Source organism: Lithobates pipiens, unplaced genomic scaffold, assembly GCF_037356315.1.
Source record: "Lithobates pipiens isolate NorthernLeopardFrog02 unplaced genomic scaffold, aLitPip1_a1.2 Scaffold_8, whole genome shotgun sequence".
Classification (NCBI taxonomy): Eukaryota; Metazoa; Chordata; class Amphibia; order Anura; family Ranidae; genus Lithobates; species Lithobates pipiens.
The window spans coordinates 456007863-456074923 of NW_027507903.1; the positions used below are offsets into that span (position 1 = coordinate 456007863).

The 67061-nt window shown below is 42.5% G+C and overlaps 2 protein-coding genes across 2 annotated transcripts; both read left to right on the forward strand.

Annotated features, from left to right (window-relative positions):
- Positions 1-27374: 27374 nt before the first annotated feature.
- Positions 27375-40533, forward strand: LOC143960143 (gastrotropin-like). The gene is made up of 4 exons (XM_077468442.1): positions 27375-27530; positions 34818-34990; positions 38350-38439; positions 40424-40533. The coding sequence occupies exons 1-4, from the start codon at positions 27464-27466 to the stop codon at positions 40475-40477; spliced, it is 384 nt and encodes a 127-aa protein (XP_077324568.1). The 5' UTR covers positions 27375-27463; the 3' UTR covers positions 40478-40533.
- Positions 40534-47188: 6655 nt separating this feature from the next.
- Positions 47189-60150, forward strand: LOC143960144 (gastrotropin-like). The gene is made up of 4 exons (XM_077468443.1): positions 47189-47346; positions 52859-53031; positions 56601-56690; positions 60032-60150. Exons 1-4 carry the CDS (start codon positions 47280-47282, stop codon positions 60083-60085), a joined length of 384 nt encoding a protein of 127 aa, XP_077324569.1. The 5' UTR covers positions 47189-47279; the 3' UTR covers positions 60086-60150.
- The last annotated feature ends 6911 nt before the right edge of the window (positions 60151-67061 follow it).

Sequence of the window (67061 nt, forward strand, 5' to 3'; positions counted from 1 at the left end):
GATACCTCACATGTGTGGTTTGAACACCGTTTTCATATGTGGGTAGGGCTTACATATGCAATCGCTTCTGCATGTGAGCACACGGGGACAGGGGCGCTTTAAAAAAATGTTTTATTTTTTATTGTTGATTTTACTTTTAGTTTGACATTTTTTTCCCCCCAAAAATTTTTTTGATCACTTTTATTCCTATTACAAGGAATGTAAACATCCTTTGTAATAGGAATATGGCATGACAGGTCCTCTTTACAGTGATATATGGGGTCAATCTCACCTCTAGGCTGGGAAGCCTGAAATAAATAAAAAAATAGAAAAAAAAAAATGGCAGGGTTTTGCAGAGTATTGGCAGGGTATTGGGTATTGCAGAGTATTGGCAGGGTATTGGCAGGGTATGGCAGAGTATTGGAAGGGTATTGCAGAGTATTGGCAGGGTATGGCAGAGTATTGGCAGGGTATTGGCAGGGTATGGCAGAGTATTGGCATGGTATTGGGTAATGCAGAGTATTGGCAGGGTATTGCAGAGTATTGCCAGGGTATTGTGGGGCCCCCCCGGCCCTATATACTCAGAACACTAGTATACAGGCGGTGTAAACAAAACAGGGACTGTGTAGGTTTGTTGTGTTAAGTAGAATCTGTGTTGTAATTTTGTACTGGTACATTTTTAAAGTGTAGCTCCAGTCAAAAAATCTATTTTTAAGCTTTTTGGAAAATATAGGGAAGGGTTATCACCTCTGTATAATTTTTGTTGGCCGTCCGTCTTTTTTCATCTCAATTCCTGTTGTCTCCTTCCGTTTGCAAGTAGGAGACGTTTGTAAGTTGGATGTTTAAAAGTAGGGGTTTGCCCTATATGCTCTGCAGAAATTTGCACCTAAGGTGTTGGTGTTGCTGGAGGCACACAACACCCACTAACTCCTGCAGATGCCTTTATTATAGAACACCAACAATAAAGGGTAGATACAGGTGTAAATTGTACTGTGCTGGAGGCACACAACACCCACTAACTCCTGCAGATGCCTTTAATATAGAAAACCAGCAATTAAAGGGTAGATACCGGTGTATACTGTGCTGTGCTGGAGGCACACAAGACCAACTAACTCCTACAGATGCCTTTATTATAGAACACCAGCAATAAAGGGTAGATACAGGTGTATATTGTGATGTGCTGGAGGCACACAACACCCACTATCTCCTGCAGATGGCAGATGGCTCAATTAGAGAAGAGCAATATAGGTAGATACAGGGGTATACTGCACTGAAGGCACACAAACAACACCCACTAACTCCTGCAGATGGCAGATGGCTCAATTAGAGAAGAGAAATATAGGTAGCTACAGGTGTATACTGCGCTGGAGGTACACAACACCAACTAACTCCTGCAGATGGCAGATGGCTCAATTAGAGTAGAGCAATATAGGAAGATACAGGTGTATACTGCGCTGGAGGCACACAACACCAACTAACTCCTGCAGATGGCAGATGGCTCAATTAGAGAAGAGCAATATAGATAGATACAGGTGTATACTGCGCTGGAGGCACACAACACCAACTAACTTCTGCAGATGACAGATGGCTCAATTAGAGAAGAGAAATATAGGTAGATACAGGTGTATACTGCGCTGAAGGCACACAGACTACACCCACTAACTCCTGCAGATGGCAGATGGCTCAATTAGAGAAGAGCAATATAGGTAGATACAGGTGTATACTGTGCTGGAGGCACAGAACAACAACTAACTCCTGCAGGTGGCAGATGGCTCAATTAGAGATGAGCAATATAGGTAGATACAGGTGTATACTGCGCTGAAGGCACACAGACAACACCCACTAACTCCTGCAGATGGCAGATGGCTCAATTAGAGAAGAGCAATATAGGTAGATACAGGTGTATACTGTGCTGGAGGCACACAACACCAACTACCTCCTGCAGATGGCAGATGGCTCAATTAGAGAAGAGCAATAAAGGGTAGATACAGGTGTATACTGTGCTGAAGGCACACAGACAACACCCACTAACTCCTGCAGATGGCTGATGGCTCAATTAGAGAAGAGCAATATATGTAGATACAGGTGTATACTACACCCACTAACTCCTGCTGATCTCGGAACACTACACAAGGCCACCGCGCTGGCAGCCTTATATAGTGTGGGGCGTGTACTACACAGCCTGAGCTATAATTGGCCACAGGCATCCTGCCTGTGGCCAATCATGGCTCTCCTCGCTGCCTGCACTGTGATTGGCCAAGCATGCGGGGTCACAGTGCATGCTTGGCCAATCATGAGCCAGCAATTCACTGCGATGGCACAGTGCATTGTGGGCCGTGAGCGCCACATGAATTTGGAGCGAACGCCCCATAACGTTCGGTATTCGCCGAACGTGCGAACAGCCGATGTTCGAGTCAAATATACGTTCGACTCGAACACCAAGCTCATCCCTAGTCCTGATGTAGAAGCGGAAGGAATTATGGATTTCTAAATTCCCCGGGCTGTGATTGTTAGGAAGGCTGGAGACTAAACACAGTCCAGGTACTTTTGAAGGTCATATAAAAAATTCTTTTTTTTCATGTAATATTATATGGTATAAGCTTACATAGATTTTGTAAATGAAAAAATTTCCCTTTGATAACAAAATTATGATAAGATTACAATCTCAATCAATGTGTCACTTTACAGTACATTGATTTATATCTGTTTTATCATTAGTGTAATGCTTTTATAAAGTCTAAAGTCCAAAGGTGTTTTTTTTTTTTTTAGCTATTTATAAGTTAAAGCATATATAGTACTGTAGTAATGACTATCACAATTGTTGGAGAAGATATCTTCCTATTATACTATACAGTATAAGTAAGTCCCTAGCTATCTTCAGTTTTCAACACTCCACTAGGAAGCCCGATACATTACAAGGCTGTTCAGTGGCCTAATTCTTTAACACACACCTGAATCACAGCCCATAGAGACCATGTCGTCTGCTGCTTTGTGTGAGCTGAAAACCCAACATAGTATGACCCTTAAGTGGCTTGGAGTACTCACATCACAAGGCCTTATGTTTCTCTGTTTGACCAGATCAGGGCTGCAGATAGTCTAGCCGAATACCTAAGGCCCACGTCACATGGGAGCCCAAGTCACCTGATGCATGTTTCATAGAGGGATCTGTTTTTTACCTCCAGGAGGACAACTTCTTCCCCTGCTCACCACCACTCCCAAACCAATCAGGTTTACACTGTGCACCCAGGACCATGTGCACCCACCTTTCACACTTCCACTCAGGTGTCAGGCATCCTCTTGAATAGCAGCACTCCAGAAGATTAGTCCAATATATTTACTTGAGTAAAACTTCCAGACATTTGGCAATGGAAATAAGGCACTTCAGGTTTCAATCCAAATAACTAGTATCATCTGTAACAGCTTTAAAGTCCTTTTCCCTTTAGATCAGTGCTGATATTTCAAAGCCCAAAGCCAGGAAAGCCAACATGGGGAAAAATTAGGGTTCCACTTAGTTCTCTGCTACATTCTTCCTGTTCAAGGTACACCTTCCTTCCTCCAAGGTTGCACCCACCTTATATCAGGGATCCTGCCAGAGCTAAGGGGAAAACAGGTCACTTCATGTGAAGAAGGGTCTTTTAAATTTTAAGTCATAGCCTACCTATAGTTAAAATGTAAAATAATATATTCATTTTGAAATTGTATTTCAATAATTTCTAGTCTACTTCTATTAATCTAAAAGATCTTTAAAGTAGATGTAAACCCTCACATATACCCAGTGAAGTGAACAGCCTCGGATGATACAAAGGGATGAAACAAATCTCCCTACATAAGTTTTACATGTGTACAAGCTGTCTTCATCTTTATATATTCTTTAGAAAGTTCACATTGTGTTACAGATTTTCTCTTTCTGTTCAGCACTGGAAGTGGATTACTGGCATACAGCCAAGACAGCTGATTGGAAGAAAGGCACACCCCCCACTCCACATTGGCAAAGGAAGGAAGTAATGTGCCAAGCTCTGCTCTGAATCGAGCAGTACTCTGCTAAACTATTTATAGCAACCTCCCACAACACAAACTTTAGGTTTCTTTTATCTCCTGTGTTGGAAAACTTGTCAGAAGTTATCAGGCTGATAACAGAGCTCCAGGACAGAAGAAACACATGGGACTCAGTGCTTTGGAGAGAGATAAGAAAACACTACAGATATATGTGTCTAGCTCAAGTTTCATGAATTGGGTTTACATCCACTTTATGTTTGTAAACTTACTTTGTCAAGATCTCCACACATTTAGGCCGGGTCCACACTATAGTGATGTCAGACATCGCATGTGATTCACACCACAGTTTTTATGGCTGAATTTGCATTGTATTCAGACCAAAATGGTGCAGGACCCTTTTTTGGTCCGCACTGGAATCGGATGGCATGGGTGTTCACATCCAATTCTGGCACCATTTCACAGTTTTCACTGTGACCTGCGAACTGATCTGAGGGTGTCATTAACTTTGTATTGACACCTGCAGCGGTTCGCAGAGGGCAGTGTGAACCGCCGGCGATTCAGGTGCGATGCAGGAACCCACACTTGATTTGCAGGGTTTCCCGCATCGCAAAAGTGTGAACCCAGCCTTACTTCCTTCAATTCTGCGATACTTATTTACCTTGCTGATAGGCACTGCTGTGTCACAGAATTCACAGAGCCTGCCTTCTGGAAAAAAAGAGGTGCTAAGAGGCGGAGTTACAGGAAGCAGAGTTAGTACAGGAATCCCTGCAGGAATATAGGGAATTCAGGAAGTTGGGGAAAGAGATGGCAGGCAGACAGGCAGAACTCACAACATGAAAGGAGTTTTTTCAAGTAAGCTTACATTGGACTGTCAAAACTATCTATTGTTCGCATTGTTATAACATTGTTAGTGTTTTAAAATTAAAGTGTATGCTGTGACCATAGATTTCCCCTTCTTACATACCGTCTTGCCCGCGGTGCCAGATATGAGATCCCAGCTCTTTACCTGTGCGCCCAGAACAACCTTGAACTTCACTCTGAGAGATGCAGTCACAGAGGCTAAGCACTCATAGCTGTTTATGTACAGCTACAAATTAAAAAAGAATTGCTGCGCCATTTCCTAACCTCAGGTGTAAACTCCATACGCTACCTGTGTCTGAGTGGGCATGGATTCTATATGAAAAAATGCTGTCATTTAAGAATGCTTTCAGAAATAGAAGTGTTTAATAGTTTATTTTTATCAATTAAAAAATAGAAAGTAAATGAACGGAAGAGAAATACAAATCAGCATAAAGAAAAACAAGGAATCTTGGAAGCGATGGTTTGGCCCCCACAGAGCCCTGACCTCAACATCATCGAGTCTGGCTGGGATTACATGAAGAGACAGAAAGATCTGAGACAGCCTACATCCAAAGAAGATCTGTGGTTAGTTCTCCAAGATATTTGCAACAACCTACCTGCTGGGTTCCTTCAAAAAATGTGTGCAAGTGTACCTAGAATTACTGATACTGTGTTGAAGGGATCATGCTTTGCTTCAGTATGTCACAGTACATGTTGGCATTCATGGTTCCCTCAATGAACTGTAGCTCCCCAGTGCCGGCAGCACTCATGCAGCCCCAGACCATGACACTCCCACCACCATGCTTGACTGTAGACAAGACACACTTGTCTTTGTACTCCTCATCTGGTTGCCGCCTCACACGCTTGACACCATCTGAACCAAATACGTTTATCTTGGTCTCATCAGACCACAGGACATGGTTCCAGTAATCCATGTCCTTAGTCTGCTTGTCTTCAGCAAACTGCAAGCTTTCTTGTGCATGATCTTTAGAAAAGGCTTTCTTCTGGGACGACAGCCATGCCGACCAATTTGATGCAGCGTGCGGCATATGTTCTTTGCATTGACAGGCTGACCCCCCACCCCTTCAACCTCTGCAGCAATGCTGGCAGCACTCATACGTCTATTTCCCAAAAATAACCTTTGGATATGACGGTGAGCCTAAGAGCGAGAAGGCCTGTTTTCAGTGGAACCTGTCCTGTTAAACCGCTGTATGGTCTTGGCCACCATGCTAAAGCTCAGTTTTAGGGTCTTGGCAATCTTCTTATAGCCTAGCTGCAGTGTAGTTGAGCATCATGGGAAATGTAGTTGCAAAACATCTGGGGTGCCAAGGTTCGCCATCACTGGCCTAGGTCATCTTTATGTAGAGCAACAATTCTTTGCTCTGCAATTCTTTTTTTCAGGTCCTCAGAGAGTTCTTTGCCATGAGGTGCCATGTTGAACTTCCAGTGACCAGTATGAGAGAGTGAGAGCGATAACACTAAATTTAACACACCCACTCCCCATTCACACCTGAGACCTTGTAATACTAATGAGTCACATGACACCGGGGAGGGAAAATGGCTAACTAGGCCCAATTTGGACATTTTGACTTAGGGGTGTACTCACTTTTGTTGTCAGGGGTTTAGACATTAATGGCTGTGTGTTGAGTTATTTTGAGGGGACAGCAAATTTGCACTGTTATACAAGCTGTACACTCACTACTTTACTGTAGCAAACTGTAATTTCTTCAGTGTTGTCAAATGAAAAGATATAATAAAATATTTACAAAAATGTGAGGGGTGTACTCACTTTTGTGAGATACTGTATATTTTTTTAAAAGCACTTTAACTTTCTTCTTCTTATTATTATTATTATTATAATACAGGATTTATATAGCACTGACAGTTTACGCAGAGCTTTACAACATGAAAAAACAATTACAATACAATTTAATATAGTAGGAATCGGAGAGCCCAGCTCCTTAGAGCTTACAAGCTAAGAGGGAACTTTACAGCATTTCTTCACACCTGCCTAAAACGTTTGCACAGTACTGTATAGGTGACTTTCTTATTTTTATTTTTTTATTTTTTTTAATGTTATGCTTTCTACAGTTTAATCTACAGATTTGTGCATTATACATTGTGTCATTATGACTCTGAAGTATGACTGTACATGTTCTCTTTTTTTTTACTGGTAAAACAGATTAAACATAAATAAAGGGAAAAAACAAGCAAAATTCTTCTTCTTGGTACTAAAACCCCTGACCTACAAAACCTTTTCTCCACACTAAAATCTCTAACTTCTACAACCCCTCCACCTTTCACAGTACTTGCCCAAGAGGATGATGATTGGAAGAGTTCTGATATGGGTAGGTCGGCCCTATGAGCCCCCCATATACTGGGTGCTTGTTGCAATTGCAACACCTGCTACATCTGTGCCTATGGTTTAGTTGCAATGTACCCTTAATAGGTACAAAATAATGTAGGCCTGCTGATTTTTATGAAAGTCAGCTCATCTCAACCAACCAATGAATCAATGAATGCCCATCAATCCATCAAAAATCAGGGGCTACCTTTCAAAATATATTCTATGATCTTTAAGACTATTTTATGGTATATACTGCAAACATAGCCCTTTTCTTATGTTTAAAAAATGCAAACCAACATAAAAGTAAACCAGACATCAATTTTAGTCACAGTCTGTCTTATAATGCTACAACACAGGCTATTACTCGATAATAGGTCATAGGCCTTGTAAAATGATAAAGAACTGAGACACAGACAAAAACTTCAAGCCTGAAGTTTTTCAAATTTAATGAGTTCATTCACTTTCTTGGCACAATCCCAGCAGTGACAGATAGACAAAAGGTTATTGGCAGCCCTGCCCATTGTCTTATCTGATTTTCAGTCATTGAACTATCAGTCAAGAAAAAAGTGCTAACTCTGCTTGGATTGTGCAAGCCAGTGTATTATTTTATTCTCATTGTTTTATCAGATTTAGCTAAAGGTTTCCAGATAGTTATGATGTATTTCAATCAATCATACAGTATCTTTATATAGTAATAAGACAGCAGATTGCAGCACCCAAAGGGTATAGTAATTTGCTATTTTGTTATTACTGGTTATTGTGGACAATTAGGCCTGTGCTTTTGACATGCACCACAATGTTGCCTGATTGTGCCCAATTGTGTCCATGACAATTGTGTGTTACATAATGTGGCAAACAGCCCCAGGATCTAGGATGGCAATTATTTTCTGCTCTGCTGAGGTAATCTGTGAAGTAAATGGCTCCAGAGGAAGTTTTGTCTTTGACGGGAGTCCAGATTCTTGTGAATTCAGGGCTCTAGAGGCCAGGGAAAGAGTGGGTGATTCTCTGCCCAACAAACTGCACTGGTCCACTCCTGGGTGTCCTGTCCCAGATGAAGCCACAGGTGGAGTGCAATAAGGGAAGAGTTGTGGGCTAAAACTTAGTAGGTGAGCTTTAACGGACTGGGGAGTTTGTGTTCAGGTGGAGGGGCTCTCTGTACTGGTGGAACATTTCTGTTATCATTGTGGAGTTGTGCCAAACATATCTCCAGTGCAGGAAGAAACTATCTGACTTTGCTGGATAACTAAAAGTGCTTATGACATCCCTGAAACCAACATCCTGTATTGTGCAGCAATTTTACTTTACTACATAGATAGCAGACAAATACCACATTTATTCAGAGCTGCTGGCAACTGAAACACAACTTATAATCAAGGGCATTGACAACCCATCCCTGATGCAGGAATAAACACGCAGCAGTATAGCTAAAAGGTCAGAATCCCCTTTTCGGAAACACTAGAGACAGTGATTGCTGCAAATGAGTAAAGGATGAGCTGTACAGTGTTTTCATTTAGAGAAGGGGGTCTCCAAACTACGGCCCATGGGGCAAATGCAGTGTCAGGGAAGGAGGACTGTGCTCAGGCATACATTTATGCACACACGTAGAGTTCCTGTTAGCCAGACCCATGCTTGTGCGCTTGCATGCACAACACGCACATCAGCGCACATGCCCGCCACTAAGGCACATGCCAATCAGGCTATTTAAACAACAGGGATGCACTAGGGCCATGCCTTATGGTCTACAGTGTTTCCTGCATATCTGCTACCTGTTCCTGTACCTGATCACCAGGGTTGCCAACCTCTCGCAATTTTTTTACTGACAGAACATGGCAAATTTACTGACCTAAAAAAAATGACAGAACTAATATTAAAAATGGAAACACTATTTAAACAGTATAAACACAATCTGTAAACTCTGACAATAATTTACATATAATAATTTACTTATAATAATTCAATACAGGATGACAAATTATTAGCCAATACAGTTGAAAAACAAGTTCTGTAATGCATGCCAAAGAGAGCAATGGGCATAATACGATTGCATCTAATAGTGGGAGTGGCCTTAAAGAGGATGATCAGACAGAACCGCTTCTGACCATCTACCTCTAAATGAACATAGCAGCTGCTTGGGTGAGTACACATTGCCATGGCCTTGATGCTTAGCTTCATAGTGCAGCAATTTTAATTTGGCATGTCAAGTTTCACAGACAGGATCGCCTGTCAAGCTTACCCTTTGAGCTCAATGCTTGGCTTGCAGTTGTGATACAGTATTTCAATGAAAAATTCCCATTGGACTGGAAAAAATATATACATTCAGGAGGTAGCAGTATCACCTCCTGCGCTAACTGTGGGAGGGTCTTAAAACAGTATTAAATACCAGGAGTGTGCATTAAATACAGAGTGCAGGGTTCAAGTGTGCCCTACATACAGAGTGCAGGGGTCAAATGTGTGCTACACACAGAGTGCATGGTTTGGGGTGCACTGCACTATTGCTGACTCTGGTATGGACTCTGACTACCCTTCTGCTGCTGTTTTGCTTCTGATCTGCCTGTTACTGACCAGGCTTGCCTGGTTCTGCTCTGTGCCCTGAACCCATGGCTATCATCTGTTCACCTGCTTCCTGCCAAGTACCTGTTGTCTGTCTGCCAGTGACCTGCCAGCCTTCCATCTCTGCTGCCCTGCATCCACGATCCAGCCTGCATCTGGGTGCACACAGACCATCATCATAATCTATCCTCACAAGAACTGTCATTGGCCGGGCTCTCATGCCCCCTGTTAATTTACCAAGGGTACTGAGCCAGAGGTGTAAGAGATGTCTACCTTTCCACATTAGGCCTTTACCACTTACATGACATCCAGCCTGCTAAAAGTCTTGATAGGGGCTGTCATGTGAAGGTGGCTCTAACATTATATGGCTTTGATGTGACAGGGAGACTCATGTGAAAGAGGGAGGATCTGATGGGGAAGGGGACTCTGATTTTAAAGGGGTCTGATGTGAAGGAAGGCTCTCGTGTTAAGAGGGTACTCTGCTGTAAAAGGGGAGCTTTAAAGTGAAGGGGGGGAGGGGGGGTCTGATGTAAAGTTATTCCTTGGAGAATTGTCATTAAATTGTATTCATTCATTTATAAAACTCTTTTTTTCGCCCCATCAATATTTGTAAAATATACGATCTGGAGCTCACACTGAAGCAACTCCTAATTTAGAGAATTGCATATGCAGTGAGAAAAACAGAATTGACACATTGGACACTCTTGGCACTGGCCAATCTCCTGAAGTCGGGCCAGTACTTTATGAACTCCAATTTTACGTAAGGTTTAACAGTTAAAATGAATCCCAGATAAAAATAGAAAACACGCAGCAAAAAGTTTTAGGTAAGTGTGAAAAAATGCTGTGTATTAAGAATGCTTTCAGAAATAGAAGTGTTTAATTTTTTTTTTTTTATCAATTAACAAAATGGAAAGTAAATGAACAGAAGAGAAATCCAAATCAAATCACTATTTGGTGTGATCGCCCTTTGCCTTGAAAACAGCATCAATTCTCCTAGGTACACTTGCACATAGTTTTTGAAGGAACTCGGCAGGTAGGTTGTTCCAAACATGTTGAAGAACTAACCACAGATCTTCTGTGGGTGTAGGCTGTCCCAAATCCTTCAGTCTCTTCATGTAATCCCAGAGACAGGCTTGATAGTGTTTGGGGGCCAAACCATCACTTCCAGGACTCCTTGTTCTTCTTTATGCTGAAGATAGTTCCTAATTACATTGGCTGTATATTTGGTGTCGTCCTGCTGTAGAATACATTTGGGGACAATCACACGCATCCCTGATGGTATGATAAATAAGTATCTGCCTGTACTTCTCAGCATCGAGAACATCATTGATCCTGACCAAATCTCCAACTCCATTTGCAGAAATGCAGCCCCAAACTTGCAAGGAACCATGCTTCACTGTTTTATCCAGACACTCATTAGTGTACTGCTCTTTGGTGAACAAACTGCCTCCTGCTACAACCAAATATTTCAAATTTTGACTCATCAGTCCCATGCACCTGTTGCCAGTTCCTGTTTTCTTACATAGTTGAGTCGCTTAGCCTTGTTTCTACGTCAGAGGCGTGGATTTTTGGCCACAATTCTTCCATGAAGACCACTTCTGGTAAGACTTTCCCAGACTGTAGATGGGTCCCACTGGTTTCTGCCAGTTCTGTACTGTTGGCACTTCTAGACATCTTCCAATGTCACAGGAAAGCAAGCATGATGTGTCTTTCATCTGCTGTATTAAGTTTCCTTGGCTGACTATTGGGTCTACAGTCCCCAACTTTACCTGTTTCTTTGTGCTTCTACAAAAGAGCTTGAACAGCACATCTTGAAACTCCCTTCTGCTTTGAAATCTTTGCCTGGGAGAGACTTTGCTGATGCAGTATATCTACCTTGTGTCTTGTTGCTTTGCTCAGTCTTCCCATGGTGACACTGTGACCTGTGACACAAAGCTGTCTTCCACAACCTCACCTCACCGTAGTAGCAGATTTTGGCTTTGGCTTTGGCGTTTCTCACCCAGTTTTAGGCCTCCTACACAGCTGTTTCTTATTCAGTTAAAGTGGTTGTGAACCCTTACAAATGACTTTGACTTACAGGTAAGCCTAGATTAAGGCTTACCTGTAGGTCCAAGAAATATCTCCTAAACCTACACGGTTTAGGAGATATTTACTAAAAGACAGTCACAGCTGTCTGCGGCGCATGCGCCATAGACAGCGGCGCGCAGGTGCACTATCGCCGTTAGCAGCATGCCGCTGCTAACGGCGATATGCCGTTAGTGGCGGCTCCTGTGCACATGCACGGGAGTGACGTCATTGCTGCTCCGGCGCTGTGAGTGGCCGGAGCAGCGACACCCGGAAGAAGAGGGATGCTCTGAACTACAGGGGACAACGGTGACATCGCTGGCTCCTGTGTCAGGTAAGTGACACATAATGGGCTACTATGCGATGCATAGTAGCCCATTATGCTTTACCTTTGCAGGGAGACAAAGAGGAGGTAAAACCATCAGGGTTTACTTCCTATTTAAAGTGGTAGTAAATTCTATTCTATAGTAAGGCTTACCTCTAGGTACTGTGAATATCTCCTCCGCAGCCACTCATATAGCCGGAGGATGCAAACCCAGAAGGAAAACCGGGGGAAGATGTCAGCCCTTTTAGCGGTGACAGTGTGACGCTGGAGGGATTTGTTCTAAAGTAAGTGCATTAAGGTGAAAAAGCTTCTGAGAGTGATCAGCCCCCCCAGCCCCCCCCCCCCCTTTACTCACCTGAGCCCTTTGTTCCCTCAGTGGAGACACGCTCTTCCTCTCTGCCCAGGGTTCAGTGCAGCCATTGGCTCCCACTGCTGTCAATCAAATCCAATGACGTGGGCGCCGGGGGGCAGGGGCCGAGTCTGGCATTCTGTTTCTATAGACGCAAATGCTGGACTCAGGAGCATGCCCACAAGGTAACCCCCCAGGAGAGCGCTTCTCCCAGGGAGTTTACCAATGAGAGGAGGAGACGTGAGAGCCGTCGGGGAATCCCAGAAGACAATGATCGGGCCACTCTGTGCAAAATGAACTGCACAGTGGAGGTAAGTATGATATGTTATTTTATTTATTTTTTAAATTAGGGTTTACAAACCCTTTAATGACTGTGTTTCAACTTACATATGGAATTAATAATCATTAGCACCTTTGTGGTATAGTTACTTAACCACTTAACAACCGCGCTATAGCCAAATGATGGCTACAGCGCGGCTCGATAACTCTGGGAGAGCGTACTATAACATCCTCCCAGAATCGTGCCCCCTGGGGCACACACACGGGAGTATCTGTGACCGAGGCCGAGGTTGTTTACCACGTGATCACTCTGACAAATGACAGAGCGATCATTTGTAAACAAACCGGCATCATGTACGGTTCCTCTCTCGGATCGAGTGCAGCAGCGCTGGGGGCTGGATCTGTAGTGCCCACAACGCTGCTCTGTGCCCATTGCATCCTCATCCATCCATGCTCAGCCATCCATACTCAGCAATACTCATCCATCCATCCATGCTCAGTCATCCCTCTGTCATACTCATTCATCCATCCATGCTCAGCCATGCCATCCATACTCAGCCATGCCATCCATACTCAACCATCTATACTCAGCCATGCCATCCATACTCAGTCATCCAAACCACCCTCTTCCATACTCAGCCATACTCAGCCATACTCTGCAATACCCAGCCATACTCAGCAATAACCAGCCATGCTTAGCCATATTCAGCTATACCCAGCCATACCTAGAAATACCCAGCTATAACCAGCCATACTCAGCCATACGTAGCAATACCCAGCCATACCCAGCAATACCCAGCTATGCTCAGCCATACTCAGCTATACCCAGTCATACCTAGCAATACCCAGCTATACCCAGCCAAACTCAGCCATACGTAGCAATACCCAGCCATACCCATCAATACCCAGACATACTCAGCAATACCATCCATACTCAGCCATACCCAGCAATAGTCAGCCATACCCAGCAATACCCAGTCATACTCAGCTAACCTCAGCCATGCCCAGTCATACTCAGCAATACCCAGCCATACTCAGCAATACCCAGCCATACTCAGCCATACTCCATACAACGTAGTCAAATTAGATTTGACATTTATGCCTCTAGAACACCTTATGGTGCTCCCTGCATGTTGGGCCTCTGTATGTGGCCAGGCTGTGGAAAAGTTTCCCACGTGTGGTATTGCTGTACTCAGGAGGAGCAGGAGAATCTATTTTGGGGTGTAATTTTTGGTATGTACATGCTATGTGTTAGAAATATTGTATAAATGGACAACTTTGTGTAAAAAAAAATGCATTTTCATTTTCTTTCCACATTTTCCAAAAACTTGTAGAAAAAAATGGTGAGTTCAAAAGACTTATTATGCCTCAAAGATTATACGTTGTGGTGTTTTCTTTCCAAAATGGGGTATTGTTGGGGGCTTTTCCACTGTTCTGGTGCTCCAGGGCCTTCAAAAGGGCTAGAGGTAATCAAGAAACTATATGTGTCATTTATGCTCCTAGAACGCATGGAGGTGCTCCCTGCATGTTGGGCCTCTGTATGTGGTCAGGCTGTATAAAAGTGTCACTCTTGTGGTATTGCCATACTCAGGAGAAGTATTAGAATGTGTTTTGGGGTGTAGTTTGTGGTATGCATATGCTGTGTGTGAGGAATAACCTGCTAATATGACAATTTTGTAAAATAAAAATCTTGATTTTGCAAAGAATTGTGGAAAAAAATTACGACTTCAAAAAACTCACCATGCCTCCTACTAAATACCTTGGAATGTCTACTTTCCAGAAAGGGGTAATTTGGGGGGTATTTGTACTTTCCTGGCTTGTTAGGGTCTCAAGAAATGAGATGGCACCATAGCTTGAGGACTCTATAACTTTTAAACAGACCAAATAATATACACCAATGTGGGTTATTTTTACCAAAGACATGTAGCAGTATAAATTTTGGCCAAAATTTATGAAGAAAAATTACTAATTTGCAAAATGTTATAACAGAAACAAAGAAAAATTAATTTTTTTTACAGAATTTGTGATTAAATGCCACCAAAAGAAAGCTCTATTTGTGTGAAAAAAAAGTACAACAATTTCATATGGGTACAATGTTGCATGACTGAGTAATTGTCATTCAAAATGTGAGAGCACAGAAAGCTGAAAATTGGTCTGGTTAGAAAGGGGGTTTAAGTGCCCAGTGGGCAAGTGGTTAATCGTATACCCGACTCTAATCCTACAAAATGCCTGACTTTGTGCCAGTGTATGAATTGATGCTGGTTTGAAGCCAAAGGGTAGTCACACCAAATAATGATTTGATTTATATTTTTCTTCCGTTCGCTCACTTTGAATTGATGAAAATAAACAAATAAAATATATATTTTTGAAAGTTTTCTTACTTTACAGCATTTCTTCACACCTGCCTAAAAGTTTGCACAGTATTGTACTTTTAAATACAACCAGCGTCGACAACTGAAACAATCTTAATATAAGTCCCCTGTATATCCCTATACAGTAGCATTTAGACTGGACGAGAAAAAAAGCAGTATTCTAAATAGGAATGGTATCGGGCGTGTTCGGGTTCCCACCTGCCCAATCCCAGAAGCCGACACTGCACACGGCTAATCACAGGCAGTGAGACATTTCTGGGGCCACAGCTACTCAGATCGAGAGATGTCTCGCTGCCTGTGATTAGCCATGAGCAGTATCGGCTTCCTGGTGGGCTCTGGCAGATGGAATCCCGAACACGCCCGAGTCCATCCCTAATTCGGACCCAGTCATTTCTAGTGGGGCTCTTGTATGTGCTAATAGGGAGCATGCTAACAGGAGCAGTGATCAAAAGAGTGAGTGTGCTGCTTCACCTTTATTGTCCAATCAGCACACTTTTATGCAAAGTACACACGATCAGACATCCCGACAACAAAATCCATGTTTTTTTCCCGAGAATGTTGGCTCAAACTTGTCTTGCATACACACGGTTGGTCGGAAATTCCGAACGTCAAGAACGTGGTAACGTACAACACATACGACGGCACTAGAAAGAGGAAGTTCAATACCAAGTGGAGCACCCTTTGGGCTGCTTCCGCTAATCTTGTGTTAGTAGAAGTTTGGTGACAGATGATTCGTGCTTTTCAGCCTCCTGCTTTTCCGATCCTTACTGCTCTTCGGTTTGTGCTTGCGGGTTCGTATTTCAAAGCCCCCATGAAGTAAGACAGACGTATGTTGAGTACTTAGCAGGTAGGGGGGCCATTGATATGGCAGAAACTGTTTAAGAAACATTTTATCAACAATTTTTGAACTTAAACTGAAAGAAGATTTCCTTTGATTTACTGCCTGGGTTTCTTTTAGCTGTCTCTTAGGTTCTCCAATGGGATTTTCTTTTTGGACATTTTCTTCAATAGTGCAAATGTAATTTATTTGATACACGAGGTGACAATCTCTTCTTCAGCAAACTATTATTATGCTATGGGTCTGCTACACACACCTTGTTTTTGTTTTTAATGTATGTAATACATTACTGACAAAAATATTCATCATTTTCAGCACCATGAATGAGTTTTGTGGAGTCATGAAAATGGCGTGATTGTGGCAAATAAGAAAGCACTGTGGGAGTTATTTAATAAAGGAAAATCCATTTTGCACTCCAACACTTAAAAGTGCACATGAAACTGCACTGAAACTGCACTTGTAGTGCAAAGTGGATTTTCCTTTAGTAAATAACCCCCATTGGCACCGTAAACACCAACTTACTACAAAAATTGCTATTGAGCATTGAAAGAAGTAGCCACACATTGTTGAGTAGAAAACATTTTACTCAAGCACATTCACATGTGCATTAGAAAATGTTTTTTTAACAAACCAACATCTTTGCTGTATATTTTTTGACACATTGTAAAGATCCTTTCCTGAAAGGCTCCATGGCAGCATACGTGTGGGTAGCCCCGCCTCCACGATTACCCAATAGGACCCAACTCCCATAAATCTTTGCTCCTGGCCACTATCAGTGTTCCTTTTTTGTCCTCCCCAGTAGGACCAGATGGTTTCTTTCCTGGAAATAAAACTTCACGACGATCGATTGGCTGATTGACTGAGAAATTTTCCTCCGATAGGCCCTGACTGTTAAGCAGGGTATGGAGAGTATTTGCAGAGTAGCGCTGAAGAAAGGATTTCCTACCTGAGTGCGCACGGTCTGTGTCCCGTTGCTATGGGTGACCATTATCTGCTGGAGGTATGGCGTGTGTGTTCCAGTCCGTTCGGCCAGGTGATCGTTGGTGGAGTGGTGAGCCTTTTATCTATCCATGGCAGCATTGTATTTGTGTGTATTTCTTTTGTTTGTCTTGCGGTCTCCTCCATGCCATTTGCGTTCGCTTCCGCGTTCCAGCAAACCTCTCTCCTACTTCCGGGTTATGCAGGCGTTCTGCGCATGTGCGAACCCGGTATGAGACCGAGGCTTGGTTCCCGCGCATGCGCGCGAGCGCCTCGCGTCTGACGTCGGCGATGACGTCACGGGCGCCAAATTTAAAAGGCTTTGGAAGCTGTCAGAACCCTGGGAATGTTTGCAGTGGTCGCAGCGACTTCCCGGGGCTGTCAGCGCGGCGGTTTAAGGTAAGAGCATGTCCCTTAGGCTGGGGAAATGCTTTTAAAAAAAAAAAAAAAAAAAAAAAATGTGTGTTTTATTTTTCTCTTTGGTTGCAGTGTTTCTTAAACTGTGGGTTTATTGTGAATATGGACGCCTTACTGCCTCCTAGTGGCCAGCCCGCTCATGTTAGGTAGGTCTTTAGTATTTATGCTTTTTATATATTGGAGAGAGTGTTTGGCATAGGTAGGATTGACTGTTTATCCTTTTCTCTCTCTGTCTGTTTTACCCTTACAGCCCTTCTGGGTCTGATCCACAACCTATCACTTCTAGACGCAGTGGATCATCAAGATCACACCGCCATAAATCCTCCTCAAGATCTAGCCAGCATAGGTCAAGATCTGAACAGCATAATAAGAATTATTCTCACCCCCCTGCTGCTCACTCCAGCAAGCGTACGGAAAAATCATGCTGGGGGTGCAGGATGCCTGTTCCTTCGGACGTATCCTTATGCGATCATTGCTTCTCCAAAGCTGCAGATGAAAGGGATGATGCAGACCAGCGTTTGGAGTCAATAGTAAGACGGGTTGTGAAGGAGTCTCTGCAGGAGAGGGATGCTCTACAGCTGTGTGAATCCCCGTCAGAATTATTGGCTCCTCCACCTGGAGAGAACCCATTGCAGGAGACATGGGAATCCTCTCAGCCAAGCCGCCTATCTGCTCCCATCTCAGATAGTGAATCTGACTGTGAGGATCCTGGTTTAGGTTTTGACTATGGACTGGTGCCTTCATTGGTCAAAGCAGTGAGAGAGGCTCTGAAGTGGGAAGACCCTATTACTTCCCCACCAAAGCAGAGAAAGTTCTTTAAACAGCTCAATAAGGAGCGACAATTTTTTCCCTTCCTTTCAGAGTTGGGTGACATTATTACCGAGGAATGGAGCAAGGTGGATAAAAAGGGTTCTATGCAGTCAAAAATCCTGAAATTATATCCCTTTAAAGAAGAGGATGTGAAGCACCTGGAGTCAGCACCACTGGTGGATGCAGCACTCATGCGTTTGGTGAGATATGTAACCCTACCCTTAGAGGATACGGTATCCTTTAAAGATCCTTTGGAAAGGCGGATCGATTCAGACCTTAAGAGGATATATCTGACTTCTGGAATGGCTTGCAAACCAGTGCTTGCAATGGCAGCGGTATCCAAGGCCATAGAATCATGGGCTGACTCTGTAGAGGAATTCCTGAGGGGTATTTCTATTGAGTCAGCAAAAGACTCCCCTATTCAAGAAATCAGGATGGCGTCTGCCTTTTTGGGGGAGGCATCTATTGATGTTATCCGCCTGATATCTCGGGATATGTTAGCAGCAGTCTCAGCTCGCCGTGCGTTATGGCTCCGTCCATGGCTGGCGGATCCAGCATCCAAACAGGCCTGGTGCCGTATTCCCTTTGAGGGGTCATCTTTGTTTGGTAACAAGCTGGATACTGCCATATCCCGGGCTACAGGTGGGAAATCTGGGTTTCTTCCCCAGGACAGACGTCTTCAAAATCAAAGGCGTCCATTTCCTAGAAGACAAGGCCCTGATCGTGCCAGGGAGGCGCGGAGCTATAGACCTGGTCGAGAATTCTCAAGGTCATGGAGATCCAGGCAATCTTCTTTCAAAAATACCTCAAAAGGGGGTTCGTCCGGCAAGCAGGATTCCGCGAAATCCTTTTGAAATTGGGCCCGCTCAAACTTGTCAGGTGGGGGCTCGTCTTCTCCACTTCAGGCATGTTTGGGCGGCCTCAATTCGGGATTTTTGGACTGTAAAAACAATTTCCTCAGGTCACAAGTGGGGTTTTATCAGCACCCCAAAGCTAAGATTTATTCCCACAAATCTTCCAGAATCAAAAGAGAAGAAACAAGTCCTATTGACCTACGTGAACTCTTTACTGGATCAAGGCGCAGCCGTTCCCGTTCCAGAAGAAGAACGTGGAGAGGGCATGTATTCCCCTTTGTTTCTGGTTCAAAAGAAAAACGGCACATGGAGGCCGGTAATAGATTTGACCCATCTCAATTCCTTCACTCGCAAAGAGAAGTTCAAGATGGAATCTCTGCTTACCATCCAGCAGTCCGTGTATCTGGGGGACTGGATGATATCAGTCGATTTGAAGGACGCTTACTTCCATGTTCCCGTGGCAAAGGAGTTTCAACAATACCTACGCTTTGCAGTAGGCAATCAACATCTGCAATTTACATGTCTTCCCTTTGGGTTAACAACGTCCCCACGGGTCTTCTCCAAAGTTCTTTTGGCAGTTGTGGCCTTTCTCAGAGTCAAAGGTGTTCGTCTCCATCACTATCTCGACGACCTTCTTCTGCTATCCCAGAACAAAGATCAGCTCTTGGAGCACAAAGACCTAGTCATCTCCACTCTACAGGAGTTCGGGTGGCTTCTGAACTTAGAAAAGAGTCACCTAGATCCAACTCAGTCTCTTGTTTTCCTAGGGGCGCAGTTCAACACAGCAGAAGGTACTATCGCCCTTCCAGAAGAGAAGGTTGGAGTCATACGAGACAGGATTCATGCAGCCCTTGCAGCATCCCATCTCTCGGCTCTCCAATGTCTGAGGGTGATTGGCACAATGTCAGCCACCATTCCCATGGTAAAGTGGGCCCAGTGGCACACTCGTCCCTTTCAGAAGGGGTTTCTACAACAGTGGGACTTATCCAGCCAGACACAGCGCATATTCCTCACTCCAGCCATGAGGACGTCTCTTCTTTGGTGGCTACAGGGGAAGAACCTGCGCAACCACCATTCAATCATTCCCATCTCATGGGTCACGGTAACTTCAGATGCCAGCAACCGAGGATGGGGCGCTCACTGCCTTTCGGAGGTCGCTCAGGGCAGGTGGACGTTTCCATCACAGAGAGTCGTCTCCAATGTTCTGGAGCTAAGAGCGGCCTTCCAGGCGCTTCGGTCATTCCATCATCTGACAGCGAATGCCTCGGTCATGCTAAGGTTGGACAACACAACCGCGGTGGCTTACGTAAAGAAGCAAGGGGGAACTCGCAGCTGGTCCCTGTTACAGGAGACGGAGCCAATAATGAATTGGGCTCAGAAGAATTTGTCCAACCTTTCTGCAGTCTACATCCCAGGGGTGCAGAATGTTCAGGCGGACTTCCTATCGCGTGTCGAGTTGGACAACAACGAGTGGTCTCTACACCGGGAAGTATTCGATTGGCTCCTGACCTTAGGATTGTCCCTGGAAGTCGACTTGTTCGCTTCCCCGTGCAATCGGAAGCTTCCGAAATATTACTCAAGGTTCAGGGATCCCCAGGCATATGGGATAGATGCCCTCACAGAACTTTGGAAGTTTCAGACAGCTTACGCCTTCCCTCCAGTTCCGGTGATCCTGCAATTCCTTCGGAGACTCAGGTCAGAGAAGGCGGAGATTCTCGCAGTGATTCCTTTCTGGCCCAACAGACCTTGGTTCCCTCTACTGCTGCTCCTCAGTTTTCGAGAGCCAGTTCCCCTGCCTCTCAGGTCGGATTTGCTATCTCAAGGCACAAGGTTACATCCATGCCCATCATGTCTGAACCTCAAGGTATGGTTTTTGAGAGGGAAAGGCTAGAAGCTCTTGGTTGCCCGGAAGAGGTCATCCCAACCCTTCTCAATTCCAGACGCGGGAGTACTAATAGGGTATATGAGCGTATATGGTCCAAGTTTTCGGCCCATATGTCCACCAGAGAAAATTCTTGCAGTTCTCCAACAATACAAGACATACTAAGCTTTCTTCAAACAGGCCTTGATTTACCTCTAGCTATCAGTTCATTGAGAGTCCAAGTATCGGCTATTTCAGCCTTTACGGGTATTTCCTGGGCAAACCATGCACTGGTACAACAATTCTTCAAGGGAGCTACCAGGCTCAGACCCCAAAGAAAACCAAGGTTTCCTAAATGGGACCTCCCTTTAGTGCTGGATTTTCTCTCAAACCTTGGAAAGGATTCTACGGAGCCTCTGTCCATAAGGGATCTCACTCTCAAGACCATCTTCTTGGTAGCTATAACCTCAGCCAAGAGAGTTTCTGAGATTAGGAATCTAGGTTCGGAAGAACCCTTTCTGACTTTCTTTCCAGATAGGGCAGTATTGATTCCCATGTTGGGATCGCATCCCAAAGTAACCTCGGTCTTCCATGAGAATCAGGAAGTTGTGCTTCCCACTTTCAAAAACTCAGAGAGTCAGGATGTTCATCCTCTGGACGTAGGACACGCGCTGAAACAATATTTGGAAGTCACAGCTCCCTTTAGACAAACGAAATTTCTTTTTGTTCTCCCTCATGGCAAGAATAAAGGATTGCAAGCTTCGGCTAGATCTATCTCTACCTGGATCGTTCAGATCATTCAGAGGGCGTACAGAGCAAAGGGCTTGGCTCCTCCTGAGGCATTAACGGCTCATTCAACACGGAGTATTTCAACATCGTGGGCAGCTTCTCGCCATGTGGCGCCTGAAGTTATTTGCAGAGCGGCCTCTTGGTCTTCTATTAATACCTTTGTTTCTCATTACTGTGTAGAGCCAGCGGCTCTGTCTTCTGTTAATTTTGGTTTGCAAGTTTTGTCGGTTGACAATGCTAAATAAACTTTTGTTCTTTGCTCGACATTTTGCCCACCCGGGTGTGTTTGGCGAGTTATTTCCCACACGTATGCTGCCATGGAGCCTTTCAGGAAAACGGAAAATTTATATCAAATACTTACCGTAATTTTCCTTTCCTGATAGGCTCCATGGCAGCAGGAGTTCCCTCCCAAATGTCTGGAGTCGGCTAGTTACGGAACACTGATAGTGGCCAGGAGCAAAGATTTATGGGAGTTGGGTCCTATTGGGTAATCGTGGAGGCGGGGCTACCCACACGTATGCTGCCATGGAGCCTATCAGGAAAGGAAAATTACGGTAAGTATTTGATATAAATTTTCCGTTTTTTTTGGTTAAACAGGAATGTTTCAAAGCATAACATACACAACTCAGGAACTTACAAAGTTCAACTTTGATAAAGTGAAGGCAATATCAGATATGAGTATGTCCAAAATGTGTTGATATTGCCTTCATCAGATGGGGTGATGTCACCCCTGTAAAAGCCAAATTTTGAAGATGCACACAAATTGGAATTAAAACTGGGGATTTCCCTCCTGATCCCATGCCTAGTGTCAACATGTGCTAGCTCCCATCATGGGGAATCAATGGACATGTTTTGGGGGTGCAACCCCTTCCTCTCACCTCATTGAGTTGGGAGGAAGGGGTTGCACCCACAAAACATACATTGATATCCCATGATGGCAGATAGCACATGTTGACACACTGGGGGTTATTTACCAAAGGTAAATCCACTTTGGACTGACTGTAAGAGCACTTGGAAGTACAGTCACTGTAAATCTAAGGGGTAGATCTGAAATGAGTAGAAGCTCTGCTGATTTTATCATCCAATCATGTACAAGCTAAAATGCTATTTTTTAGTTTCCTTGCATGTCCCCCTTGGATCTACAGTGACTGCACTTCCAAGTGCACTTGCAGTGCAAAGTGGATTTTTCTTACACAATAAAACTGTACAATTTTGTTGTTTTTTATATTCTGCCTAAAACATGAATGATGTTCTTAATTTTTTTTTAACATCATTGATGTTTTCCTTTATATTTTCTAAATTACGATTGCACTCCATTCTCTCCCCGATGAGGCTCTGGGCACTTTCACTGGCCAAATGAGATTCTTCTTCCACAACATCTACATCACCTTAAAGAAAAAAAAACACACCATGTATTATAAATATGCAGACATAGATCTCTTACCTGAAGCTGTGGTCTCAGACACTCACTTGTTGTGGTTACAATTTCACCCACTTCATAAACCTCTCCCTCCTGATCCTCTGCTTGTGGTGTGGGGATTTCCCCTTCTTTAGGAGGTGGGGGGTCCCTTGTGTCCTCAGATGTCCCAAGTCTTTTCTCCCCATGTGAATAAAAATAGGTATACTTAGCACACAGATATTGGAGGGCAGAAATAGGAATATGAAACATTTCTTGGAAGTGTCATACAATTGTCTGTTTTGGCAGAGTTCCAAGCTGCAGAACATTTTATTTCCTGTCTAAAGCTGGAATACTTCCCTTTTTTATTAAAGTATCACACATGGAGACACCCCTATAGTATCCACTGGAGCACCTGTGTTGGACACCCTAAAAAGTTTGTTCTGGTGTCCCACACTAGGGCTCCTGTGTCCAGATGTGTAAACAGCTGCTGAGTGTCCTCTCCTTACACAGAATCAAGTTTGCATTTCATTGTAGTTACAAACCCATCTAGACAAAAATCTTATTTTAAAACAAATAGGCATGAACAAATGTAGTTAACCTGTATCTGCCAAAAACATCTTAAAGTGGGCGAACGAGTCATGTCCGCCGATCAGGGAGTTCTGGTTGGAGGTCCTGGATGACATCAATTCTGTAGGGCAACTGAATGTACCCTGCAGTCCAGCCCCCCTCCTCCTGGGTATCTGCTCCTTCCTTGAGGCTCCCCAGCGGAAAAAGTTATTTGTCTTCTACACCTGTATGTATGCTAGGAAGGCTATTCTCTTGAAATGGAATCAGGCTCAACCTCCCTCCAGGCAGCTCTGGCTGCAACTTATTAATAATGCGTTGCCTTTATATAAATTAACTTATATGGGGAGGAATTGCCCAGGGAAGTTTGACAGAATATGAATATGGGCGGACTGGGTAGAGGCTAAACAACTGACTATTGGATAGCCGGGTGCTCTCCTCCGGATTGCTGAGACCTGCTGTGGACTTGGGGCTGTTGGGTGGTGGTCGTGGGGGGCGGGGGGCGGGGGGGATGTGGTGGGCCTGTGCCCCTTTCTCCCCCCCTTCCCCCTCCCCCCCTCCTCTAGGGGTGCACTCTATTCAAGTGCTATATTTGTACACTAGCTGCGGGCGGGTGGCAAGGGCTGAGAGGGGGCTCTGCCCCACAACAATACCCCGATTGTCTATGTATGTATTTGATTAAGAACAGGGTTACTGATTGTGCAACATTGTCTGGCTAAACTGTAATGATTCTGGATTGTACTTCTTGTGTGTTTTTTATGGTTAAATAAACTTTATGTTAAAAAAAAAAAAGTGGGCGAACGAAAAATGTTTCCTACGAACGATTACTGTGCCCATGAACATGAAAGTAGCCATTTTAAATTGTACAACAGTAAAGAAAAGCACATGGGGCAGCACGAACATTAACCTCCCTGGCGGTATGATTATTTCAGATTTTTGCGTCTCAAATCGGTACATTTATTTTGCATAGAAATTTGGCGTTTTATATTGTAGGCCTGTAATTCTTAGCAATAACAAAATTAAATCTGTCCACCAAGAGTCTAGTAGACATCTCGGGTATGATGAAGTTTGAAACACAAAATGATAAATTATAATATAATAAATAAATATAAATAATTATAAAAAATAATAATATAATAATAATAAAATACATTTCCCCACGATTCCCTATCGCTCAATTCGGCAAGTGTTCTAATTTACAGTTTCCAGGCAGAAAGAACAGTATATATCATATAAAACTGCATGCATGGCATTGGACAAAGCACTGGGGATGGGGACAAAAGGGATGTGAAATTATTTCATACAGTATTGTAATCTGTAAGATTACAGTGTACTGTATGTGTTATAAATTTTCACTTTTTTGAATTTGCATCACAACGCTGGCAGGGAACGGAGTCCGGCACACAGGACATTGGGACAGAGGACACAGCTGGCAGACACAGCGGGGGGACACACCGCAGGATCCTGGGGACAAGATAAGTACACTGCACCAGGATCCTGAGATGTAATCCCGAGTGTGGCTCAGGGTTACCGCTAATGGTGCTGAAATTTAACCCCGAGCCAGACTGGGGAAAACCACCAGGGAGGCTGCTAAGAAGAATAGGAACTCATGACAAAATACTTACTTTTTTGCAGAACTCTCTTGATTCTTCTGTACTGATCCTGCTCCCTCAATTTGAGGTCTGACCATCATTTCCCTTAATTGATCCTTGGATTGCCGTACCCCAAAATTCCTGTGCAGACTCTTCACAACTTTAGGTATGATATTGCCTTTCTCACATTTGGGTTTGGGTAAGGTCCATGCTTCCCGTCATAGTCGGCCCTCTTCAAGATGTCCACCAACGCTACAAAGGACATATTTGAGGCCTTCAATCTCCTCCGGGATCGTTAAGTTCGGGGCTCCGGCCTTTCGTCGTTGTTGCTCTCCTCTACATGCATCTGTGCTCTCCCTCTGAGCCAAAAGGGAAGAGGGGCGGAATAGACTACTATAGTACGTCAGGGGCAGGTGGAGTTTCACGCTTACGAAGTGTTTTTTTAAAGCGTAACACTCGTGCGTCGTACCTACGATCTGTGAGTGGAGGACGAAGTAACAGAAGAGACGATCGTTATAACAAAGGTACAATTTTAAGTTGGTGCATCAGTGGCCTATACCGCTTATTGATTGAGGTCTATATTGGGTCAAGATTAGTAGAGTTTTGCCTGGCATTAGGGTTTGTCTTGTGATGTGTCCTGCAGACATTTTTATAACAATGAACCAAAGAGGAAGGCAGCGCTGGATCAATTGCTGGAATTTGTGAAGCCAGTGATCCCCACAGCAGACATCCCCTATTTGAAGGCACTAATTGGTGGCATGAGGAGCACTTATACTAGGGAGCGCAAGAAGGTCCAGGATCCCCTGAGATCAGGATCTGCAGCAGATGACATTTATGTACCCAGGCTGTGGTATTATAACAGACTGCATTTTCTGGCAGGCCAGACTGAACCCAGGCCAGCACTCTCTAGTTTTCCTTCAAGACTTCCTTCCCCCCCAGCTGAGGCTTACGATGACCAACCTGGGCCTTCCAGGCAGCAACACGTGGAGGATCCCAGCTTCAGTCAGGTATAGCATTCTTCAAAATATTTCTGTTTGTTAAATTAATGATGTTAAATATATGTTAGTTTTTATAACTAATTTCTGATTTCACATTATAGTCTTTTATATTTATTAACATTCAATTTTCAACAGTCATGAGCTGAAAATTGTGTGTGATTGATGAACCAAAAACTAAAACTATGTCCCTTTTTCATACACAGGAAAGTCTCAGGAGGTGGCCGGGCCCAGTAGCCTGCTTGAATCCCAGATCCCAAAACATAAAAAGGGGACACCATTCAGAGAAAAGGACAACGCTGCACACCCCGGAAAATTGTCAAAGAGGGAAATTCCCCCATATGGGGTTTTCTAGGCAGCAAATCATTTTAAAAAAAAGTGAAGAAAAAAATGCTACGAAGGAATAAGAATAGACTTCAATTTTATTAAACAAAATATATATAAAAAAAAGTTTTTTAAATAGTGAATGTGGGAGGATAATTGGTTAAAATAAAAGCTGTGGTACAGGAGATATAAACATTAAAGCACCAGCGCAAGTGGGAGCATTTGCAACATATAATAATGTACAATAGTCAAGTGCTACAATGATGGTAAATCTGATGCGTTTCAACCCCGCCAGGTCTTCTTCAGAGGATTTGTACGCTGTGAAAGCAGTAGCATAAATTGAAGTACATGCAAGAAAAAACACAAAATGTGATATAATAAAATCTGATCACTGTAACTACATCATATTATATTTATAATTACCACTTGCACCATGTTCCACAGTGTCTCTTGGACCTATATCGTCAGGGTAGAGTCCCTCATCAGATCTGATGAATTTTAGCTTATTTGGGAGTGCACACATATGTCATTTTGTTAGTAAAGGCCTGTCTATATAAAAAGAACAGCAAAGCTCAATCACCATGCTATGCAACTGCATAGGAGGTATATTAGTAATATGTACTGGGGAGATATGGTTCCTCCATGTACATATGTCATCACAAACTATGTACAGAAAATAATGGTTTTGAAAGCATTAATGTATGGAGATAAGATATATTCAACTGATTATATTTATTTCCCCACAGGTCAGTTACACCGATTTATCAGTGATTTATCAGATATAGATTACAGAGTCATGAGATCTTGGATGATAATTTGGATGGGTGTGTAGGTCTGGTCTCATCCCTCTAGACTTATAAAAAGGAACCACCAAATGACCTACACACACTGCTCTTCTCAATCCAAGACCCTTCATAGTCCTTCTGTGTGACAACAGCACCATGGCCTTCAGTGGAAAATATGAGGTTGAGTCTCAGGAGAATTATGATGCCTTCATGAAGCTCATAGGTAAGCATAATCTTAATGGACATTTTCTCCGAAAATTACATTTGTTATAAATAGGTGTTAAAGCAGCAAAGCCCAACATGGGCATGTAAAACTGTATTTAACCACTTGCCAACCGCAATACGTATATATAGGTTGTGGTTTTCAAGTGGTTTACTGATAGCTTTAGCTATAACCCCCGGTATTCTTTTTGGCTGGCTTTCTCATGAAAGTGATGAACACTTTTAGAAGCAGCGGAAGGGGACAACCCCATCGCTTGCCAGTGTTATTTGGGCTTACCGTTTCTACGATCCAACAGTGAGGGTGGCTGGTAACAGAGACGATAAAAGACTAGATCCTCTTTGATCGCCTCTATGGCCTTAGAAGATCAGTGTGACATCATGACATCCAGGATGGCAGTACATTTTTGTTTTTTTCTTTTTTAGATACTTTTTTTTCTTTTTTTTTATACTTTGCTTTTAAAGGTAAAGGATAGATTTGGGGTCTTTATGATTCCTGATCTCTTCATAAAGTCGACATGACATCCTTGTTTCTATTACAAGAGATGTTTACATTCCTTGTAATAGGAACAAGGAATAGGAATAAAAATGATCAAAAAAAAAAGTTTAAGCAGGGTAAAAATAAAAAACAAAATAAATAATAAAAAGAAAAATGTAAGCACCCCCATCCCTCTGTGCTTGCATGTAGAAGCTATAATAATTCTAGCGCTAGACCTCCTCTGTGTTTTTAAAGCGGTTGTAAAGTCATTTTTTGACTTTTACCTACAGGAAAGCCTATTATAAGGCTTACCTGTAGGTAAAAAAAATCTCTCCTAAGCCTGTATGGTTTAGGAGATATTCCCCTCGCAATGCGCCGCTGACTGCAGCGGCGCATGCGCACAGGGGATTCTCGGCTGGATGCCCGGCAGACACCAGACCCTGCCAGGAAGAAATCTCCTGCGCACATGCGTGGGAGTGATGATATCACGGCTCCGGCCACTCACAGCGCCGGAGCCGCGATACCCGGAAGAAACACAGAGGGAACATGTCAGCTCCCTCGGCGTGGATCGGGCCAGATGTTGGGGCCTCGTTCTAAGGTAAGTATTTCATAATGAGCTAGTATGTGGTGCATACTAGCTCATTATGCCTTTTCCTTTGCAGGTAAGAAAAAAAAATTCAGCGGGTTTTAAGTACCATAGTTTGTTACCATTCCACGAGTGTGCACAATTTTAAAGCGTGACATGTTAGGTATCTATTTACTTAACATAACATAATTTTTCATATTTTACTGAAAAATTGGGGTATATATATATATATATATATATATATATATATATTGTGTCTTGTTTTTTTGTTCATTTTCTCAAAAAATTGCATTTGGAAAACCACTGAGCAAGTACCGTGTGACATAAACAATTGCAACGCTTGTCATTTTATTTCCTAGGGTGTCTGCTGAAAAAAAAAAATATATATAATAATATATAAATATATATATATATATATATATATAATGTTTTGGGGTTATAAGTAATTTTCTAGCAAGAAATACTTATTTAAACTTCTAAACAAAAAGTTTCAGAAAAGGCTTGGTCTTTTATACAACTTATCATTGGCTTCCAACCACCCTATATGTTTCTACACTGTATTTTTAAAGTGCTAAAGTTCTTGTTTGTATTAACTAGGGTTACAGGTGTTAGAATGTGGTCATTACATAGCTCCCAACTGTCCCTGATTGGAGCAAATTTCCTCTGTCCCTTTTTCCTCCTCATTTGTCTCTCACTGATCTATAGAGTTGTATATAAAATGCATTTTTTATCTTTCAAATAGTGTTTCTCAGTGCTAAACTTTTATTTAATTTTTAAATTGTTGTATTTGTAGATTTTAAAAGCCAGCATAAAAGGAATAGTAGCAGTTAAAAAAAAAAACACTTGTGGGTTTAACCAATAATTTTTTTTGTATAATTTTCCTTTAAGGGGTGTGGCAGGAGGTGTGTCCTATGCCTACATACCTTAGCTAATAGGTGTCCCTCATTCCTATCTCAAAAAGTAGGGAGGTATGTCATTAGAACATCTCGAGTGTAAGTCATTGTTCTGCCATGCTAAGGGTCTATGAGCCTTTCGGAAATTAATTATGAAAAATGGGCAAAGGAGATCTGGCCTTTATAAAGGATCATTAAAGCCCAGCTTGTTTTTGTTTTGTATAGAATAGGGAAGAGTTGACACTTCTATCAGACTGTTATGGTGATGCCACTGGGGAGCTATATTGTCACTCCTCATGTTACCCATACAAGAAATCTGGAAGTTTTTGTCACTAGGATTGGAAGGCACACATATAAATGTGACATTTTTTATTTTTTTTTGTATGTGTCTCAGTTAGATAAATTTTCCATCACTTCCTGTCCTGAGAGGGATGGAAAAAATCTCCCCAACAGGGACACAGATGGCAAAAAAAACTTAACACCAGCTCTAATGCTACCTTTTTATTGCTGTCTGTGCCCCCAGTTGAAGAGATTTACCCTCTCTATTTGTCCTGTTTGCCATTATCATTAAAATTGAAAGTAAAAGAAAATCCAAATTTTTTGGTTTTCCCCAGAAAAGTAATAGAGGGGAAAACTTCCAATAGGGACACTATTTCTGGTGACTTGAAGATCCCCAAGGAATTCTCTTAATTTGCAGGGTTTTCCTCTCACTTCCTGATTGGCTATGGGACAGGAAGTGACGGAAAATCTCTGTAATAGGACATAGAAGTCAGGAAAAACAATTCCAACAGAGGTTATAACCCTCCCTTGCTCTTTCCAAAATGAAAAAAATAAATTTGCCTCTAGTTCTACTATAACGCTTATTTTTCAGTGAGTGCAATGATGTGGCCACATGCCCTCTTACCTCTAACACTGAAGCTGAATACACACTATGGGGTTGATTTACTAAAGGCAAACAGAATGTGCACTTTGCAAAGTGCAGTTCCACTCTGCAAGTGCAGTAGCTCCAGAGCTTAGTAAATGAGGAAAAGGTTCACTTTGCAAAGAATACCCAATGACATGCAAGGAAAATAAAAATAAAAACATTTTGCCTGCACATGATTGGATGAGGGAAGTCAGCAGAGCTTCTGCTCATTTACTAAGCTCTGGAGCAACTTGGTTGCATAATGCAACTGCACTTCTGCAAAGTGCACAGCCTATTTGCCTTTAGTAAATCAACCCCTTTATGTTTCAAAAGTTCAGCGGGCTGAAAAAACAAACAAAAAACTGACAGATTGCTGTACTAACACAAGCAATGTTAGTGTGGTGATCTAAGGCAATAACCTTAAAGAGGAACTGCAGTCCGCTCACATCATTTTGTAATAGAAACACCTTTGTCATTCTGAAGCTTCCCTCCAACCACTTTGCATATTATGCTATATATACTGTGATTCTCTACTTGCCAAATATGCTGCAGAAACCTCCCTGAACTAAGTCTGGCTGCATCCATTTTAGCTGTGGTCAGCTGAAGCTGCAGCCTGTTCACTTCCTGGATTTACACAGAGGCCTACCTCCAGCTCTGTAGCTCTCATTGGCCCTCTTATGACTCATCCTCCCTCCCTTCCTTGGAAACTCTCAGGAGAGTGATAGAGAGAGCTGTGCATGATGTCATAAGCCTAGGCTTTTTACCAGACAAGAAACAGGAAGTGGGCTGTATAAGGTATTTACTGGCAGAAAAAAATGTTTTACTACCCAAAGTTAAAACAACAAGGGAAGAAGATTTAATAGATGGAAAGATGAAAAAATTATGGAAGGTCCCCTTTAAAAAGAACTAGTCAGGAATGGGCATTTGAAAGAATCAAAATCTCCACTCTCCACATGGAATTAATGAAGAGTAAACTTACATGAATAATGCTAAACTAAAAAAAATGATTAGCGCCTTGCAAAATAAACAACCGATTTTCGTCAAAATATGGTCCCCCTGGCTTACCTATTTGCAAGTTCCAGACACAAGGTACTGATTCCAGAAATGGTAGGCGGTAGACACCCGAATGGACCTTCTATTTTCTCTTCTTCCTTCTTGTCTCTTTTCTTCCTTATTCCCCTTTGTTATGTTGGTCCTGTGACCGATACCTGTTCCCCCTCTCCTCTCTGCACCTATGATTTATAAAGAATCAGCAGTGGGAAGTAGTGTTTCCCACTAATGTCCTCATTAGGTTGGGATAGTGGAGAAGTACCGTATTTATCGGCGTATAACACGCACCGGCGTATAACACGCACCCCACGTTTAGGAGAGAACTTTAAGGAAAAAAACTTTTAGGAGGGCAGTTTAAGGAAAAAAAATACATTAAATGCCCATCAATGCAGCCTTATCAGTGTCCATCTACAACCTTGTCAGTGCCATTGCAGCCTTGTCAGTGTCATTTCAGCTTTGCAGATTAAATATGGCACCGCCAAGATACACAGAGCCGGATGTCCTGTGTATCTCGGCTCCTCTCGCAGTCCCGCCAAGTCCCGCCCTATGATGGACATAACACAGGTCCAATGGCAGGACTGGGCGTGACTGTGAGCAGAGCCGAGAGGAGCCGAGCACCGCTGATATACACATAGCCGAGTGTACTCGGCTAGGCTTGGCTCCTCTCGGCTCCGCTCACAGTCCCGCCCAGTCCCGCCATTGGACCTGTGTTATGTACATCATAGGGTGGGACCGGGCGTGACTGTTAGCAGAGCCGAGCCCAGCCGAGTACACTCGGCTATGTATATATTGGCAGCACTCGTTTTGCTCATAATCAGTGGGAATCGGGTTGATCGGCGTATAATAGCACCCACGATTTTCCCCTGATTTTAAGGGACAAAAAGTGTGTGTTATACGCCGATAAATACTGTAATTGATGTTTATAATGTAAGTCCAATGCACATTTTTCTGACATATATCCCATAAAGGCTTCATAATATTGTCGTTTAAAGTCTTAGGGCCTAGAAATGTGCCTTAGACTAAGGTGACCAGATTTTTTAAATGAAATCCGGGACTTTAAAAAATAATTTTTTTATTGGCAAATGGTAAACTGTTTTATAAGTATATTTTCCTCAAATAATATATGCAGTGTATGTGGTATGTGTTTATAGAATAATTTTATGTGATATACGTTATTTCTGAAAATCATTTCATACCAGCCCCATAGCATTATTTTACCAGCCCAACCCCATAGCGTCATTATATTCTTGTTCATAAAAGGGAAAACCATGCATTTTAAAGCAGCCCAGCCTTACCTGTGATCAGTGCATAGCGAGTGAGGAGAGGAGACTATATAGTAGGATTATACAGAGCAGGGACCTCCTATTTACCCCACATGGCCGCTGTCCTCAGGAGAAGTCCCACCTCATATGATAGACATCACCAGTGTGCTGCCTATCATAGGAGCTGGCCCAGGATGTGGGACTTCACCCGACAGCTGAGTAAGCGGGAGATCTCCGCTCTGTATAATCCAGTGGCACTCGCCCCCTCCCTGTGTGAGACCTAGTGGGACCCATGATAGGGCTCGCCCTGGGCGCTCCCCCGCACCAGCTCGCGGTGCACCTGCCCAGGATCGTCCTTGAATCCGGGAACAAAACCGGGCAGATGGGCTCCGGGGACAGTGTCCTCAATCCGGGGACTGTCCCCGGAAACCAGAGATGTCTGGTCACCCTACCTTAGACAGAACTGTGGATTTGACCCTGAAAAGGCTCTCGGTTCTACAGGTCTCTATTATACAACCACATTTTAAATGTTTGTTCCCTTGTTATTGGTATGCAACTATAGAAGATGCCAACATTAGATTATCTTTCTAGGTGCTCCTAGAAGAGTTATTACACCCCCCCCCCCCTTTACAACCTCCCTTTCTATATACGTCCAAAGCCCCATACACACTATCAGATTGTCTGCTGATTTTTGTCTTCAGATTTACCAAAACCATGTAGTGGAAGGGCCTGTCTGATTGCATACAAATTGAAACTCCTAAGGTTTGACCTCATATTATATGGTTTTGGTAAATCTGAAGGAACAAATCAGCAGAAAATCTGATAGTGTGTATGGGGCTTTAGTAGTTATATTGTTGAACAATCGGAGAGTGACATTGACTGTTTGCCACTCTCCTTTCTAATGTTAATTTTTATTTTATAAAAAACTTCCAATAAAAATAATTGAAACAGAACAAAGCCATCCAGTGGCACACTGTCACTGCTGAAGGTGCTTCCATCCTTACCCGGTCTTCCTTCTGGGTTCGTGGACTCCGGCTGTGTGCATGGCCAGAGCCACAATTACATCACTCCCTTGCAGTTGGTGTTTATGGCACAGGACCGTGCCATTCCTTCAGAGCGCATGTGCCGGTGACATCACCGGCTGCATGTACAGTAAATATCTCCTACAGTACCTATAGGTAAGACTTATTATAGACTTACCTATAGGTAAAAATCATACATGGGAGTTTACTTCCCCTTTAAGCCTATGAAATATCTGACTGATATGAAAACATCTGAAATAAATATAATGTACCTATACAGTACGTAAGCACCAATTATTTTTTTTTTTTTAAGTTGCGTTTTTTAATCTGAAAAAAAAACAGTTTCCCTGCTATTCCAAAGGCTCCTGTATAGCATTCTGAACACGTCCCAAATCCAGTTACTATGTGATGCACAAGCCTCATAAAGTAAACAAAAACTTAATTTACCTTCCCTGACTGGGCCAAATCCCCCTTTATTTGTGTCTCACATGCGTCCCATCTATACAGACTGTTTTTTTTTACTGTTGTTGGTTTAGTAACACTTTCATTCAGGAGCAGTGCTGCTCTGTTGCTACCCCATCACAGCAAGCTGCATTGTGTGGATTTTACTGGTGGGATCAACAGGTATTTTTGGAATTTTGCAGGGGTCTAAGAGAAAACAAAAAGTGTGGATGCATTTAAAATTAAGTGCTGCAGTATGTATTTTTAATGAAGGCCATAGTTCTACTTTAAATAGTCAGTCCAATATAAATCCTTATGCTCTGTTTCCACCTACCTTTGAGGGTTCTTACCCACTTTCAACTAAACATAAACCAAAACTTACACAGTGTACAATGGGCTGGCTGATAGGTGTGAAGAGCACAGGGTTGACATCTGGAGTGCATTGCTCTGCCTTCAAAGTTTACACTTCTTAACTGTGAGATTAGCTACTTACCTTCATTTACACTTTAGGTTTGGAGATCTCACTACCAGAAAATATCAGAGATATAAGAAACGTTAAGGGGCTTTAACACTCATGCCTTCACTTTTCTATGTTTCTACAATTTTCTTTTTCTATTTTATTCCCTTAAGTTATATATTTTTTTCATTATCACAGGTGTCCCTGATGAGAAAATTGAAAAAGGGAGAGACTTCAAGTACACTACCGAAGTAGTCCAGAATGGCAATGAGATCACATGGTCACAGCTCTACCCTGGGCATACTGCAACCAACAAGTTTGTCATTGGCCAAGAGTCTGAGATTGAAACACTGAATGGAAAGAAGTTCAAGGTATTGGTGTAGTCATCTAAACATGCAATCTTTTAATAGCCTAGGCATTTAAAGAGAATGTGTAGTGGTTTTGTATATAATTTCTTTTTAGATTGTAATCAAGACAAAAAAAAAAAAAAGTAAAAATGTCTTCATTTTAGTCAGACAAAGATTGAATATCGCATGTTATGCTGTTTGAGGCTATGTTCACACTGATCCAACACGAAAGTCATATGACTTCTGATCCGACTTTGCCCTATAACTTCATGTCCGACTTCCAAACTACTTCAATAAACGTGTCCCGAGGGGACGGGGTCTCCACGTGACATCTCCAGGATGGCCACGCTCCATGGCTATATAAGAATATATAAGAAATGGCAGACACTGGACTTGACATAACAGCGGAAGCCATCGTTGGAGGAAGACAGAGTCAGCAGAGGAAGAAGTCATCAGCGGCAGGAGAAAAACCGGGGAAAGAAGCAGAGGGAGAAGAAGTGGAGGGAGAAGACCAGAGGGAGAAGACACAGAGCTACGATGGGGGACATTCTTCATTTTTTAAAAAGGAATTTTCCAAAAACTTCTCTTGTTTTTTGTAACACTACACATTTTTTTGTTGAATGGGTACTCATTCACATGGGGGGGGCAGGATCTGGGGGCCCTCTGATAAGCCCTCTGCCTGTAGATCCCCACAACCACCAGCCAGGGTTGTCGGGAAGAGGCCCTTGTCCCCATCAACATGGGAATAAGGTGCCCCCCGCCCCAAAGCACCCACCCCCCCATGTTGAGGGCATGTGACCTGGTATAGTCAAGGAGGGGGCGTGCTCTCGCCCCCTCCCTTTCCTGATCTGCTGAGCTGCATGCTCAGATAAGGGTCTGGTATGGATCCTCAGAGCACAAGTTGCATGCCACAAGTAGGATCAGTTAGGATGGTGATCCGACTTGGATAGGACTTACATTCAAATCAATGGGCTGAAATTGTGCCCAAGTCAGGCCAAAGAAGTGCAGGGAGCATTTTCAATGTCGGACCAGTTAAGACGGCTCTCATAAAGAACCATTGATTTTGACATGTCATCTGATTTGTGCTCTGAAAGTCACATGACATGTTGGACCAGTGTGAACCGCCCCTTAATCTTGCCAGAAAATGAAGTTTGGGTTTCCTTATCACATATTTTGTTAGTTCAGCTGTGCAGACAGAAGCCTTTTTTTTTTACAGAAGTCAATGAATGAGTCCTTGGACCAGTGACTCCTTTATCACATATTCCAATATAAGAGCAAAAGTGGGGATGCACATACCCACGCACCAAAGGTCACAGGCCTAAAACCAAACTTTTATTAGGCTTTCTTTAAAAATAAATGTAACAACTTTGATACTGGCCACTTTTACCCCCTTCCTGCCCAGGCCAATTTTCAGCTTTCAGCACCATCGCAATTTTGAATGACAATTGCGCGGTCATGCAACACTGTACCCAAACTATATTTTTATAATTTTGTTCACACAAATAGAGCTTTCTTTTGGTAGTACCTAATCACCACTGGGGTTTTTTTTTTTTGCTAAATAAAAAACAAACTGAAAATTTTGAAAAAAACCCAAGTTTTTCTCAGTTTCTGTTATAACATTTTGCAAATAAATAATTGTTCTTCATAAATTTATTCCAAAATGTATTCTGCTACATTTCTTTTTAACCCAAATCAGTGTATATTATTTAGTCTGTAGGAAAGTTATAGAGTCCACAATCTATGGCATATATATCTGAAAAATGATCAATCCTAATGTATTGATGGACTATAAAAATTTCACAATTATTCTTTTACATACTGTCACCAGTACAGTACAGCATTATCACATAGCTGGTGTGGCGGTGATCAAGGACACTGACTGGTGACAGTATGAAAAAATAAACTGTTATAATAAATTTATATATATATATATATATATATATATATATATATATATATATATATATATTTTTTTTTTTTTTTTTTATTACATTTTTTTTCTTTTATTACATTTTTTTAACACAATGTGATCAATCACAGCTAGCAGCATGAATGGAAGCCATCCGATGTGTACAACTGTCAGGTGGTCTGCTGTGATTCATTCATATGATACTCTGATCAGTCATTGGCTGTGTCCCATGGCACTTCCTGACAGGATGTCATATGACAGTTAGGATGGGAAAGCACCCGCCCAGCCATCGTTTGTCCATAGTTGGGCAGTAAGTGGTTAAAAAAACTGTATGGTTTACCTTCCAACAAGACAATGACCCAAAGCACACAACAAAAATGACCACGTAGTGGTTGAAAGAGAAAAATGTGAATGTCCTTGCATGGCTTAGTCAGAGCCCAGACTTAAACTCCATTGAAAATCTGTGGAATAACTTGAATACTGCAGTCCACAAATGGTCACGACTCACCATTAAATTTAACTGAATTTCAGCAGTTCTGCAAAGAAGAATGGGCAAATATTGCAAAGTCTAGATGTACAAACTTAGTAGAGACATATCCCAACAGACTAAGCCTAGGTTCACTTTGATACGATTTGCTATTGCCGGCAATGGCACCGTCCAAATCAGTGTGGCCCCAGACTTTGCAGCACCACTCTGATTCCCAAAAGTAGTTCCTGTACTATTTTTGTTGACTTCGGGGGGGGGGGGGGGGGGTATAGACATCTGTGCAGGAACCCGCACAGATGTCTGTCAAATCGCCCCTGAAGTTGGACTGCATTGCCGGGTTGTAATTCTGTGAATTCTGCTGAACTCGCACGATTTCTAACCTGCAGCAATGTGAACCTAGGCTAAAGGCTGTAAGTAAAGCAAACGGTGGTTCAACAAAATACTAACACAAGGGAGGATCCTTTTTCCAACACGTTGTTTCTGTTTTCGATTTTTTTCTGAAATGTTGGTGTTATATCTTTCACTTGAATGTTTTTAGTTACAACTGGATAAAACAACAACTGTATGTGTCTTCATTTCAGGCTGCAAAGCAACAAAATGTGATTATATTAAAGGGGGGCGATTATTTTCTGTACCCACTGTAACTCTTTATTGAGCATTAGTAAGCATCGAACCTTTTCTCTTAAAGAATATGAACAACAGAGAAGGTGAATCTGCCCAGCTGGGGTACAGCAATAATAATAATAAAAAAAAACAAACAAGCGTTTTTATATATATACATTCTATCCAAGCATTTAAAAAAAGTTGGCTTTATATACACTAAATACATGCTTGCTGCCTTGTCTGTCAGGGAACACTTGAAAATGCAAGAAAATGCTTAAAATCCTAACAACCCTTCTAACTTATGGTAGACATCAGTTGTAAAATGAGCATATATCTTATTAATATAAAAAAAGGAATATTAAATTTTGATTTTTTTTCTTGCAGACCACTGTTAGCTTGCAAGGAGGAAAGCTTGTAGTGGATTTTCCCAAATACCATCATACCTCTGAGATCGTTGGTGGAAAACTAGTAGAGGTGAGAATCATTTATTTGGTATTTTTAGGTCTACATGCACACAATTCCCTATGTCCTGGGAACAAATAGATTTGCATTATTGAATTAGTAATGTGCACAAAAGGGTGCTACGAATTCTCAGACCCTGTGATACTGAATAATTAGCCCTGGAGTTAAATTCAAGCTAATAGATACTGATCATAGGCGTGCACAGGGTGTGCCGGCGGTGCCTAGGCACACCCTAATCCCCCCATGTGCATTAGCATTATCCAGGGGCAACACCAGGTGGGTGATTAGGGGGTGCCAGTAGCCAGTGCAAATGCCCCCATTATATTAAAGGCTAGGTTCAACTTTAGGAACACGTTACACCTGTATTTAGGGTGTAACGCAATATGCTCCAAATCAACTGCCTCCCACCACCAGAGCCTCTTCCATTTGGGGTGCACACCCTAATGTAATAGGCCATGCACACCTATGATACTGATACTGCTAAATCTGGTCTCAGCATCCAATCTTCAGTGACCTCTTTGAATAAGCTAGCTTCAAAGAGGACTTGTGATCTGTTCAGCTTCAGGACAATAATTCAACTCACCGGGACAGGTATTTTGCTTCCCTTTAAACAGGGCAAACAATCTCACTACATCAGCTTAAAGTCCACCTCTGCGCGAATTTTGATTACCACTCCCCTCGCCCCCCAATTTTCATTCTTATCACCACTTCCTCTTTAAAAAAAAAAAAAAAACAACCCAAAAGCCATTCCAACCTTCCAAAGCAAGATGTTGAGACATTTAGAATTTTTTTTATATTTCTGCAGTGATTGGCTAGATGGAAGTGGGGTATTGTGACTAATCACAGTACAGGCGGCACGCCGCCAGCATGTGCTCTCGTGCCCCCTACCTGGAAGTGATGGATCACATACTATATACGTGATCCAACGCAGGAGAGCTGCTCTGCTGCCATACCCCTACATGAGGCAGTCGGCAGGTGGTTAAAAGGAGCAATCATCACTACTTGTAATGTCATGTCATACTACTTGTAAACATGTCATTCACAGATAATTCATACAATGTTATACCACTGCATCACTCCACATAGAAGTAGAAAACAATGATATTTTGCAATTGCTACTTTAAGTTTCAAATGAAAGCAACCCAATGCATTTTGAGCAGATGTCCTTTCTGGGGTGTCCTGTGGTATCATGGGATGTAGCTGTAACAGCCATGTGAAATAAAAGTTGCAGATCAATGCCTCCATTAGGTACATATGGGACAATACCAGACCAACTGTTTAAGAGAGGATCACAAGTGTTCCAAAGAGCACCAATAGTGGGACACCTATGCAGCTCCTTCAATTTTCCAAATATGTCATCACTTCTCCCAGCATATCGGTCTGGTAGTGTTTGACGTGTACCCAATGGAGGCATTGATCTGCAAATTTTATTTCACATGGCTGTTATAGCTGTGTGTCCTTAAATGATAATAAACACCATAAGCACTCCTGAAGAACACTTCTATTCAAAATACGTTGGGTCGCTTCCATATGAAAATCACAGTAGCAATTACAAGATATCATTGTTTTGTACTTCTATGTGGAGTGAGGCAGTGGCATAACATTGTATGAATTATCTGTAAAATACATGTTTTAGATTACAAGCAGCCATGATTGTTCCTTTTTAACTGCTTTTTTAGACAAATGATGATTTTTAGACAAATGTTAGAACATTGAATTTTATGACTTATATGTGCCTTCAAAGTCCCTAGCCAATCTTTGTTGTTTTTACTGTTGTAAGACCAGGGCTGGCTAGATAGAGTTCTGAGGATTTTTGGTATTATTCCTTTGGTGTATGCAGAATCTCAGAGAATGTCAGATGGTTGACACGTGAAATTCTAAAAAGGTCACTACATTGTGCGCATTGGTCTTTGCCGTGATAATATACCTTGAATATCTATAATGTGTGTGTGCATGATGTCAGCCCTAATATGCTTTTATTACTATTTTATTCCAGATCTCTGTGAGTGATGGTGTCAGCTTTAAGAGAATAAGCAAGAAGGTGGCATAATACCTCTGTATACTTGCTTTGATATTTCTACCCAATAAACATTGGTTGCTTATTAACAGTTTGTCCACTTTGTTTTTCTTTTAGTGAACTGTATCCTACATGGTACATTTTAAGTGACTCTGTCAAATTTCCGGAAAGACTAAAGTACAGGCATACCCCACTTTTATGTACACAATGGGGTTTATTTACTAAAGCTGGAAAGTGCAAAATCAGGCTCACTTCTGCATAGAAACCAATGAGCTTCCAGGTTTTATTACCAAAGCTTAATTGAACAAGCTGGGGTTAGAAGCTCATTGGTTTCTATGCATAAGTGAGCCAGATTTTTCACTTTCCAGCTTTAGTAAATAAACCCCATTGTGTACTTAAAAGTGGGGTATGCCTGTATTTATTTACCTCTCCTGCTGCCAGTGCCACTGAATATAACTCAGTTCTAGAGGAATCCTCCCATCCTGTGATTTCATAGTGCATCATCAGCTTTTTTTTTTCACTTTAAACAGGTAATGTTTATTGAACATTATTGCAGAGATTACAATCACAGTGGCATACACCGAACATTCAAAAGCATCATTAGCTTTTAATAAAATAATACCTGGTGAACCTGCCATGGAGATACAGTACACCCCTCACATTTTTGTAAATATTTTATTATATCTTTTCATGTGACAACACTACAATGTAAAGTAGTGAGTGTAAAGCTTGTATAACAGCGTAAATTTGCTGCCCCCTCAAAATAACTCAACACACAGCCATGACTGTCTAAAACCACTGACAAGAAAAGTGAGTTATAGATTATGCACAAGAAAGCCTGCAAACAGTTTGCTGAAGACAAGCAGACTAAGGACATGGATTGCTGGAACCATGTGCTGTGGTCTGATAAGACCAAGAAAAACTTATTTGGTTCAGATGGTGTCAAGCGTGTGTGGTGGCAACCAGGTGAGGAGTACAAAGACAAGTGTGTCTTGCCTACAGTCAAGCATGTTGGTTGGGAGTGTCATGGTCTGGGGCTGCATGAGTGCTGCCGACACTGGGGAGCTACAGTTCATTGAGGGAACCATGAATGCCAACATGTACTGTGACATACTGAAGCAGGGCATGATCTTTTCCCTTCAGAGTGGGCCTCAGGGAAGTATTCCAACATAATGATGACCCCAAACACACCTCCAAGACAACCACTGCCTTGCTAAAGAAGCTGAGGGTAAAGGTGATGAACAGGTCAAGCATGTCTCTAGACCAAAACCCTATTGAGCATATGTGGGGAATCCTCAAATGGAAGGTGGAGGAGCGCAAGGTCTCTAACATCCACCAGCTTCTGTGATGTAATTGTGTAGGAGTGGAAGAGCACTCCAGTGGTAACTTGTGAAGCTCTGGTGAACTCCATGCCAAAGAGGGTTAAGGCAGTGCTGGAAAATAATGGTGGCCACACAAAATATTCACAGTTTAGGCCCAATTTGGACATTTTCACTTAGGGGTGTACTCACTTTTGTTGCCAACAGTTTAGACATTAATGGCTGTGTGTTGAGTTATTATGAGGGGACAGACAATTTACACTGTCATACAAGCTGTACACTCACTACATTGTAGCAAAGTGTCATTTCTTCAGTGTTGTCACATGAAAAGATATAATAAAATATTCACAAAAATGTGAGGGGTGCACTCACTTTTGTGAAATACTGTACCTACCTTGTTCAGGTACTTCTTGTTATATGATGGCACTGCTCTATTCCTGCCTCACAATTGTGCTCCTGTCTTGTCACCATAGGCATGCACAGGGGATGTGCAAGGTGTGCCTATGCACACCCTATCACTCTGTGCAGTGCTGATTCCCCCTACTGCCCAGGCACCCCCCCATGTTACCCTCCCCGTAGTGGTGATGGCTTCCCTCATCTCCTCTCCCCTCGTCTGCTGCAGGGGGATGTTTCAAGATGGAAAGCGGGGGAAAGGCTTAGTCAATATGTCATTTACATTTTCTAAATGAACACACTCACTTACTGGGTCCATTCATAACTGAAGCATAAAAAATGTGTTTATTATGCTTCAGTTTGTGAATGAATGGGAAGCCACTCAGCACAGAGCACTTCCCATTCATTCACTGTCCTGTGCAGATGAGGCTGCAGAGAAAGGCGTGTGTGTTTGAGCTTGCTGTGCACATCTATGGTTGTCACTCATACATGGGATTAACGATATAGACTGCAAGTGGGGGTTTGAAAACACATGAACCAGACATGATCCCCTGCTGTCACCATCAGGGAATGTGACTTGAGAAATACCATGTAGCCACTGCTGGAGAACTGCAAAGAAGCTGCAGAAGATCAGACAGGAGCACTGAGAATAATATGTATTGTATTTGTAAAATACATACCTATTTTTTATACACTGTCAAATGACATGACATTCACTTTGGGTTTACATCTATTTTAAAGGAGACCTGTCAAAAATGCATTCTCTTGAATGTGCTACCGACTTGGCTGCTTTAACTTTAACGCCTATAATGCTGCGTACACACGGACGGACTGTATGGCGTACTTAGTCCGTTGAAACACATTTCAGCGGACAATCCGCTCGTGTGTGGGCTTCAGCGGGCTTTTTCAGCGTGCAGTCTGGCGTACTAAGTATTTCAGATTTTCCGTAATTCTGTCCGTCATACATTGGTTTCAGCGGACAATACGGTCGTCAGTGTGCTAGTTGGACGGACTAAGAATGGCGCATGCCCAGAAAGGATTTACACGGCGGAAGGGTGCTTTGCTGTGTATTGGACTTCCTATTTCTAGTCCCGTCGTACGTGCTGTACACGTCATCGCGCAAGCTTTCGAGGGACTGTATGGGTATCCGTGTGTGGTCAAGTCCGTTCAGTGGAAAGTATGACGGACTGTCCGTCGGATTGTATGACGGACTAAGTACGCCATACAATCCGCTCGTGTGTACGCGGCATAAGTCAGAGATAGCCAGGCAACTACAATTTATAATAGGAGGTCCACTATGATGGTTTTCTTACTTCTACCATGATAAGTTTCCATTAAGGTACATCTTCTTATTAGCTGTACAAGATAATGCTAGATGTGCTAATAATGTGCAAAGTATCGCAGAGCATCGCTGCAGCCATAACACAACCACCCATTCCTGGACAAATGACAATCTAGATTTTTTCTATTAAGGTTATCTAAACCCAAGAACTTATTCATGCTAGTGCTTTGGTATTTAGATAGATAGGTAGGTAGATAGATAGATAGATAGATAGAGATAAATCGGTAGATAGATAGATAGATAGATAGATAGATAGATAGATAGATAGAGATAAATTGGTAGATAGATAGATAGATAGATATAGGTAGATAGATATAGGTTGGTAGATAGATAGATAGAGAGATAGATAGATAGATAGGTAGGTAGGTAGATGGATAGATAGATAGATATAGATAGGTAGGTAGATAGGTAGGTAGATGGATGGATAGATAGATAGATAGATAGATAGATAGATAGATAGATAGAATGAATCAGACTTTTGGCTGCCCTCTTCCTCTATGATTCACCCTCTCTTCGCTTCTTATGTCTGACATTTATTACAGGCAGTAAAAGATCAGACGTCTAGGGTTATGCAAGTCAGCCTTCCCCTTTGCTTGATAAGATTTAAAGATTAATAGGAGAAGAACTCTGAGCCTGCTGCTGAGTTAAGTATGATGTGTAATGTCCAACCTATAATGTGTCTGCACATTAGACACAGGGGATTCCCAGCTTCACAAATGGTAAAAGCCTTTGTTTTAACTCAAAGGCACACAAAGAAATCAGTGATACTGGCGCTTGAAGTACGGTAAATGGAAAGCTCATTGCTGCTCATCTCCTGCATCCTTTTTGCACTTCAGCAATGGTTTACATGACATTTCTTAGGGCAGGTTTCCTGATGGTTAAAACGGTGGTACTTTGGGGGTGGCAGCGGTGGTACTTTGGGGGGTGGCAGCAGTGGTGTACTGGGGGGGTGGCAGGCAGCGTGGTACTTGGGGGGGTGGCAGCAGTGGTGGTGTCATCCTCTCCCACCACCACCTTTGCCTCTTAGTGATCCCACCCCCCACCACCACTGATCTCATCCCTACCGTATGCCCCCCATCACCTCTATTGTAGAAGTGATGGTGGGTGGGTAGGGATGGGATCAGTAAGAAGCAGAGGTGGTGGAGGATTTGGGATGGATTGATTGCACTGCAATTCGAATTGTCAGATAGTCACTTACTTGAATGCCTCCAGGGATGCCTTTCCTCATGGGGAGAGAGAGAGAGACCCCCTTCACTCGATTGGTGTCAGCTGGTCAGCTGACTTCATTTTTCAGTGTCCGCCCCACCTCCCTACATTCTCTCTCTCTGGATAGGCGGGAAGAATGGGGCGGTCCAGACAGTCTCTCTGAGTCTCAGCCTCTTCTCAGCTCAGCGGGCGAAAGCCCCCTTCCCCGCGGCAGAACGAACGGCCAGGCAGCGCGGCCACGCCGGGCCTCCCGGGCGGCAGATGTAATTGAGGTAACTCTGCCCAAGTAATGGGAACTGAGTTACCATGAGGGGAAGAGTAATCAGTTAGATTACGCATTACCCTCCAAAGTAACTGTGTTATGTAACGCCGCTATTTTAACTGAGTTACTTACCGTACATCACTGCTGGTTGTAACCAAGGCGATCAACTTGAGTACATTCAGCTTGCTAATAGAAGGTTCGAATCTCGGATGGTTACTTCTGAACTGGCTGAGATTCGAACCATCTATGGCTGGCTTAAGAGGCACAAAAATCAGATCCAGGATTCCAAAGGGCCTGCATTACAGTAAACATTTATGTTACACACTACATTTCATACAATATACAATCTAGTGCAGATTCTACACTAACCATGTATTGTAAGTGTATGGTCAATATAGATCTATAGCATAACTCCTGTAGTACAGTGGAACTTTATACCAGAAAATACTTCCTGTCAAAGCCTGTGTGGCAGGATGACAATGCATTATTACAACAGACAGGGACAGAAGGTTGTCACCCTATAACAAAAATTATTTAAACAAGAATCTTCTTGAATGAATCACCAGGTATATCAATAAAAGCTGCAGATCTTATGGATCTCAATGTTGCAAGCATGTCCCTCTCCTCCAGACCAATCATAACATAGCTCCACACCTCATTTTTTGAATGATCAGGAGGATAGGTAGGTGGACACACCACCTCATCTCTGGGGTCTATGAGACTAGCAGTGCTTACATTTGATGGGACAAGTACAGAGGGAGCAGTACTTACCTTGGAATGTGAAAGAGTAGATTAGGCTCTTGTAGAAGAATTTGTGCATGACAGGGGGTTGAGAATGAGGCAATGGAATGTAGAATGCAAGCAATATTCCTTCCAACATGATGGTGCCATCCTTTAAAAAGCACTCTCCCTTTCTCGATCTTCCATAATGTTACAATTGTATTGATTTACTAAAACTGGAGAGTGCAAAATCTGGTGCAGCTGTGCATGGTAGCCAATCAGCTTCTAACTTCAGCTTGTTCAATTAAACTTTGACGAAAAAGCTGGAAGCTGATTGGTTTCTTTGCAGAGCTGCGCACGATTTCGCACTGTCCAGTTTTACTAAATCAACCCCACTGTCTTTAATGAAATAACAATTAAAGGCCAATGACAGCAAAACCTTTATTTATGGTTTTGGAGAAAAATAAAAACTTTCATCAGAATTTATTTGCTGCCTGTGACCCCTTTGGGGATAATTCTTGTTGCCCCCTGACGCAGTTAAAAGAAATGAGAGGAACAGGTGTCATGGCTAAAGGAAGACATATACGAATAGAAACCAAGAGGGGGTTCTAACCCTTTCCTCCTTTACAGAAAAAACACTTATTGTTGTAGTCTCTGTCCCCACTGGAGAGATTTCCCATCACTTCCTGTTGATGTGATGTGAAGACAGGAAGTAAAAGGAAATTGTCATAGTAAGGAACATAGCAGTAAATGAACTGACAGATTTTCTAAACCTTATTCCTCACCCCCCCCCCCCGCCCACACATGCACATTTTGTAAGCTATAAAATGTTGTGGGGCTTTAAAAATGTTTTAGGCAGCTTATAGATGAGCCTGTTTTTTTTCTGCTCAACCCACGGGTGAAACAAAAAAACTGACCAGATTCCCCCACCCATACACTCAATGTGGCTGGGGGAAGCCTCCCCACTGAGATATTGTAACTTAACTTTTAGAAATACAAGTAAAAAGTAAAAACTTGGCTGTGGCAGTGAAATTTGGGTGTCGTGTCAGTACATTTCAATCTGGTCAGTTGGCAACACTGGCTAACAGACTACTACTGCTAATTCACTCATTTATGTGATAATAATAATAATAATAACAACCAGATTCCCCCACCCATACACTCAATGTGGCTGGGGAAACCCTCCCCACTGAGATATTGTAACTTAACTTTTGGAAATGCCAGTAAAAAGTAAAAATTTGGCTGTGGCAGTAAAATTTGTCAGTACATTTCAATCTAGTCAGTTGGCAACCCTGGCTAACAGACTACTACTGCTAATTCACTCATTTATGTGATAATAAATTGCAACAAGGAAAAAAAAAAATCCGCACTTTATTTTATTGCTTTACAGCTAGCTCAACTTGGTTTTACCTGCAGGTCAAAAACACCGGCTTATCACAAGATGCTAGAGATATAAGCAGATCTTAATAAGATAAACTGCAGGGAGGTGCCACAAAGCGTAGGGTATAAAAATGGAAGCCAGTAGTCTATTTGTACTTCCTCCTGAAGCATTTTCTAGGCTCCCTGCTCCCTCCCTACAACAGCAACATCACCATGGCCTTTACTGGAAAATATGAGGTGGAATCCCAGGAGAACTATGACAGTTTCATGACACTTATTGGTGCGTATTTCAATTTCCTGATTTTTTTTCTAAGTCTATTAAGGCCAAAACATACTGCTTGTATTTTAAAGGAACCCTGTAATTTAAAAGTAAAATTAGGCTACAAGTTCCCCTGCAAATTTATTTATTTTTTATAATTCTGCAATTCTTCCTGATGGCTCATGTTTTGATGGCCTCAAAAGAAACGATTGCTAAAGTAAGGATTTCTAGTTCACTCTCATTAGCTGAAGATAAAGCCAGACTCGACTGGGCATTTTCAAATCAAAAAACTTACAGCTAAAATCCATGCTTAGGCTATAAAAAAAATTATTGGAAATCATAGGTCACTTATTATTTGCCATCTAATTTTGATCCATTTTTTAGACCCCTTTTTTTGGGAGGCATTTGATCCCATTTATGAGGATCTCCTACATGATTTTTCCCCTTCCTTGGCCCTGCTTTACTAATCACTTTGTTCCAGCAGTGGACTGACCATTCGGGCACTCGGGCATTGCCTGAGGGCCCCATGCCACCAAGGAGCCCCATCAGGGTTGCAATCCTCAATAAAACTAGGGAAAGTATGTAAAAAAAAATTTTTTTTAAATCCCAAGATTATAGATGCCCCGCTTCTCCAGTACCTTTTCAGTGTATGTGTATTCTGTGTGTGTATATTGTGTGTCTGTGTGTGTATACTGTATGTGTGTGTGTATATATTGTGTGGCCCCATAATCTATTGCCTGGGGGCCCCATAATCTCCTATTGCCCGAGGGCCCCATAATCTTCTCCTATTGCCCTGGGGGCCCCATGAGTTGTCAGTCCGCCCCTGCTTCGTTCTTTCACTTTCTGATAGTTGCTATCTTATTACCTTCTAGCATTTAACAGAACCACCTAATGGTGATATCTTATGTACAGCACTGTTCTGTTGCATTGCTTTCATCATGGATGCTATTGGTGAAATATTACCGCCCTTTGTAAACCCTTCAATTTACCGTTGTAATTCTTGAAAACTATTATTATATTAATATATTGAAGGATTAAAAAAATTTGCAGTACTTTTTAGTCCCATGGGTGGTTGTGGTTCAAACCACTCCCCTCCCCCCTCCTCCGGCTACTATGTCATTACTGAGTCCTAAAGTGACATAGCAGCCAGTGGGTAAAACCACGGTGAGCAGTGGAGGTGGTGGCATCTGACGTGCCCACCCAAAAGTCAGATACGAGCGGTGGTCATAGCTCTGTGATAGAGTCAATGGGGTTGATTTACTAAAGGCAAATTGAATTTTCCACTTTGCAAAGTGCAGTTGCACGCTGCAAAAGCAGTTGCTCCAGAGCTTAGTAAATGAGGTAAATCTTCACTTTGCAAAGAATACCCAATCATGTGCAAGGAAAATAAAAAAACAACATTTTTGCTTGCACATGATTGGATGATGGAAGTCAGCAGAGCTTCTGCTCATTTACTAAGCTCTGAAGTAAATTATCACGCAGAGTGAAACTGCACTTTGCATAGTGCAGTCTATTTACCTTTAGTAAATAAACCCCACTGTCCCACTGCTGAGTATTACTCATCTGCTTTTACAGGGTACCCTAGTTAATTTTTTTCCATACAGTGACAGGGCCATTTTAAGAATGGTTCAAGTGTGTGCAAATATAGGGGGTTATTTACGAAAGGCAAATCCACTTTGCACTACAAGTGCAAACTACAAGTGCAAAGTGCACTTGAAATTGCACTGCAAGTGCACTTGATAGTGCAGTCACCGTAAATCTGAGGGGTAGATCTGAAATGAGGGGAAGCTCTGCTGATGTTATCATCCAATCATGTGCAAGCTAAAATGCTGTTTTTTATTTTCCTTGCATGTCCCCCTCGGATACACAGCGACTGCACTTCCAAGTGCACTTCAGTGTTATTTCACTTTGCACTTATAGTTTGCACTTGTAGCGCAAAATGAATTTGCCGTTAGCAAATAATCCCCAGTGTGTTGTGCTTTTCTAAAATGTAAAGAGAACCTGTAACTGGGCTTATGTAAGCCTTATCTGAATACTAAATTGTTATAGCAATGCAGGCTTAGGTCTCTTGCACATTGGCATCTGAGCTAGGTCAATATAAATTCCGGTGTGTTTCCCCTCTCCGGGAAGTCTTGGTGCTGCATTCAATGGACATGAATGAATACGCCACTGTTTTGAGGCACACACTGGTGCTTCCATAAGCATAGGTAGAGCATATGGGCACATGCATAAAATGGCCTCTGGCACACAGGTATCTGATCTTGTGCAGTGTAAATTACAATGTACTTTTCCAGCTTGGAAAGTACAGGTGCTGCATACAACCCCCCCATAAACATAAATGGCTATGAAAGGCTGTACTTGGGTATACGCTGGTCCTTTTGAAAATGTTCTATTTTTTGCATACACCAACATGCTATACTTGTGTTTATGCAAGCACCAGCCTATACTCAAGCACAGCAATACTGTCATTAATGTCTATGGGCGGCTGTACACAGTATCTGGAATTCCAAGGCTGGGGAAGTGGGCCAGAATTTACTTTGTACAGGCTCAGACGCCCTTGTGCAAGAAAAGATTTGTACCCTCCCTTACACAACTTTGCTTACATTGTCTGAGACTGACTCTTGAGTCTTGGAGTTAAAGTATAACTAAAGGCATAACTTTTTTTTTGTTTTGGATAGAGTATAGAAGAAATAGAACAGTTGTCAAGTTTTCTTTGCTGTCTGTGTCCCCAATTGAGGTAAACCCACCCAGTCTGTTTTTCCTGGTGACCACCTCTACTGATAGTGAAATGAAAAGAAAATCTCACATAATCCCACATTTTGAGTTGTCACTATAACAGAAATAGAGGGAAATCTGGTTTGGTGACCCTAGTGACCATCAAGGATTTCCATCACTTTAGATGGATTTGGTCACTTCCTGATATGACTATGGAATTAGAAGCGAAGGAAAATAGGCCCAATTGGGCACAGATAGAATTGAGGAAACTGACAGGGGTTATAACCCTCTTCTACTCTAGCCAAAATTGAAAAAATTTTGCTTTAGTTCTACTTTAAGGGGTATGAGAATCTCAGAATTCTGACAGAAGCTGCTGATGACGTCTCCTAGGTTCTGAAAGTTTATAACAATATCCAAAAAATCCAAATCAACTGCATATCTAGAAACTGAAGTATAGTCTGTGAGGTCAGGGTGTTGACTGGGCAGCAACTGACCATAAACCTACACAACTTGATTTTTCAGTAAGCCCAGTAGTGACTGTTTTTCTTTAAAGTACTTTTAAAGGTAATAGAAAGCATTTTGAATTACATTAAAAACATACTTTTGATATTAAAATTGCCCACTTAAAGGGGAGTTCCACCCGAAAAAAAAATGCTATAAATGTGCACATTTTTTTTTTTACTTACCTTTTTATGCCTGTTGCTATGTGGTCCCTCGAAATCTGCCTCCTTCATCACCTCGGCTGGCGAGGTCACTTCCATCGGCACCTCCACTCGCTACTGCTCCTGGGAGATGTGTGTCATCATTTCCTAGGAGTCAGTGGTCTGCGCCGAGGGCTAGGTTGCCATAACAATGGGGTTGGCACTTCGGACGCCGCTGCCCATTGTTTTGGCAACCTTTATACTTTGCAGCGCTGCTACGGCGCATTACTGCGCATGTGTGAGAGTGGGATGGTGCATGCTGGTCCAGCAGCAGCACCATAACCAGGAAGATAGTTCTTGTGGGCTTCACATGCCCACAAACAAAATGGAACATGCCAGGGATAAAAAAATCAAAGACATTGTTTGATCTAAATCCGCAATTGAGCCGACGTCGATCACTAAACAGTGAGTCATATAAATAATAGCATTTTAAATAATATATTTGTACAAAAAAAAAAAAAAAATTACATAGTTGGAACTCCGCTTTAAATTAAACATTGGAAACATGGAAACTTTTTTCTTTAGGAATCTCCAGGTTCCTATCTGTCATGCTCATCCTGTGGTTTGACTCCTCATGGAGACCTTGACCTAGAACAAGCATGCAGGCAAGGCCTTCCTATTTCTATAGTGGCATTCTTATTCCAAGTCAGTGGCTTACTAAATGGTGAAGCCTTGGGATGAGACTGATAGTGAATTAAGGGATCATGTAGATGGGAGTTGCTTTCTTCGTTTGACAAGCATTTGAAAGGCACGTCAGTTCAGTAAATCCCCACTTACTTTAAGAAAGTAGTGTAGAGGACAGCTCAGAGGCTGCGGTTAAATTGCTTTGCATTGTGTTTCTGTGGATGTGACAAGTCCTGTTGTGGTGCATTTGTATTACAGGCAAAACAGGTAAACCAGCCATTTCTTCATGAATCCTAACAGTGTTGACAATGACAGCTGCCATCATTCCATTGTGACATACATTATTTTTGTCAAAAGTATTGGGGCGCCAGCCTTTACACGCACATGAATTTTAATTGCGTGCGTCCCAGTCTTAGTCCGTAGGGTTCAATACCCTTTGCAGCTATAACAGCTTCAACTCTTCTGGGAAGGCTGTCCACAAGGTCTAGGAGTGTGTTTATGGGAATGTTTGATTATTCTTCCAGAATCGCATTTATGAGGTCAGGCACTGAAGTGGACAAGAAGGCCTGGCTCGCAGTCTCTGTTCTGATTCATCCTAAAGGTGTTCTATCGGGTTGAGGTCCAGACTCTGTGTAGGCCAGTCAAGTTCCTCCACCCAAAACCTGCTCATCCATGTCTTTATGGACCATGCTTTGTGCACTGGTGCACAGTCATGATGGTATAGAAAGAGGCCAACTTCCACGAAGTTGGCATCATGAAATTGTTCAAAATGTCTCGGTATGTTAAGAGTTCCCTTCACTGGAACGAAGGGGCCAAGCCCAACCCCGAAATACAACCCTACACCACAATCCCCCCTCCACCAAATGATTTGAATCAGTGCACAAAGCAAGGTCCAAAAAAAAATATGAATCTATTTTATAGAAAGCACTATATATATATTGCACAGAGAAAGTAAACTACTTAGGCCTGCACACCGTTTACATGATGGGGGAGTTGATGTTTTTTATTATTTTTTAATGATAAAGAAAAGGATTTATATATCAATGATTAGTAAATAGATGAACCAGAACCTAGATTGGCTTAAGCAGCCAAACAAATCTATTTAGATCTCTTATCAGTTTACTCACTGCTTGCACATTTAGCGGAAGGCAATCACTTAAAAAATTTTTTTTTGCAGTCTGGACTTCACCTTTAATTTAGCTTTACTGAATATATACTCTAAATTTAAACTCTGAATATTCTGGAAATGTTCTTATTAGCCCGGTTAAAAAAATAAAATATTGCATAATGAAATTTGCTAATCATCACAGTAAACATATACGATGAGGACAATCATATGCTCAATTATTAGCTTGCATAAAAGTAATAGAGGCTGCTTAATACTCCATTCGTGCTTTGTCATTTTGTTTTTTTTGTTTTTTTTTATTCCCAGTGTTTTTAATGGTTATCTGGAACAATGTAATAAAACATTTACTTTTTTTTTTTTTGTCTAGGCATCCCTGCTGAACAAATTGAGAAAGGAAAAAACTTCAAGTACACTACAGAGGTAGTCCAGAATGGTAACGACTTCACTTGGTCACAAATCTATCCAGGATTCACCCTGACTAACAAATTCACTGTTGGCCAAGAAAGTGAGATGGAGACCCAGGCTGGCAAGAAGTTTAAGGTGCAGAATCCCATTACTCTTCAATATGCTAATTATTGTTGGAGCACACAAAATGTTTGCATGGATAACAGATAAACTTAAAGCTAAACTCCAGACACAAAAACATAAATTTAAATATATTCTTAAAAAATGATTACAATCCACTTTGTGGTCAACAAATGCCTTTGTAAACCCAATTATTACTGTCATGTAAAATTAGAAGTGACATTTTATGAGCTCTATGTAACGTGTGTAGAGAGCCGTGAAGTGGGAGGAGCCTTGCATGCCCCACCCATTATAGGCTGACTGCAGAAAGCTAAAGGAGGGGGCAGATACAAGACCAGTCAACTGGAACATGGAAAGAGAGCAGCAGTGACTGGTCTGAAGCTCCTGTAGTGTTGCTAGGTTTCACATTGGATACTTTTAATATACAAAGCAGGTTGTATTTAACCACTTCACATCCCGCCCATGTACATATGACGTCCGTAGGAGGGATCTCCCATTCTGCACGGGCGTCATATGACGTCCTGGGCTTCCCGGCCATCTGGGCGGAGCACGTTCGCCCCTGCCGTGTCACTCGGGAGCCGATGTGCGAGCTCGGTGGCCGTGATGACCGCCAGGCACCCACAATTGGCCATTACCCGAGCAGGACCGTGGCTCTGTGTGTGTAAACACACAGAGCCACGTCCTGTCAGGTGAGAGGAGACCAATCATGCGTTCCCAGTACAGAGGAACACCGATCAGTCTCCTCCCCTTTTGAGTCCCCTCCTCCTACAGTTAGTGTCACTCCCTAGGTAACACAGTTAACCCCTTCACTGCCAGTGACATTCATGCAGTAATCAATGCATTTGTATAGCACTGATCGCTGTATAAATGTGAATGGTCCCAAAATGGTGTCAAAAGTGTCCGATCTGTCTGCCACAATGTCACAGTCATGATAAAAATCGCAGATCGCCGCCATTACTAGTAAAAAAATAAATAAAAATGCCATAAAACTATGCCCTATTTTGTAGACGCTATAACTTTTGTGCAAACCAATAAATATACGCTTATTTTTTTACCAAAAATATGTAGAACAATATATATCGGCCTAAACAAAGGAATTTTTTTTTTAAATTGGGGTATTTATTATAGCAAAAATTTTAAAATATAGGGGTTTATTTACTAAGGGCAAATCCCCTTTGCGCTACATGTGCACTTGGAGGTGCAGTCGCTGTAGATCTAAGGGGGACATGCAAGAAAAAAAAATGCATTTTAGCTTGCACATGATTGGATGATAAAATCAGCAGAACGTTCCCTCATTTCAGATCTTCCCCTCAGATCTACAGCGACTGCACTTCCAAGTGCACTTTAAGTGTACTTTCAAGTGCACTTGCAGTGCAAAGTGGATTTGCCTTACGTAAATAACCCCCATTGTGTTTTTTTTCAAACTTGTTGCTCTTTTTTTGTTTATAGTGCAAAAAATAAAAACTGCAGAGGTGATCAAATACCACCAAAAGACAGCTCTATTTGTGTAAGAAAATTTTTTAAAAATGTAATTTGGGTACAGTGTAGCACGACCGCACAATTGTCATTCAAAGTGCAACAGCGCTGAAAACTGAAAATTGGCTTGGGCAGGAAAGGGGTGAAAATGCCCTGTATTGAGGTGGTTAAACAATATTTGCTTGTTCTGCAGTTCAGCTTTAAAGTATACAGTATCTCACAAAAGTGAGTACACCCTTACATTTTTGTAAATATTTTATTATATCTTTTCATATGACAACAATGAAGAAATTACACTTTGCTAAAATGTAAAGTAGTGAGTGTACAGCTTGTATAACAGTGTAAACTTGCTGTCCCCTCAAAATAACTCAACACACAGCCATTAATATCTAAACTGCTGGCAACACAAGTGAGTACACCCCTAAGTCAAAATGTCCAAATTGGGCCCAAAGTGTCAATATTTTGTTTGGCCACCATTATTTTCCAGCACTGCCTTAACCCTCTTGGGCATGGAGTTCACCAGAGCTTCACAGGTTGCCACTGGAGTCCTCTTCCATTCCTCCATGACAAAATCACGGAGCTGGTGGATGTTAGAGACCTTGCGCTCCTCCACCTTTGAGGATGCCCCATAGATGCTCAATAGGGTTTAGGTCTGGAGACATGCTTGGCCAGTCCATCACCTTTACCCTCAGCTTCTTTTGCAAGGCAGTGGTCTTCTTGGAGGTGTGTTAGGGGTAGTTATCATGTTGGAATACTGCCCTGTGGCCCAGTCTCCAAAGGGAGGGGATCATGCTCTGCTTCAGAATGTCACAGTACATGTTGGCATTCATGGTTCCCTCAATGAACTGTTGCTCCCCAGTGCTGGCAGTACTCATGCAGCCCCAGACAATGACACTCCCACCACCATGCTTGACTGTAGGCAAGACACACTTGTCTTTGTACTCATCACCTGGTTGCCGCGACACACGCTTGACACCATCTTTATCTTTATCTCTGTGGTCTGATAAGACCAAGTTTATCTTGGTCTTATCAGACCACAGGACATGGTTCCAGTAATCCATGTCCTTAGTCTGCTTGTCTTCAGCAAACTATTTGTTTGCTTTCTTGTGCATCATCTTTAGAAGAGGCTTCCTTCTGGGATGACAGCCATGCAGACCAATTTGATGCAGCGTGCGGCGTATGGTCTGAGCACTGACAGGTTGACCCCCCTTCCCTTCAACCTCTGCAGCAATGCTGGCAGCATTCATACGTCTATTTCTCAACAACAACCTCTGGATATGACGCTGTGCATGTGCACTCAACCTCTTTGGCTGACAATAGTGAGGCCTGTTCTGAGTGGAACCTGTCCTGTTAAACCGCTGTATAGTCTTGGCCACCATGCTGCAGCTCAGTTTCAGGGTCTTGGCAATGTAATTATAGCTTAGGCCATCTTTATGTAGAGCAACAATTCTTTTTTTCAGATCCTCAGAGAGTTCTATGACATGGGGTACCAAGTTGAACTTCCAGTGACCAGTATGAGAGAGTGAGAGCGATAACACCAAATTTAACACACCTGCTCCCCATCCACACCTGAGATCTTTTAACACCAACAAGTCACATGACACCGGGGAGGAAAAATGGTTAATTGGGCCATATTTGGACATTTTCACTTAGGGGTGTACTCACTTTTGTTGCCAGCGGTTTAAACATTAATGGCTGTGTTGAGTTATTTTGAGGGGACAGCAAATTTACACTGTTATACAAGCTGTACACTTACTACTTTACATTGTAGCAAAGTGTCATTTCTTCAGTGTTGTCACATGAAAAGATATAATAAAATATTTACAAATATGTGAGGGGTGTACTCACTTTTGTGAGATACTGTATGTAAACACTAACATTGAACTGCTCATATTTGCTCGCTTTTGATTTGATAAATATTCCATTAAAAGTATTTTCTTATATCTTTTTGATAATTTAAAAAAAAATACCTGTTTATCCTGCCAGAATGAGTCTATGGCTGATCTGTTCCCTGGGCACGCTGCAGTTTTATCTTCTCCCATTTGTTATAGAGGTGAAGGGAGGGTTAGTGCTGTAGTCTTAACCAATTGTAACCAATTCTATTTCAGACAACCGTCCGGCAGGAGGGTGGAAAACTGGTTGTGGATTTTCCTAAATACCATCACACTTCAGAGATTGTTGGAGGAAAATTGGTGGAGGTAAGACAAGACAAGACATGACATCGGGGGTTATTTACTAAAGGCAAATCCACTTTGCAATACAAGTACAAACTACAAGTGCAAAGTGCACTAGAAATTGCACTGAAAGTGCACTTGGAAGTAAGTCTAAGGGGTAGATCTGAAATGAGGGGAAGCTTTGCTGATTTTATTATCCAATCATGTGCAAGCTAAAATTCTGTTTTTTATTTTGCACGTCCCCCTCAGATCTACAGCGACTGCACTTCCAAGTGCACTTTCAGTGCAATTTCAAGTGCACTTTGATCTTGTAGTTTTCACTTGTAGTGCAAAGTGGATATGCCTTTCGTAAATAACCCCCATCATATTATTTTTTTGTTTGTTCTTTTCATTACTGCCTATGTGGAACACAGAGGTTGATTTACTAAAGGCAAATAAGACTGTGCATTTTGAAAAGTGCAGTTGCACGCTGCAAGAGCAGTTGCTCCAGAGCTTAGTAAATCAGCAGAAGCTCTGCTGACTTATATCATCCAATCATGTGCAAGCAAAAATGCTGTTTTTTTTTAATTTTCCTTGCACATGATTGTGCAAGGAATCATGTGCCACCCCCTATTCAGGCCGGGCGCCTGAACAGGGGGTGGCAGCGGCGGCCATGGATAGATTCATGCAATGCATGAAGCTATCCATTGGTCATAGAGGGGGTGGCTGGAGAGAGGGGGTGGCACCCCGTGCGCCCCCCTTATGTACGCACCGCCACTGATGCATAGAATGCATTAAGATAAAAAACCTTCTGCCTTTACAACCCCTTTAAGTCTTGTTTCAAAGATAATTCACTGCTTTTTATGCCCCAAGCCTGGCTACAGGATCATTTAACGTTAGAACTAAAGGCAGAACATTTTTTTCATTTTGAATAGAGCAAGAGGTGTTTACAACCCCTGTCATTTTTAATTAGTTAATTAAAGACCACAAAGAAAAGTATTTGCTAGATAACTATATTTTAGCCAACAATCAGCATAAATTCAATAAAGACCAAACTTGTCAAACAAATGCACTGTTTAATTGGGCAACTACGTGGTAGATGAGGTTTAACCTTTTCGGTGCCAGAGACGTTTTTGCATGTATTGCACACATGTCTAAAAAATTATTTTCGGCCTGAAGATTATACAAAACCCCCAAACATTATATATTTTCTGAAAGGAGACACCCTAGAGAATTAAATAGTGGTAGTTCAAATTTTTTATTGTCATTTGTTATTGCAGCAAAGTAAAAAACACACTAAAGTGAATTTTAGGGCAAACAAACCCAATAAACTACCCATTTTTTTGGTAAAATATAAAAGATGAGGTTGCACAGAGTAAACAGATACCCAACATTTCCAACCTTAAATTTGTGTGCGCCTGTGAAATGCTTCAAAAGCCCGCTATAGGTATCAGTTTAGCTTTACAGAGGAGGTCTTGTGTTAGAATTATTGCTCTCCCTCTGTCTCTCCGGCGTGTGCGGCAGTATGTAATATGTGTATTGCAATCAACATATTTTGCACATAAGTGCCCCCAATGCTTGCAGTTACGTTCTTATGTGCGTATATGTGGGGGTGGGGGGCCTCAAAAAAAAATTTCAGGGGGTTTTATGTGCTTGGGTGTAACTTTATTTTTTTGCAAAACATTTTATTTTTTATTTTTATTTACATAGGGGACAAAAAGTCCCCCTATCATACATTCTAGGAGAACAGCTGGGGAGTCAATGGTGGAGAAGGATCTGGGTGTTCTGGTGGAGAACACTTAAATATAGCATGCAATTGCAATCCAAGCTGCAGTTTCCAAAGCAAGCAAAATACTTTCTTGTATTAAAAGAGATATAGACTCCAGAAAGAAAGACATACTGGAATATGCAGTTCAGTTTTAGGCACCAGTTCACAAAAAGGATATCAGAGAACTGTGATCGAGGGAATATCCAATTGCCTCCTGGGGGATCAGGAAGAATTTTCCTTTTTTTGCTTCGGCAAATTGGATCAATTTTTCTTAGTTTTTTCTTAATTGGTTGACTTTTTTCATCCTGACTAACTATGCAACTAATAAAATAAATAAATAAACCAAAAGAACCCCAGCCCTCACACACACATACACACACACACACACACACACACACACACACACACACACACACACACACACATGCACAATTATGATGCACGTTTTTACATAAACAGTGAACAGGTAACACATATCTGGTATTGCTGTGCATGCCAGGATAAGAGGAATAATTCTAGAGACAATGTTTAGGTTAAAGTCTAATGCCCCGTACACACGATCTGATTTTCCGACAACAAAACTGTGGATTTTTTTCCGAAGGATGTTGGCTCAAACTTGTCTTGCATACACACGGTCACACAAATGTTGGCCAACAATTCCGAATGTGAGAAAGCGGTGACGTACAACATGACGTATGATGAGCCGAGAAAAAAAGTTCAATAGCCAGTGCGGCTCCTTCTGCTTGATTCAGAACATGCGTGAACTTTTGTGCAACGGACTTGTGTACACACGATTTGACTTTCCGACAACAAGTTTTGTTGGCAGAAAATTTGAGAATCTGCTATCAAATATTTGTTGGTGGAAATCCCGACAGCAAATGTTCGGTGGAGCATACACATGGTCGGACTTTCCGACAACAAGCTCACATCAAACATTTCCCATCAGAAATCCGACCGTGTGCTTTAGATTGTAGGCTCTAACTAGCAGGACTCTCAGATCCCTACTGTATTAAACTGTATTGTAATTGTTATGTCTGCCTTATGTTGTAAATCGCTGCGTAAACTGTCAGCACTATTTAAATCTTGTATATTAATATAAATAATATCAAAGTGGTTGTAAAAGTAAAATTTCTTCCTAAAAAAAAAACAAGGGGTTAAAAAAGAACCAGGCTGTGTGATTCCATAGACACACATGGCTTTGTCAGACCCCCTGTTCTCTCCTCACAGGACTTGACTGACAGCAGCAGGAGCCAATAGTTCTTGCTTCTCTCAATGTGTCCTGTGAGAAAAGGGAGAGAAAGCTGCAGCCGGGCACAGCACTGGATCGAGAGAAGACTCAATAGCTGGACATTTTTTTACCTTAATGCAGGGAATGCTCTACATTGAAGTTTATTGTAATTAAACTGGGTTTCCAAATAACATTTTATTAAAAATAGTATGCTAGTTTAAATTAAAAGAATAGCAATGTTTACTGTATGTTGTGCCTTTAAATTAAGAGTTGAAAATGAATTATTCATATTCTGAGTTATCCCTTTAGTAAATCAGCCCCATGGGACCCTTGGAAAGCACGTATGTACTTGGTATTCATGCCTTACGCTTCTTCCCTTATATCTTGCAGACCTCAGCAGCTGGAGGAATCACATTTGTACGGACCAGCAAGAAGGTGGCATAAAGCAGCAAGCCCAGGATGGATGCCAAAGCAATTTTTTTAGAAACAAATAAACTTCAATTTCCTAATTATCGACTCATGCTTTTCTTTTGAAAGGAATAATCCATGAGGACCCCTTCACATTTGTCTGTTTGTTCATGCCATGAATCTAATAATGGCAGTCATAAAGTGGTTAAAGTTGAGTTGCCGTACACACTTGTGCAAAGGGCAAACTTTTCTTGCACAGGATGCATAGGTGTTCCACGTATCGTCGTGCACACAGTCCCATTGATGTCTATTGGAACACAGCAGCTGAACTGGCACAGCCACTGGTCCCAGTTTGACAGCTGTGTGGGTGTGTGCCCCCATACATAGACAGCAGGTACATGCACAGATGTCAAATTGAGAGCAATAGCTGTGTTCATGCTGCCACTGCATCCTAATAGACATCAATGGGACTGTCTACATGGAGATGCATGGAACATCTGTGCTTCCTTGTGTGGGTAAACATGCCCCTTATATGGGACATGCTTTGATTCGCCCTTTGTGAATGAGGCATAAAGCCCCTTTCCCCCTTGCAAATAGGGCTGTTAGCAATTATATGCAGGAAACCCAGCAGGGTTTCCCAGAGATTAGCTGCCAATGGAAGCCCCATTGGAAGCAATGGGAGGTGGACAGCTCTCATAGCTATTCATGGCTGCTTGTTTGCAGTTGCTCACGGAGTGATTACCTGTGAATGATTGGCTCTGGACACAAACAGGTAATTGCTGATGCTGGGTCTCTTGCATGGAATAGCTAACAGCACCATTTACAAATGTGCACCTGTGTTAATGAGTCCTTAATTCCTTAATGAAACATTTCTTGAGAGTTTCAGAACAGGTACTCTTAAAATAGCATGGACAAAAAAATTCTGAACCAGAGACACTTTGCAGCTATTGGCGTTTAAATAATTTTAAATTTCATAATAAAACTCTGGTGGATAGAATCCATTGCATTGAGATGAAAGATGTAATCCTCTGGCTATTCCTCAACTGGCCTTTACTGGAAAAGGCTTCTTCTCTTCCCAAATATGCACATTACCATCTGCCTGCAGCTTATTAAATGCCACTAAGCTGCCCTTGGAGTGACAGTTCCTCCGCCGCAGGACATTGTAATATCGATGACCCTATAATATAGTCATTAACATGCCATTCTGTTGGCAAAGGCAGTTATAGCAGTGGAGAGAGAACATTCTACTGATACAGAAAGGGGAATATCTTTGAGGTTAGAGCAAGTACAATGTTACCCCAATGGTTTGTGGAAGTCAACAAGGTTTGCCGAACAGCCATTATTATACTGAGCCTCAGTTATAACAAGATGGGCACAGAAAAATACTGTACTGAATACAAAATAGAGTTTTTTTTTTATGTTTGTACGTGATCCTAACCAGCTTCTTTCTGTCCTCAATACTATTCAATAGGCAGGCAGGCTGCTAAAACTTAAACATATGCTTAAAGAAGAATTCCAGGAATTGCATTTTTTTACATAGTCACATTGGTCCAACCTGGACCAATGTGACTACATTGGTCCAACTATGCATATATTATATTGTGGGATACCTCTAGAAACTGGAAATCACCATAGTAGACACTGATATTCTAGTGACCCACTCTACCTTCCGAATCCCAATGCGAGCGGCTGTCCTGTTGCATTGGGAACACAGGATGTTGCCTGTCCAGCATGGACACCATTCAGAAAATGCTTTGCATTTAGTCAATGAATACAAAGTGTTCTCTGTTTGCATAAGGTAGAGAGTGTGACATCACCAGCCCGCCTCTCCACCTTGTCCAATTGGAGAACACTTTGCTAAGTGTTAGTAAGTGTTAATTGCTAAGCATTCACTGAATAGCGCTGTGGGGCTCTGTCACTTCAGGCTGCGGGGCTTTGTCACTGCCGGCTGTGGAGCTCTGTCACTGCTGGCTGCGGGGCTCTGTCACTTCCGGCTGTGGGGCTCTCTCCTGTCAATTCCCACTATGTTGGCTTCTGCCGATGTCAGCTGTCTGGCTCTGCAACCTATCACTACCGTAAATGTGAATCCTGTCAGAGAAGATCCTATGTGACGCCACTCTCAGCCACACATAGATCCTATTGTTGGAGCTGCAGACAGTTGTAGGGGTGGGATCAGCATCTTTGCTGGGGCTGGGTGGCTGATGTCATCTGGAGCCCAGGAGAAATGAGATCGCCCATGCTGGTATTTCTGATCTGAGGTCTATTAATTTGGAGGGGGGGATTGTGCACTACAACCACCCCAAGACTAGTCTGCCCAGTAGAACCCCCTCAGGTCAGTGAGACTAACCTGGGGAAAAGGGGGATAGTACTGGACGTGGAATGACCTGGGAAGGGGGATTATACTGGGGTACAGACAAACCTGGGGGGAGGGATTGTCGTGGGCAGATTAACCTAGAGGGTTGCACTGGGGGACAGACTTGTGGCACAGTGGTATAGTGGTACGTGTTCTTGGTGGCCTAGTGGTATAGAGGTAAGGGAGCTGGGTGACACAATGGTATAGAGGTAAGGGTTTGGGGTGGCTGGTGAGAGGGATTCCTCTATCCACCTAATTTTTCTGGATAGCGAAATCTCCTAGTTTTTTTCCTGTTCAGCCCACTGGCACACCAATTTAATTATATTTTATGAGTACAAGAAGGCTTTTATTTTATTTAGCCCCATCCCTTTGACAGTGACAGGAAATGAGGTGGAGGGGGGCAAGTTACAAGGGTGTAAGTGTTCTGGAATCATGCTTTGAGAGGGGAGAGAACTTGTGCTCGAGGGGGGATTGGAGTTGAAATCCCCCACCCTACCTTCTAGCACAAGTCCTCCCCCCTCCCAAGGGCACCCCCTCAGTACATATCTGATCCCTCCAGGACAATTTTGCACCCCCCAGTATGTATATACCCCCCAGCACAAGTCCACTCCATTCCCAAAGTGCCCCCCAAGCATATATTAGCCCCCCACCCCACAATCTAGCACAAGTCATCTACCCTCACAAAGCACCCCCCAGGACAAGTCTGCCGCTCTCCCAAAGCACCCCCAGTACATATCTGACCCCCCCCAGCAAAGTCCTCCCCCCCAAAGTACCCCCCAGTATATATCTGTCCCCCAGTCTACTCCACATTTTAGCACAAGTCCTCTATCTACCAAAGTTACCCCCCCCCCCCCACCCCCACCAGCACATGCCTGGAACTTGGGTTTTCTTTAACCATGCCTCTTAAGTTTCTCCCACTGCAAAGTTTGGCCACACACACTCTTTTTTGCTGAGGTGTGCTTTGCACGTTGCAGGCTGCTACCTCCCTCACGTGTCCCTCATTCTCAAGTTTGAAAGTTGGGTATGCATGTATATCTGCTTTAGAAAGTTTATCTCAGTTAACTGAGAACTTGCTTATGCTTATAAAAGAACGGAGCAGGAGAAAGCCACCAGACACCATTTCAGTGCATTGATGTGCATTTACTACAGTATATTGCAGTGCTTTAGTGCATGTTTTTTTCAGTGTGTGCATTATTGCATATTTAATGCAGTATATTGCAGTGCAGTATATTTCAGTGCATTAGTGCACATTTGCCACAGTATATTGCAGTGCGTCATTGCAGTTTTACTGCAGTATATTGTAATGTGTCAGTAGAGTGTGTCCGTGTAGTGAGTACTCATGTTAAAGTGCACCAAACACCTTTCTATCGATTAAAGTGCATCCACGTACACATTTCCACATCTTTATTACATTTTGTTAATAAGCTCCCCACTCCCCCATTATTTATGGAAGGCCAACAAGGAGAGGCAGACGTTCCCATGGCACTGTGAGGGGGCCAGCAACATCTCTGTGCACAGGCAAAGGTGGACGTGGTCCGTCGTCAGACAGGGCATAGTTTCTTTCGTTTAGTGATGTTGCCCGTACTATCCAGCCACAGCATGCAGAGGATGACTGGCTTACGAAACCATCCTCCTCATCCTCCCTCACCCAAGCAGAGACTAGTGTGCAGACCACCGCAGCTTCCAGAGTAGCTTATTCTGCCACCTTGTCCACAGCTATTACTGCCATAGCCCCAGCATCAGGCATGGAAGTGTCAGCTGAGTTATTTGAACATAGAGCTAGCCACTTGCTCCTTGATGATGCACAACCATTATTTCATTCAGATCTTTTTTCTGAGGTTAAGGAAGGTATGACCATAAGCGTACAGAGAGGGGAGAACACTGGTAAACAACAAATTGGCAGTCATGTTCCCCAAGCCACAACATGTTGCCAATTTGGATCCAGTGGTGATGAGGATGGAGGGGGTGATAATGATGAGGTCACTGATGTGACTTCGGGGCCCGATAGAGCAGAGGAGGAAAGTGAGGGGGAGGTACAATCCTAACGAGTTAGCCCTTATGGAAGAGTAGAGAGCAGCCACCCTATTCCACCATATTGTGGAGCTGTTATCTCCCAGCCCACTTCCCACAGCTCAGCTGTCTGTGCCTTTTTTTTTAGCAAAAAAAGTGCAACTGATTGAACTGTTGCAATTTGCAAACTTTGTCTCAAGTAGATCAAGCGTGGCAAAAACACCAGCCATTTGGGTACCACATGCTTGACAAGGCAACTCCCACCACTCAGCCTGTTGGCACGAGCACCTGAAAGATAAACAAAAGGGATGCAATTCTGCTCCTCCTCACCTTTCCGGTCTATCCCCGATATCCCTCATGACCTCTTAGCAGCCTCCACTGACAGGGATGATGGTATAGCGAAAGGTGTCACCGGTCCTTGCAGCATGTCTGCCAGAAGCACACCACCAGCTGTCAACTATAGAAGGCAAATTTCTCTGCCCCATTTGCTTCAGGCAAAAAAAAAAAATACAGTCACTGCCAAGCACATGCCCAGCGTCTAAATTCAAGCTTGTCAAAGCTGCTGGCTTTACAACTCCTGCCTTTCCATCTGGTGATGCGATATTTGTCAGCTCCACCCCCTCCTCCATGCCCTCCTAAGCGGAATTGTCCTATGAACCACCACTACCTCGTAAGCGTTCAAGAGGCTATTGCAGTGCTTCAGCTGGTCTGTGTAGGGGACACGAGTCACACTGGAGCAGAGATTCTTGCAGCTCTGCAGGGGCAGGCCCAGAGGTGGTTTACGCAACGCCAGATGGAGCCAGGAATGGTGGTGTGTGATAATGACACAAACCTCCTGTCTGAGACAGGGAAAGTTGAAACGTGCCATGCCATGTGCTTAATTTTGTGGTGCAGCGTTTCTTAAATAGGAACCCAGGGTTGGAAGATCTGCTAAAGCAGGACAGAGGAGTCTGTAGTCATACACAACCAGTGCTCGGTTGGCTGAAATTCAATGGGAATTCGACCTGCCCATAAACCGCCTGATTTGTGACATGCAGGTGGAACTCAATTTTGGCAATGCTGCAGCAGCTGTACATGCAGCAGAGGGCCGACAATGGGTACCTGTGTGAGTATGGCACAACGACAGGCTCAGGTCAGCTTGGCTTTTTTTCCTCACGCCATGGCTGCTGATAAAGGATGCATGCACTGTACTGTCACCATTTGAGGAGGTGACAAGTGAGTTAATGCCACGATCGTTAGAGTGAGAGCAATAATTCTAGCCCTAGACCTCCTCTGTAACTCAAAACTGGTAACCTGCAGAATTTTTTAAACGTCTATGGAGATTTTTAAGGGTAAAAGTTTGTTGCCATTCCACAAGCGGGCGCAATTTTGAAGCATGACATGTTGGGTATCAATTTACTCGGCATAACATTATCTTTCACAATATAAAAAAAAATGGGCTAACTTTACTGTTGTCTTATTTTTGAATTCAAAAGAGTAAAAGAGTGTATTTTTTACCCAAAAAAGTTTGCTTGTAAGACCGCTGCGCAAATATGGTGTGAAAGAAAGTATTGCAATGACCGCCATTTTATTCTCTAGGGTGTTAGAAATATATATATATATATATATATATATATATATATATATATATATATATATATATATATAAAACAAATAAAGGTGTATAGGAGGCCTGCAGAAAAACTCAGCACCAATTCTGACCTCAAACATATCAGCAGCAGACAAAAATATCTATAAACATACCTTTAAAATATAATGAAATACTAAAAAGGGGGTATAAAAGAGCAGCTGTTTAAAGACGTAAAAATGTATAAAATCTCAAAAAGTTTGTAAAAATCATTCATAATTCAATCACTGAAAACATTACTAAAACAGTGCTTAAGAACTGTATCAATAATGTGTAGTCTTCCATACACCATGCAATTGAAATTTGATGTATAGTAGAGTAAGAGACAGTTCAAACGTGGAGTTGGTTATACACGTAGAATTCAGGATAAAAACCGGAAAGTGCACCTGTCACCAAAAATACAGTCCACCACGTGTTGCACACTCCCCATAGGGGGCAAACTCACTAGATTTTTCTGGGTAAATAGGCACTCAATCAAATCGTAAATACAATAGCCTCGTCCTATTTCCTCATCCTCATCAGAAATTTCTGGGTGTGCAGGGGTTATGGATTTCTGCAATCCAAATTTAAAAAATAATCCTATTTCCTCATCAGTGGCATACTAAGTGGGGGGCGGGGGAGTAGGCCGCCCCGAATGCCACACACTGGGGGGGGGGGTGTCAGGCCAGCGCCCTCCCCCTCCACAACTGAAGAGGAGACAGCGATTAGGCAGTGGCGCGGTGACAGACCACACAGAGAGAGCCCGAGGCACTGGCAGTGGCATTGCAGGCCAGGGGGAGATGCGAGCAGTACCCAAGTGACATCTGTCGGCTCAGTGATCCGGGACCCGGCGCAACAATCCCCTTCTCTCTGTGGTCACATTGCGGCATTCTGATCAGTCTCGGCAGCGGCTGTCACAGCCAAGCAGAGTGAAGCCGCCTCTCCCTCCTCCTTTATGTCTACACAGTGCTGTGCATGTCACTCGGGTGCTGCTCACACCTCCCCCCTGCAATGCCACTGCCTTGGGCACTCCGTGTGTGTTC

What these genes read in the sequence shown, in the direction of transcription:
- LOC143960143 (XM_077468442.1), top strand. Translation starts at nt 27,464, where the DNA reads ATGGCCTTCAGTGGAAAATATGAGGTTGAGTCTCAGGAGAATTATGAT. An exon ending in TGAATGGAAAGAAGTTCAAG is followed by an intron (nt 34,991 to 38,349) that starts GTATTGGTGTAG and finishes TTTTTCTTGCAG; the next exon opens with ACCACTGTTAGCTTGCAAGG. An exon ending in TTGGTGGAAAACTAGTAGAG is followed by an intron (nt 38,440 to 40,423) that starts GTGAGAATCATT and finishes ATTTTATTCCAG; the next exon opens with ATCTCTGTGAGTGATGGTGT.
- LOC143960144 (XM_077468443.1), top strand. Translation starts at nt 47,280, where the DNA reads ATGGCCTTTACTGGAAAATATGAGGTGGAATCCCAGGAGAACTATGAC. An exon ending in AGGCTGGCAAGAAGTTTAAG is followed by an intron (nt 53,032 to 56,600) that starts GTGCAGAATCCC and finishes ATTCTATTTCAG; the next exon opens with ACAACCGTCCGGCAGGAGGG. An exon ending in TTGGAGGAAAATTGGTGGAG is followed by an intron (nt 56,691 to 60,031) that starts GTAAGACAAGAC and finishes TATATCTTGCAG; the next exon opens with ACCTCAGCAGCTGGAGGAAT.